Source organism: Hydra vulgaris, chromosome 02 (assembly GCF_038396675.1).
Source record: "Hydra vulgaris chromosome 02, alternate assembly HydraT2T_AEP".
NCBI classification, from domain to species: Eukaryota; Metazoa; Cnidaria; class Hydrozoa; order Anthoathecata; family Hydridae; genus Hydra; species Hydra vulgaris.
In genome coordinates, this window is record NC_088921.1 from 25,172,177 (window position 1) to 25,244,265 (window position 72,089).

The 72,089-nt window shown below is 26.6% G+C and overlaps 1 protein-coding gene across 5 annotated transcripts; it reads right to left on the reverse strand.

The window, feature by feature from the left end:
• Window positions 1–3,150: 3,150 nt before the first annotated feature.
• Window positions 3,151–53,653, reverse strand: LOC101238159 (sodium-coupled monocarboxylate transporter 1). 5 transcript variants are annotated; one of them, XM_065790393.1, is made up of 16 exons: window positions 53,156–53,653; window positions 39,808–40,173; window positions 35,795–35,860; window positions 35,069–35,120; window positions 24,213–24,435; window positions 23,959–24,099; window positions 23,282–23,417; window positions 12,618–12,706; window positions 9,623–9,735; window positions 7,081–7,151; window positions 6,227–6,313; window positions 5,886–6,076; window positions 4,480–4,589; window positions 4,158–4,294; window positions 3,512–3,549; window positions 3,151–3,455 (listed from the first exon to the last, which is right to left on the reverse strand). In XM_065790393.1, the coding sequence occupies exons 2-15, from the start codon at window positions 40,159–40,161 to the stop codon at window positions 3,517–3,519; spliced, it is 1,803 nt and encodes a 600-aa protein (XP_065646465.1). In that variant the 5' UTR covers window positions 40,162–40,173; window positions 53,156–53,653; the 3' UTR covers window positions 3,151–3,455; window positions 3,512–3,516. The 5 variants fall into 5 exon arrangements, with proteins under 5 accessions (XP_065646465.1, XP_065646466.1, XP_065646469.1 ...); XM_065790394.1 differs by having other exon boundaries at window positions 3,151–3,443; window positions 53,156–53,644; XM_065790397.1 differs by lacking the exons at window positions 39,808–40,173; window positions 53,156–53,653 and adding exons at window positions 36,183–36,255; window positions 36,336–36,443 and having other exon boundaries at window positions 3,233–3,455.
• Window positions 53,654–72,089: the final 18,436 nt, after the last annotated feature.

Here is a 72,089-nt window from a genome sequence, read left to right on the forward strand (position 1 = left end):
TGCTCCGAACTTTGTATCAAAATTCTTTGTATCAACTTTGTACCAAACTTTGTATCAAAATTGAACCAAAAATTAAACCGAACATATCAAAATTCTTACATTTGTTTCCTTTTGATGTTAGTTTAGCAAAGATGGTTAATACTGCTTCATATGACAACCAATTGTTACACATTATCTAAAATTCATATCATATTAGAAAAATTTAGAAAAAAAATTCTTTAAATGACGTGTTTTTTTTATGAGCATTGTATTTAATGGAGTTATTTTAAATCTTCGTTTGAGTTGGAAGGTTTGAAATTTGCAAATAAACTTTCAAGGAAACATATCAAATTTCATTGCCCCAAAACATGCATGTTGAAAAAAAATGAAGCAAGTTCGATTGATAGATAAGAGAATATTATTTCAGAATTCCGGTGTTTAAATAAGCCCAGAAATATACTATTAAAGACTTTATAAAATTACTAAGAAAGTATATGTATTTTATGCATATATTATTACATTGTGTAATTTAACGGCGTAACGTAGTTGTTTATTTATAATAACATTTTAAAGGGGCTTGGCAATAAGACTTCTTCTTGCTTCAGCCTGATTTTTACATTTTATGATAAATAATTTTGTAAATTTTCCTTTATGGTGAAATACATAATAATAATAATAATAATAATAATAATATTAATAATAATAATAATAATAATAATAATAAAACCCGCGCTCTTCTCGGAGTTTTAGCACAAGCCATAGACGGTGAATTGATTTTAGTTCATGGTGACCAAACAGCAAAATATGAAACAGTTGCAAAGTGGGCTACATTATTATGAGAGCATTAGTAGGGCAAACCTTTTTCTAAAGGGCCGCGTTTTCCTAAAGTGTGCTGCAACGCACACTTGGTTTTCCTCAAAGGCTGTTTCCCCATCATAAGAATGTTTTATTACAGCTTTGAATAACCAATTTAGTTTTACACAACAACACATCATGTTTCTTGTTTCAGGTCTTACTTTTATTGAATTCAAATTAAGCAAATTGAGGAGTACAACTTCTTTCATCTTTTGTTTCCTGCATTAAGTAATTCTGCATGATTCACAGAATAACTAAACTTGGTGTTATATAGTTGTCATATTCAATCTACTTGGAAGCGTTAGGTTGTCTTACTAAAACTTTTATTCTTTAAATTTTTATAGAATCTCTGTTAATTTCTTTATAATTCCAAAAGAACTTATTTTTCTACTTTTATTTTATAGAAAATAAAGTTTTATAGCAATTTCTATTAAAATTAATAGATATTCATAGAAATTTTATAGAATTCTATAGAATTTCTATAGACCATATGTTCCAAAAGTTTATAGAAATTCTATAGAACTTTTTTTCCTGGGAGTACACAAACTTTTGATTTTCATAATGAATCTTTTCGTGGTTTGGCGTTGTGGCAATTTACAAACAAAAGTTTTCATTCCACTAAGCATACTAACAAATAATTTTAACTAAAAACAATTAAATTCAAGAAAATATTCACTTAAATTACAAGGAAATTTTTCTTAATTAAATCTTTCTTTTCGAAGAAATAATTACTTAAGTTAATGATACTTGTCATTGTTATAACAACTTAGATGAGATAGATAACACAGATAACATGAGATTGGATAACACAGTTTGAATTTAATAACACAGTTCAAAAAATAATTTTTCTGTTCTTTAAAGAACTATTGTCCCCTTCATTTTTTTGTTAATTCACCTCCTCAAAGCCGTGAAGGCCACTACAGACGAGGAGGCTACTTAATTATGGTTTTAATCCTCTCTCAACTCTATATCTTCGAAACACGAACCTTGACGAACAAGGCCGCTGCGCGGAGAAACAAGTTGAGCACGGTACTACCTGGGACGTGGTGGGGATCAAACTCGAAACCTCTCGCTTATGAAGCAAGTTTTCTACCACCACCGCATTCTCACTTTAGATAGAGATTTTCTTTTTTTGTTTCTCTGCAATTTTTTTATCAATTTTTTTTTAAAACAACTCTGCTCTATAAAGATTCATTTTCATCGGACTACCCCTCCAAACTTTTTAACGGTCGGTAAACTCAGTTATGTTATCTAAATTTTCTAAGAAAATTATACAATATAACAAGTATATGATTTTCCTACAAATTTTCTGTTTTAAAAGAAAAAAAATATTTTTTATTTCTATGTGTGTATTAAATCAAACTCTTTTTAATCATATTTTAAGCATTTTTAAGCAATAGTTAATACCTTAAAAAATTAAACCGCTTTAAACAGCAAATTGAATTTTTGGTTTATAAATGAAATTGGTACGTGTACCAATTAATAAGTGATAATAAAAATTGTTGGTAATACAGTTATGTGACCCTTATTTTGAAAATAGTGACTGAATATAGTAATTGTGACAGTAATTGTTAATGTTTTGAGGTATAAGTAGCATATCAGTAAAACAATCTAAACTAAAACTACCATAAATCATTTACCAGCTAACCAGTTAGACTGGAATAGTATTAGATTTTGGCGTACTTTATAAAAGTTGATAAACTTTACCAGCTTATATGGAGTGGTTCAAATTCAACAGATGTTATAATTGGCGTACAATGAAATCAAAATTTCACTAAATTTGAACATTGATTTAATTTTTTTTTCGCGGAGAAAAAATTTCGAAGTTTGCATCATAAGGTACCTTAATGTCTACGTTATTTTTCTATATAAGTGGCGTTCTAGGGTCAGCTAGGTTGGCATTATCAGGATCCATATTAACCGTACTTCGCTCATTATTAGAAATTTACGATAAGAGATTATATGGAACGTTATCGTATGTTATATGTTAAAGAACGTTAACGTATACGTTAAAGTATGGAACGTTAATCTTTTTTAAAATTTTTAAATGAATTTAAAAGATTTTAAAAAATGAATTATTTTCCCAAAGTTTACTTAAAACTATAAAATGAAAATATTGAAGTAAATAACGAACAAGTATAGAAATGTTCAATGTAGAATAGGCCATGACTTGTATTATGCAGGTTTGGCCATGACTTGTATTATGCAGGTTTGGCCATGACTTGTATTATGCAGAATTGGACAGATGGTATTATAATATAGTATTTTTGAACTCACATTTTAATAAATTGTTGCGCAATAATAAATATTTAGAGTGAAGCACCTGAAAACACGTTTATTAAAGCTAACACTACCCAACATGTTTACGATTTATTTACAAAAATATTTTCAAAATGTATATCTGAACTTTTTTTATCGTAACTTCAAAGATATTTAAAGATTTAAAAAATGAAGTTCTTAAGAAGATGTCGAAAATCTGTCATAAAAATGTGTAATAATCTGCTTTTACAAATAATATTTTTTTTACATCATTTGTCTTCTATTTGCCATTCTTTTTCTTTCCGTCTTTTTCATTCTTTCGTATTTATTCGGAAAAAAAAATCGCTACCCTGCATAAACAACTTTATACATATTATTAAATAAAAATATATTTTTCATAAATACACAATGTCTCTACCTTTCTTAACTCCAATCTTTTAAAAGAATAGAATCGTCCTAAAATAAAACATATAGTAAAAAAAAGTAAAGTAAAATTTATATTAAAATATTGTTTAAACTATGAAACTTTTTTTAAACCTATTTACTCGAATAAACTCACATTAAAAATTAGGACCCATTGAACATTTTTGAACTAAAGGGATCACATTTTAGTGATGCAGTTAAATAAACTCAATAGAATTATTTATAATCGTTTAATCTATAAGGAGCAACACTAGCATGATCAGAAAAAAAGTAGCTTTATCTATTTTATCTATTAATCAGGTTTCCAATAAGATTCGTTCTTTTTTGCGATTGAGAGATTTTTTTTTTTTTTTATTTTTTTTTTTTTGAGAAGAAAAAGAAAAAAATAAGAAATGTTTTTAATTTGCAAAATTTGTAGAAAGCATCATCAACGCCCAATTAAGAATAATCAAAGCCAACGCTAAAAAGGTTATAAATTCACGCTTGACTAGATAGCGTGGGCCCTGATAATATCTTTTTTAAACTTTAAAAAAAATCTTATAAAAAATTTATAACATAGTTTTATAACATGTGAATATATAATATAGAAATAAAATATTGATTGATAAAAAAAAAAATTTTATGTTTTTTTAAAAACTTACAGTTTTTTTATTTAACTTATTTTTATTAGCTCGATATTTTGATTTTTTGTAGCAGTTCGGAATAAATGTTTGGAAAAAATCCTCATAATTAAATAAAAGTCTTTCGTCAACAATTTTTTGCTCTTCGGACAATATACCTAAATGGCAACATTTCCCAATGAAATAAAATTTTAAGTAAAAATCAATTTTTAACACCATTCATCAAGAATTACAAAAATATATAATAACTCTGAGTTATTCAAACTCACAAGTAAATAAAAAAGTAGTTTTTTTGTTAAAATAACACAAAAAAAAACACAAAATCATTAAAAAAACAACCTACATTGAAACATTAAAGAAAAAAGTGATCCAGTAACCACTGTGAAACTCACGCCAATTGCAGCATACCAAAGATAGGAAACAGAGTACCATGACGAAAGCATCGAATTAATGCTGAACATAGACAAAACATAAATATAAAAAAAAACGGCATGCTAAAATAATATATTTTGTTTAATAATATATTGTTATTAATTTTAGAGGAGAGTGGTGTAAAACAGACTACATACTGAAACATAACATAGTTAACAAACTGCAAATTTACAAGCGATATTTTTAGAAAATCTAAGATGTATGCATGCATTACATTAAAAAAAAAAAATCAATTAAGAGATGCTAAAGACCCTTTTTGCCATGGAGTTAGCGGAAAATGAGTCTTAAATGCCCATCTTATCCAACCAAAAACAAAAATTAAAAAGTTTTGTTTAAAAATTGATCATTTTACCATACAGTAAACACATCAACTATTCTAATCATATTTATAATTGACAATTTGAGGAAACTCAACTAAGGGAGAATATCCAATTGATCTCTTTCTTGTAAATAAGTGAACAAAACCACCATATCAAAAACACCTAGTCACAATTGTTTGTAATAGCAGACATTAGTTGGACATTGTTTAGTGCTTTAGTACACAACATTACTTGTTTATTTACGTAGCTTGGTCTTTTACTTTATTTAGTGTCTAGGAAACCTACGAAAAAACTTGTTTATTTACGTAGCTTGGTCTTTCACTTTATTTAGTGTCTAGGAAACCTACGAAAAAACTTGTTTATTTACGTAGCTTGGTTTTCACTTTATGTAGTGTCTAGGAAACCTACGAAAAAACAAAAAGCTAGCACAAATTGAAGTACTTATGCAGATTTGTACAGTAACCATCAACATCATAAATTTTTGAATGTTGTGAAAATAACAAGATAACTAGGTTAAGAAATTATCAAAAAACACCATAAAGTATTATATAATAACCTTAATAAACAGTATTTTGGTCAACAAACTATCAAATGTCACAATTTTTAAATATTAGCTTTTCGTATTTAGAAAGAACTCTGTCAACAAAATATCAAAAGTTTTTTGCTAAAAACAATAATAAAAAAAACTTCTTTTTGAATGGTTTTCCTAAATGTTTATGGCCTGCTGCACAATATTTTAAAGGTAATGTTAAAATATTATTTTGCCTAAGCAAGAGATTTAATAGGGGCCAGTTTCACTTGAGAGACTCGTTATACACCTTCTTCCCTAATTAATCCTTAACAAACAATGCTATTATTAGTAGTAAAATATAACATATATATACTATAAGAAATAGGATATACTGGTTTCGAAACATGTTGTATTACAAACAATGTAATACAACAATTAGAACACACAATCCATACAAAAAATTAATAAACATAAAAAAATTTTTACTCAGGTGTTTTATAAACAGGTCTAATTTCTCCGCTTCCTTTTTGCCAATCCATGGTTGTGTTAGTGTTGTTAAATCCAAAACACTTATAGACATGTATTACAGCTTCGCGTTTGTTTGGAGGATACATTAAAGCACCAATAGCTACCCATAGTGTAGAAAATACACCAAACAAAGCACCACAATAAGCTCCCTAACATGATAATATTTATGAAGAAAAGTTTTTAAAGTAAAAAATTTTATAAAAAAAAATAATTTACAAAAAAAATTGCCCTTGTACTTTTAATTACAAAAGTTATCATAAATAAAATAAATGCTTGAGAACAATTCTGACTATTGTTACCTTTGCATTAGAGAACGGAACCATTATTCCGAGAAAAAATAAACCTAAATAAGGACCTCCAACAATACCAAAAATACTATATGCTAGCTAAAAAAAATGTAAATTCATTAATCACTCAATGAAAGTAGTCTTATTATGTTATCAATTTTTATTTATGAATTTTATCATATTAAAATTATATATATATATATACATTAGGGTACCGCGAATCACTATTTTTAGTTTCAAATCGAATCACGATTAGAAGCAGCTCTTGATTTGCAAATCGAATTAAATCACGATTCCAATAAGCATTTTGAGGAAATCTAAGATTAACTAAAACATAGATATCCTCAAAATGATGATTTGATTTGAGACTCGACTCGATTTGTAAATTAACGCCTGATTCGATTCAGATTCGACTCGATAACATAAAAGGTGATTTGCAGGGCCCTAATATATATATATATAAATATATAAATATATATATATATATATATATATATATATATATATATATATATATATATATATATATATATATATATATATGAATATATATATGTATATATATATATATATATATATATATATATATATATATATATAAATGTATTCGATTCAATATATATATATGAATATATATATTTATATAAATGTATATATATATATATAAATGTATGTATATATATATATAAATGTATGTATATATATATATATATATATATATATATATATATATATATAAATATATATATATATATGTATATATATATATATGTATATGTATATATATATATATATATATATATATATATATATATATATATATATATATATTTATGTTTATATATACATTTACATATATACTGCACCTGCAAAACCATGGAACCAAACAATGACACCAAGAATGCTAATCCAATAACAACAGCCCCCAAACAGCAAGCTTAAAGTAAAAAAATTTAAAAATAAATACCAAGCCTTAAACCTACTAATACATAAGATGTAATAGTAGGTTTAAAGCTTGGAACATTATGTATGAACATGATTTGTGCTCAGTTAAGTACAAACAAGATTTGACAATGTGTAAGGGGGAGACTGGGGTTAGATGAAACAAGGGGTTAGTTGAAACTTCAAACTTTTACGACAACTAATGAGCAGTGTATTTATACAAACATGTTACAAAGGTTCGTAAAGCTAAAATATATAAAAAGTTTTGTACACAGTATACCTTAAATAATTTGTTTAAGAACTGGTTAAATGCCGGATTATTGGAACACTGCAATTGGGGTTTGTTGGGGTGTTTAAGTTTTAAGACATCTTTTATATTCTTTGCATTTTGACTCATATTGACATACATATTATGACATTATCGAATATTATCGCTCGTAGAATATAACTGTTATTTTAAAATTACTAAACTGAAAAGCTTAGAGTTTAAACCAAGGATCTTATTATTTAGCATGCGTTTTCAAACATTTAACTTTTTTGCTCTCACACATCATTGACAACAGTTTGTTCTTTATTAACTTTGACCACAAGCCGTTGGTTGCAGCCTTTTAATATTTATTGAATTATAAAAAAAAATGGTTTCCAACTCTTGCCAGAAACAATGTTCTAAAAGAAGTAAACTGCCTGAAATACATACATAGATTGCACCCAAAAAAATGCTGTATAAGACTATGATATTAAAAATAGTTTATATATATATACACACATATATATATATATATATATAAACTATTTTATATATATATATATATTACATATATATATATATATATATCACATATATATTACATATATATATATATATATATATATATATATATATATATATATATATATATATATATATATATATATATTATATATATATGTATGTATGTATGTATGTATGTATGTATGTATGTATGTATGTATGTATGTATGTATGTATGTATGTATTTATGTATGTATGTATGTATATATATATATATATATATATATATATATATATATATATAAACATATATATATATATATATATACATATATATATATATATATATATATATATATATATATATATATATATATATATATATATATATATATGTATATATATATATATATATATATATATATATATATATATATATATATATATATAAATGTTCCTACTAACCTTGGTCAATCAAGATGTTATACTATGCACGATCAAGTTCTTAATAAAATTCAATAATGTTCAACTATAAATTTACAGAATACAAAACCAAAACTTTTAAAAATCTAAACATGATTAAAATTTTACAATGTTTAAATAAGTTTAAATAACACATGAGTATGAACAATATTTAAAATGATTTTTTACTTGTTAAAGAATTCATTTGTGAGCTAAAAGTTACTTTTAAAAATATATCTCATTTAGGAACTAAATAATACTTCTAAGCATGATAACTAAATAATATTTCTAAGCATAAGCAATTTGAATCAATTTGAAAAAATCAAAAAATGGACTAATATATATAATGAACTAATATATAAGTAAAATGTGATGTAATTTAATAATATAATTTATAATGTTTATATCTGTTTGTGAAAAATAAAAAACAGCATATTCTATCCATTATATTACATCCATCTTAAAAATATATGTCATTAATTATTAAAGATTTAACTTATGAATTATATATATGTCATTATTTATTAAAGACAAAATTTGTAAAAAGATTTAATTTGTAAAGTTACTTAATAAATGTTTTAAAAGCAAATTAAATTTTGTAAACCCAAATAAGATTTTTAAAATCCAAACATGATTTGATTCATGAACTTTGATTTTTGGAGCTAAATTGTCAAGAAACTCATTTTTATTTTTCCTAAACCCAAATCCAAGTACCACAGGTCAGGTAAGATAATTATATGACAATCAATTTCTTTTAACATATATGTAAAAAAAAAGACAAGTTTTATATAAATCAAATTGAAACTTTATTAAAAATTTATTAATGCCTCACTATGACTAACCTGAGCATCAACATCTGTCAACATTTTACTGCCGCTGTCAACAATAAACTACCAGGATAAATATGTCTTACTGATTTTATACATCAGATTGTGAATGTCAAACACATTATTTTCTGTCATTTAAAAACAATAGTTGTAAAAATATAACTATCAATATTCCATGAAAATACATTGACTACGGTCTATGGTCACATTGAATATGTTTCTAGTCTATTATTATTATTATTTTTGGACAACATGGCATCAGAAGTTTACAGATGACCATTAATACTTTTATTCCTCAATAAACATAAAGTAAATGGGAGGAGAACTCAAAAAGAGAAAAAGATAAACCTAAAAAGAAAGTTACAATTTAAACAAGGGTATGATAAACAATATGCATGTTGCAATTCAAATACAAAGAGCAACTACCAATAATTTTAGAAATAATTGTTGATACATGATCAGAGATACCAGGTTTTATCTTTTTTACAATATCTTCTAATGCAACAGCAGCCATTGAGTTCAAACCAGAAGATGCTGTGCTAATTTAAAAGGTATTAGAACTGTAAAAATTATAGCATGTACACTAAGACTTAGATTTATTTTATTATTAAAAATAGCTTCTTAAATATTGACTAAAATTAAAAGAACAAGAATAAAAACATGCCAAAAAAAATTTATTAAAAAATATATAACTTTTGATAAAATTATTATATTAAAAAATAATTTTCATAAAAAAAATATAGTTATATAAATGTATAACTTGTTACATAAGATTTTAAAATGTTATTTGCAATGACACATAAAACTATTGATAAATCTTTGTAATCAAAATCTCAATTATTTGAAAGACATCACCTAAGTAACTGTAAAAAATTGTTAAAAAAAAATATTCTATTAAATGTCTTTTTATTACTAACATTAAATCTACACCATCAGTATATAAACACCTCAAACACCATGTCAAGCATGATATTCCTACGCCATACAACTCCTTACTTATCTACACTTCGTTTTATACATGGGAAGAAATATTAATGTAGGAAAGCAAATGAAAGTTCAGTGAAAAATACTTTCAAAACATATACATGAAGAGAGTAAAATGTTTAAATGTTGGCTTGTGCATTGATTAGAAAAGAGACCTCTTATCACTTTCAGGTTGTGCACTGTTCTATTTACTTTTAACATGTGCATAGTAAGTGACCAGGTTTGATATTTGGCCAGGGCTAAGGACGGGTCCGGGTATAATAAAATATAGCCATGGCCTCGCAGGGTTTGTGACCAGGGCTTCATAAACATTTATACATCTTAAAATATATTTTTTTATTCAAAATTTGTTACATTTTGTATATATATATATGTGTATAATAACATCATTATGATCAACATGATCACCATAATTGTCATTATCATCATTTTCAAAATATATAATATAAATACTAAAGTTCATATAAATATGAGAGGATATTAAATGCCAGCATCTAAATAAATAGCAAACATGTATGTTTATATCCAGAATATGTATGCATAAAGCGCACCTCAGAAGCTATTATTCCATCTGGACTAAAAGTTTGGAAGCTTTTATTCAAGTCAAACCTCATTCTAATCCATATTTTTTTTACCATTTTTAGCAATTGCTTCATTAATCATTTATTTCATCTTTTTCACAAGGACGTCTCTCTTAAGAATAAATGTACTTTTATTATTCCAAGAAGTCAATGTAAAAAGGTCTCATCTGATGTTAAGCTCTGTTATTCTCAGTTTACTAAATCTTGTATCTTATATCAGATGTTAGGTTCTAGAGACTTTTAAATAGTCTTCAACAATGTCATTAACATAAGTAAGTCTAACATTTAATCTTATTAATTATATAATATTTAATAATATTTAATTTTTTAATTTATTTAATTTTAATAAAACGTATAATTTTAATAAAACGTTAATAATTTTAATAAAAATTTAATAATTTTAATAAAAATTTTAATTTATTTAATTTTAATAAAACGTGCTAAATAAGTGGTTCCAATTTTTCAAAACTCTAGAAAACACTTTGACCTCTTTAACTATCCTATGATTAGTCTTCACTCTGTTATTAGTTTCTTTATATAAAGATTTTGAAATAATTAAATTATTTCTTTCTAACTGCAGTATTAAATTTATTCTTGAAGGCCTACACTCTTCTTAATTTCAAGTAACTTCAAGGGTACCACAAGGTTTTATCTTTGCTCCTATATTATTTCTTATCTACAATATCAATCTTCAAGAAAATATAACATCTAAAGTGGCTCTAATTGCTGACGACTCAACTTTATACTTTTGTTTTGACAAAAATCCTAACTTTTTGATTGCTTAGATCAAGCAGCCAATTTTTAATCTGATCTCTCTTCTGTAACATCCTAAGGCTTGCATTGGCTAATGGATTTAAATTCCGGACTTAAAACTTGCAATTTTTGTTGGGCAAAAAAACTCATTTGTTTACTGCAAAAACTTATTGCCATGTGGCATTTCTATAATAATGAATAACCCTTTGAAAGAGCACATTGTAAATGTAACTAGACCTGCTTTATCTGCTAAGCTTGAGCCACTCTCCCCTTGTTGTAAGGTTGCATTTCTTTCTTTTTTCTACAAATACCATCATGGTAAATGCTCAAACAAACTATCATCTCTATTACAATAAACCAAAACTCATTCTTGCTTGTTTCATATTCAACAAGTTGCATCCTTTTACTGTATCTGTCCCTTCATTCTATAAAAACTTTTATTAATCTAGCTTTTTTCCTTGCACATCAAAAAAACCTTATAACTTTTAGCCATCTTCATGCTTTTTTTTTATACACAACCTACAACTTTTTAGATCTTCAGTTAACTATTTCCAAGTATTTTGAATTATTATCTATTTTAAAGTAACTATAGTTTAATAGTGGTTGCTTGCAATCTTGTTGGAAGTAAACTATAGTTCGATATTATATAAATATATGCCAGTATTTAATAAATAGTAAATGTAAGCATAAAATTATAATATATAAATATTATAAATTTTTTTCTATCCCTGGCTATCAAATCCTGAAAAATCTTATAGTTTTACCGGGGCTGCTGCCAGGCTTGAAAAAAGTTTCATTTTTTTGCCAGGGACATTGTTGGGTCCCTGGTCACTTACTACATGTGCACTGTTTTACTCACTTTTGCATTGTGTAATGTTCTGTTCACTTTCACCTTTTGCACTGTTCTATTCACTTTCGACTTGTGCACTTTTCTATTCGCTTATGCACTGTTCTATTTACTTTCAAATATTCAAATATTTTGTAGATTTTTTCTTTTTATAATATATTTTTAAAACAATAAAATTTGTTCAATATTAGATATATTTCTTAATATATAAAAGTACAGAAAACAATATAAGTACATAAAAATAAACATAAAATACCTTAATGCACCACTAAATAAGCATGATGTAAACAAACCAGCAACACCTTTTAAATGACTTGCCTTGTGTATAATAAAATAAGGAAGCACCTTAATAAAATAAGGAAGCACCTTAATATAATAAGGAAGCACCCTAACAAAATAAGGAAGCATCTTAATAAAATAAGAAAGCACCTTAATATAATGAGGAAGCACCTTAATAAAATAAGGAAGCACCTTAAAATAATAAAGAAACACCTTGATAAAATATTTTAAACTATAATACTTAAATTGGACATAATTGTAATAAAAAAATAAAAATAAAAAATAATTTAAAGACCTAATTACTTTTTTATAATTTATTAGGCATCGAAAATTTTATAAATAAATAAACAATAGATATTACTTTACTTCATAAATTTTGTAATAAGGATATTTAAAAAAAATAATCTTAAAAATTTAAAAAAAAATTTATTAACCCTTTAACAGCCCATGGCGTATTATTACGCAATCTGATATTGGCTCCCAAATGTCCATGCCATAATGTTATGGTTTTATGCATCATCTCATATTTCATTCTTATTCATCAGTAACTATCCATCTAATCACCACAAAATTTATTACTAGATAATTACAAATAAGATAATTGCTTTTGTTTCAATATATCACTTTTACATGTGCTCGCTTTTATTATGAATATGCCAGATAAGTAAGTTCTTTCAGTGCAAAAATTATTGTCAAAAAAGAAAATATTTATTCACAAAGAGATTTATACATTAGATAAAAATGAAGAGTTGAATGAGGTTTCAGAATAAGAATGAAGTTTATCTGATGTTTCTGATGGAGAAAATTCAGAACCAGAATTGTTAGAATTAAGCTTAGAAGAATAAATGCCTGCATTGGTTGATGCTCTAAGTTCTAGTTAATGGAGTTCAACATTTTGCATTTACCAGTGTTTCTGGGTACAACCAGACTATAGTAAAAAGTTATCCTCTTTGTTTGTTTGAACTTTATTTTACAGGTGAAATTTGTGATTTTATCGAAAATGAGACAAATTGATTTGTTTCTCAAATTATAAATAAAAAATAATTATCATCAAACTCCAGAATGAGGCACTGCTTGTTTGTAACAGTTTAAGAGATAAGGCAGTATACTGCAATTTTTTTTATACAATGGAGTACTTTGGAAGCACACATACAAAATCTATTACATCACAAATCTATTGTTTGCAAGTGCTGATACTAAGCGGTTGTTATTTTATAACAAGTTAAAGTTAATTGACAAACTTAATCACTTTGTTGATTCTACTACATTACCAAATAAACTATTCTATCCAAAATAAGCTAGTATGGAATTATCTAACTAATATATAGCAAGAAGTGTATACACCTACATCTATGGATGAGTTACATTTGTTGTGGAAAGGACAGCTACCTTGGAAACAGTGTATTCACAACAAAAATGGAAAATTTGGCATAATAACGTTTTTTTATTGTGCAAGTTAGACCCAGGATACGTATTGAAATCAATTTCATATACAGGAACAAAGTTAACTAATACTCTAGGCTCAGATTATCTCTATGTTCCAACAAAAGTTGTTTCTTATGGATGGCTTCCTTGACTAGGACTACAAACTATACATTAACAACTGGTATTCTTCTTATGAGCTTTCATCTGCTTTTTTTCTAAGATCTACAGATAACATAGGAACAATTCACAAAGACCGAAAAGGTTTACCTATTTCTATCAAAACAAGGTTAGAAAAAAACCCGAATAGTTTTATACAAAGAAAAAATAAATATAATGATATCACATTGGAAAGATAAAAAAGATGTGTATGTCATGTCAACTTGCAACAATGATGTGCATGCCATGTCAACTTGCAATAATGATGTACATGCTATGTCAAATAGCAATAATGATGTGCATACCATATCAACTTGCAATAATGATGGGACTAAAAATGTCTTAAGAGCTGGAAAAGTAGAAGAAAAGAAAAGCAGATTCCTTTAGTTATTGATGGTTACAATGTAAATTGAGGGAGGCATTGATAAAAGTGTCCGAATGATGACATTGAATAAAGATGAATGAAAATAAGTAAATTTTCACATATGATAAATCAAGCAGCCTTCAATGCTCAAATAATTTGTTAAAAAATGGGTGATAATATAACAACTTTGAACTTTAGAATACTGTTAATCACTAGTATAATTTTTTATTAATTAAATTAATTTTTTGTTGACTAAAATCCCACAGTTCAACAAGAAGCAGCCTGATCTTTATTTTACTTTATTTTTGATATACTTTAGAATCAATTTGTGAAAATTGTTGGCTTGCTATAGAATCTTACAATCTGTATTTAAAATAGAAGTTCCCTGTTTTGATTTGCACAAAATATTTTTTTACAAGTATGAGACAAAAATTTGCAACAAAAATTTCTGATTAAAGACTAAAAGGGCTCCCACAATGTTTTCCTAATTTTAACTGATTTTTTAATAATAGCCTCAAGGAATAGTCCATTTCTCAAGGTTGTTATCCATTCTTCAATTTTTACTAGTGGACCATATAGCAAAGATTGCATCACATTCTAATTTTTTATTCTGTCCAGGAAATAAATCACAAAAGAGTTAAAGGTGAGTAACGAATAAAAAGACAACTGCAGCAAAACAAGTTATAGAATGTTTTAGAGCTTTTTTGTTCCCAGGCTTCCGCAATCCCAATTTTTTGCAAGAACTCTTCATTTGGCATAGGTATAAACATACTTAAGTTTGGAGTTTGCACAATGTGTAAAAGTGTCCTATCTGGAACATCAAAAAATCCTGCAGGCACCCATGCATGGGTGTGCATAGAGGTAAACTATACCCTCTTCTCCCTATACCATACATCTTTTATGTTAGAAAACAAGGATCTTTAGTCAGAATTTTAACTTTTATATTGATTAGCTGGTTAATTGTGATAAATAAGAAAATTGAAGTACGTACTTTTAAACTGAACCCTCCCCCTATAAATAATACAAAATTATCTAAATTTAATAAAATATATATTATTACTCATTAATATTATAGTAAAAAACCATTAGCAGAGATTTGTTACTTTATTTAAACTCATTCCAATAATATAAAAACATAAGTAAAGATCAAAGTTATTTAATTCAAACAGCTTTCAAAAAAGTTTGACTTTTTTCTTCCTCTCAACAAAATATTTCTACTTTTCAAGTTAATTAACTTAAATGATTCTTATATAAACTTTATTAAAGAGACTGCCACAGTTTAAGCCATTGCTTATAAAATTAAAAGTTTATTATCTTTTTTTATTTTTACTTTTTATAATTTACTTATAAAAAAATTTATAATTAAATAATATAAATAAAAATTTATACAACTTTCAATGATACTTTAAATAAAATCATTAGCTACTTTATTTAAAAGCGTTTTGCTAATATAAAAACCTTACTAAAGATAAACGTGTCGAAGTTATTTAATTTCAACATAATTAAAAAATAATTTTTTCAGCGCATTTGCATAGATATATAAACTACTGGATATGGCATAGGCAGAAAAAATTGAAGCCAAGCAAATTTTAATATGATGACATATAGTGAGGCAGAAATAACAAATTTAGTTAAGAACATCATTTATATTTTTCACATATTTTCATTTTATATTTCAATTTCAAGTTATATTTTGCATTTCATGGATTTTAAAATTATTTTTGAGGCATTTAAAATTCATAAATAATTTAAATATAAATATAAGTTAAACTTATATTTTAAGAATAATCTTGGACAAGTTTATTCAGTTTAACTTTAGTTAAACTATATAAACTTGTCCAAAATTTCAATAAAAAGATTTCAAATTCAAAAAATTAGTATTGATACGTGCTTTTGGATGTAAATCTGTTGAAGGGATCTGAAAATGTTTTCATAGGTAGGAATATAGTTCATAAATAAACTGCATATATATATATATATATATATATATATATATATATATATATATATATATATATATATATATATATATATAAAAGAACATTGAGCACTCTATTTGTAGAATAAGCTAGCATAATTTATATATATATTTATTTATATATACATATATATATATATATATATATATATATATATATATATATATATATATATATATATATATATATATATATATATATATATATATATATATATATATATATATATATATATATATATATAAAAGAACATTGAGCACTCTATTTGTAGAATAAGCTAGCATAATTTATATATATATTTATTTATATATACATATATATATATATATATATATATATATATATATATATATATATATATATATATATATATATATATATATATATATATATATATATATATATATATATATATATATATATATATATTGTACTGTTAATAATAGTATTTTTGTATTCTTATTATACACTGTTTATGCATAAGAACAGAATGTTTGAATTACAATAGCTAAGATTTGTTATACATACTGTGCTTTGAAATCTTCACAGAAAATTATATGAAATTTATAGTAACAACATGTTTGAATTTTAATACAAGTAATATAATTCAAACATTTTGTTTTTATAAATTTCATATAATTTTCTGTGAAGATTTCGAAGCACAGTATGTATAACAAATCTTAGCTATTCATTTTTAAATAGAAATCCTTTGATGAAAGAGCAACAAAGCAAAATAATTTTTTTGCCTCTTTAGCAAGTTATTTGTTTTTTAAAATGCAAAATATCTGGTTACTGTTTACAAAAATATTTGAGATCTGATGCTATAACAACAATTTTATTTGCATAAAATGTGGTATAATATCAAATTTTTGGTATTTAAAACCAGCCAAAGGTAAAAATATTCAGAAACCTAAAAAAAAGTATAGGTGCAATTTGGAAAAAAAAGATAATACTGAAAAAATATTTATCTAGGAGATTGCATAGGTTTAAACAATCTGCTAACTGTCATCAAGAAGTTTTTTTTTTGATTAAAATCCTAAAAAAGTTATAAAAAAAGCTTTTCGGATGTAATGCAACAAAAAGTTTGCTTTTGAAATGTGATTGACGATTTATAAGCTACAGCTTGTAAATCATCTGATGCCTAGCATTTGATTTGCTTTACATAAGGCAATGATGGATTGGGTTTCTACTTTAAGATCATTGGTAATTTGAATTTCCAAGTCACGCTCAGAGGTGGTTGCTTCCAATGTAGTTCAAGTCGTTATTGAACAAGGGCCTAATTACTCCATTGAGTACTTAAAAGTAGTTAATTTTTTTTTGGCCAAAATGCATTTCTTTGCGTTTAGCTCCATGAGCCAAGACTTAGTCCAATGAACAATTTGGTCAATATCTGATTGGAGTTGAAGTTGAGCAGCAAGTGAGTTGATAATCCTTAGGATTTTAGTGTTATCAGCGTAGATCTTACAACTGTTTTCTTTGCTTATTACATCTGGCAGATCATTGATGAAAATGACAAATAAAATTGGGCCCAAGACTGATCCTTGTGGAACTCCACTTGTCACAGGTAACCAATTTGATTGAGTGACACCAAGGATGACTCGTTGAGACCTGGAGAGTAGAAAAGCTTTTATCCAATTAAGAAGATTGCCTTCGATTCTGTACATTTTTCATTTATAAAGCATTTGTTGATGTGGGACTTTGTCAAAAGCTTTAGCAAAATCCAGAAATATGACGCCAACTGGTGGCTTTCTGGCTATATTTCCAGTCAAGAAGTCCATTGTCTCAAGGAGATTTGTAATGCATACCTTTTTCTCTAAAAATCCATGTTGACTATTTGATAAAAGATTGTTTGATTTTAGAAGCTGTATGATTGCCTTCATAATAAGTTTCTCCATTATTTTACACGCAATCGAGGTGAGGAACACTGGTCTGTAGTTTGATGGGTCGATTCTGGTGTTCTTCTTAAATAAAGGTGTTACATTTGCTTTGGACCATGAGCTTGGAATTACACCATTGTCAAATGACTTTTGAAAGATGAGAGTAAGTGGAGAAGACATTGAGGTAGAACAAAAGCGTAAAATGTGAGGACTGACATTGTCTACACCAAGTGATTTAGATATATCTAGTGCTGAGAGTTCCATTAGAGTGGCCAGAGTATTGAAAGATATGCTATTGAGGATTGTGTTAGTTTTACAATCAAAACAGGGAAGATTGTCATTGGATGACTCTTTGCTGAAAACTGATTGAAATTGATTGTTAAGTGAGTTGGCTATTGTAATTTTGTTAGAGCTAATGATCTCACAAGAACTGGGGATTCACATAGATGAGATCTGATCTATTACAGAGCGTTTACTATTTATGTATGAAAACAGTCTTTTAGGGTTACGGTTATCATTGGCAAGGGAAATTTTGAAGGATTTCACAGAAGAACAACTTAATTTTTTAAAAAACTTTTTTTCTCTATATTCCCCAACCAGGGATGTCATTTTTCATTTTGAACTAACGTTACAAGACCAGAGCGATTTTTTAAGATAAATAAGAGATAATTGCTCTTTTGTCATCCATGGTTGTTATATAGGGGATGATTTTTTGGCATAAAAGGGATAAATTAAAGACAACATATATTTTATTTGTTGAGCCAAAGTTGGTAACATCGTTCTACATTTAAGTCTTCAAAAATAGATGACCAATCAACCTTATTGAATTCCTTGTTGATTATTTTGTAGTTACCAAGCATGAATATAAATTTAGAGCTGTTGAAATGTGATAATTTTACGCTGGAAGCCAGTTTGTGTTGCCAGGTGATAGAGCAATGATATTGATTGGACAAACCAATTGGAGGACCAATGTTGGTTTTGCTAGCACAATATGGAGTCACATATGATGAGATCAAGAGTGTTTGTCATAGGGCAATTAGCAGGTTTGAAAGTAGGGACAGTGATGATTTGGTGAAAATAAAAATCTTGAAAAAGAGAGACAAAGAAGAACTGCAATCAATTTTACTAGAGGAAAAGACTGAATTGGAAGTCCAAGTAATCTCTGGGAAATTGAAATCACCAGCAATGATGATACCATTGTATTTTTTGATTGATACTAAAGTTTTGGCATGGAAAATAGCACTGAAATCTCTGAGAAGGCTTTGATACCGGAGGATGGAGGTCTATAAATGCAGCCTAGAAACAGAATTTCATTCAGAAGCTTTAGTTCGACCCATAATTGTTTTGAATAGTAACAAATAAAATCTTTGTGTAGTAGGGATTCCTCTATTTGGTTTGAGATGATTTTATTGTTTGTGAATATAGCTACACCTCCGATTTGGTTGCGACGGTCTGAGCAATAGAGGTTGTAGCTCGGAAGAGAGGGAGTTGATTGGTCATTGAACCATGTCTCAGTGATAAAAATAATGTCAAAAGAGTTGTTTTCTGCAAGTAAGGACAGTTTGAGTTTTATTGGATTGAGGGAGGTTACATTGGTGTAGAAGCACGAAAGGTGAGATTTAATGAAAGAGCTGGCCTTGTTAAAAAACGTTGAACTAGTGAGATGCTGAGAGCGACTGAATGGCTTCAGCAGCTGATTTCCAGTTGAGGAATGGGTTCCTCTTGCTTCCATTGATGTTGACTGTTTCGGATGTGTCAATGCATTTGATTTTTTCGCTATGGATGACAAATCAAAAGAGTTTTTCAAGTAAATCTTTGGCCAATAATTCTGCATTTTCGATAGCACGCTTTTATTTTAAGATGTTGAAAGTTTCTTGTTCGAGAGGTGTACAGTCTGGGTAAATGTAGACAGATTTTAATTCGTCTATTGAGGCAAGTCACTTTGCATTAGATAAGAGATCATTGCAATGCTCATTCGAGTCAAACTCATTGTTGATCAATTCATTTGATTCAGCTGCTATTGTAGTTAAACTGGTGGTAATGTTGATCCTTTTTGTGAAATGCCCAACAACTTTAAAAGCAACATTATAGTTAAGTTTTTTGAGCATACTTTGAACTGAAATTAGCCTCTGATTATTGTAAGAGGATTTTGGAAGACCGGCAACTATAGCTCTTTTTAATTTGGTTTCTACAATTAAGCCATTTTCGTTGGCTGCTGCGATAATTGCTTTAGTGGCTTCTGAACCGTGCTTGACTGCGCTAGCCCAATTAAGAGTTGTGGTCAAGCTCGGAGATGCTGACTGGCTGTTGAAAAAGATTTGCTTTTAGAGTAACATTTTTGTTTTCAAGAACAGATACGCGGGTTAGAAGTATACTGACTGTGGCTATTAGTTTTGATATCGTAGCATCAAGCTTTTGAGTAGCATTGTTACCTTGACCTAGGCCTGGCCAGTTGGCTGTTAGAGCTGCAAGTTGGTCAGTTGAATAAGGTGTGCTCATTATCACCAATAATTTACGAATTGCTCAATCTGATATTTTCAGGCCTTGTTACGAGATTTCGCTGCGTAGCAAAAACGTGTAACGCATTTCTAATTAACTCAACTCAGCAAATATATTTTGCATCGTTAGAAGTTATATTGCGTCACTAGCGTCTTTACAAGTACCGCATTGTAATTAAAGTTATTTTACTAACGCGTTAAAAATCATACAAACAGTTTGTTTTTTTCTCACTATTAAAAAATCTTTATTATTTTTTTTAAATATGAACTAAATTTTATTTTGAAAAAAATATTTTTTTCATGAAACGTAAAATAATGTTTGTTTATTTTCTTATAATTTTACAGTAGTTTTTGGTTGTTTTATTAACTGTTAATAAATTTTTTCCTATTTAATTTGTGAACTCTTTTTAATAATGTTTTTAAACAATAAAGAGTTTTTTTTTGTTATTTATCAGTTACCGATAACATATTCGTGATCATAATTTATTTTTATAAATTAAACGAACGCCATTAAAACTTTATGTTATTGAATTAACAATAAAAAAAATATCTTATTAATAAAATATTTACATCAAAATAAATCTTGCTTTTTTCTAACTATCATGACTAAAAATAATTTTTATATTTAAAAAGAATTTATATATTTAATTCCTTAATATAAAACTTAAAACACTTTTTTTAACTAATTTTTAACAACAACAACAAAAATTATGAAACAAACTGTTTCTTTAAACAAAAAATCTATTAGTTTACAACTGCATTTAAATGCTTTTACTTACGACTTTATTTCTTCCGAATAAACGTCACGTTAACGACAATCAAAAGATAATTTAAATATTCTAAAAGATTAAAATTTTTGCGTAGCGCAAAACTGCTGAACGCGTAGGCAAATCGCCTTTTCGCAGGCAAAATGCGAGCTGCGTAATGCTTCTTAACAAGGCCAGTATTTTATAATTGATAAGAGGGCTACCTCTCTGATTAACAGTGGATTCCCTCCTGATCAAGAACTTTTTAAACTTTTTATTCTTTCTTATTATATCTTATTAACACAAATAGAACTGTTAGCTTGTTGTGTTATATATATATATATATATATATATATATATATATATATATATATATATATATATAAATATAAATATTTTTTATATTCTTCAAATACATCGACTATCATATAGCCTGCTGCTACAAAGGAGTGCTGCTACACTGACTGAGGGATATGGAGCAATCTTTTATTTCATTGTTGTTTTCAACAACTATATTACTAGTTATAACAACAGTTGAGAAAAAATGAAATCATGAATGCATAATCAATAGTCGACTTAATTCATCAAAATCCAACTCAGTCATAATAAGATTAAGCTATGAAGTTTAAATGCAGTAGATCTTTTGTTCAAAGAATGTTCAAAAAGAAAAATCTGAAAGCACATTACAAGAAAATATTACCAAAAAGGGCCCTTGATGGAGAAATCAAAGTAATTTGACAAGCTAAAAATTTTCTTAAATTAATTAAGAGAAAAAATTTAAGCGTTTGTGAAGATGATGAAACTTGCTGTAAAAAAGATCCCTCAATGCTTCCAGGTAATCAATACTATTAACAATCAAAAGTTGTAAAGCTTCTGACAAATTTAAGTTTATTTAAAAGCATAAACAATCAACTTTATTTTGGCCAGATCTGGCATCGATCCAAAATAGTAATGTAGTGGTATAAGAAAAATAGAGTCAATTTTGTTCCAAAGGAACAAAATTGTCCACCGAACTGTCCACCAAACTGTCCACCAAACTTGTCCACCAAAATTGCCCACCAAACTTGTTCACCAAACTGTCCTAATCAGCAAGTTATTGACTCTCACTGGGCAATTGTTAAGGGAATATTGAGAAAAAGAGGAAAATGAGCAAATAGTGTTAAAAGTTTCCAAGATTTATGGAATAATGCTACAAAAAAAGATCATCATCCCCACAATTTGCCATCATCCCCACAATTTTACTTTGCGTCACTTAACAAAAAATTAAATTACTTGCACGTTGCAAAGTTAAGGCTTAATTTAGTTATGATGAAATAAAAACTAATTATGTAAGCACCATAAAAAATCATTACAATTGAATAAGTGGTTCTTAAGAAAACTCAGATTTTAACCAATCATGGTAATATTTTTATCATTAGGTATGTTATGTATAATAACTTATTGAATAACAATTATTATTTATTTTTATGTATATACCAACATGCGATTAGAACATAGTCAAACTAAGTAATTATTCATTTTAGAAACTAATATTGTCATTAAAATACAAAATACCGGCACTAATACAAACACCAAATTAATAATAACTAGTTTTACCTGATCATTGTTCTTTACAGCTTTTATTCCATTCACTCCAATATTACACTCATGGTAAACTGCGTATATAATCAAACCATCCATAGCACATAATAAAACAATGAATATAAGACCAGGTATATTCATTAGAAGTGCTCTATTGCGTTGTCAATGTAAATAAAAATATACTTTTTATAGCGTGCAACAAAAAAAAGTTTTTGAAGTGTTAGCAACAAAAAAAAAAAACACTTTAACAACTTAATGACAAATTTTTGTTTCCAAAATCAATTTTGTTCCCACTCAAAATCAAAATAATAAATAGCAGCAATAAAAGATAACAACAAGAAAAAATAACAATGGTATTTTGTTTCTTATGGAAAAAAAAACACAATGGTATTTTAAACATAAGCATACGGGCACACTACAACTCATTTGATTAAATTATGTTTTGTGTTAATGAAATCAAAAAAAAATATCTGAGTAAAATTTTTTTTTTGACACTTTACATGGATCACATTTTTAATAAAGGAAGTCACAAGTAGTATTATTTGATTCCCACTTTTAAAACCCTGTTTTCTATTTACTTTATATTTTCTTTATAAAATATTAATTTTTGCTGTGTTGTCTTTCGTTAAATAAAAACAATTAGATATAAAGATAGACTCATATTAACTAATAAACAAAATGTTAAAACATACTTTCTTGCTTCAGCAATACTCTTTGCAGCTTGAAACCGTTGAACAGCAGGTTGACAGACTGTCCACAAAGGCATTGCAGTAAATGAACCCCCAATAGTCAGAGTCCAGAATGTATTTCGAACAGTTGGATCTGGATTAAAGCTGTAAAAAGTTTAAATAGTCAAGTTTCTACAAAAAAAAAACATGGATTTAAACTTTAAAACTAAAAACTATAAAAACTAAACTTAAATTTAGAAAGTCACTTATGAACCTACTCAAAGAGCTTGATCCTTTCCCCATTTGTAGCAATTCTAATTAAGTTAGAAAAGCCACCAATTTCTATAAGCCCAATAACCATTACAACAACAAGTCCAGCCACCATTATACCAGCTTGAAACACATCTGTCCATATTACTGCCTTCATTCCGCCCAATGTTGTATAAAAAGTACAAACAACACCTGTGCTAATGATGGTTGCTGTAATCTGTATTCCTGCAACTGTTAAAATTAATTGATTTTGTCAATTTGATTATGTATATATACATATATATATATATATATATTATATATATATATATATATACATATATATATATATATATGTGTGTGTGTGTATATATATATATATATATATATATATATATATATATATATATATATATATTTATATATATATATATATATATATATATATATATATGTATATATATATATATATGTATAATATATATATATATATATATATATATATATATGTATATATATATATATATATGTATATATATATATATATATATATATATATATATATATATATATATGTATATATATATGTATGTATATATATATATATATATATTAGGCTAATAACTTAATCAAATTTTTTTTTAATGGTCTTAACATTAAGAGATGAAACTCTTTCTAGGGACTGTGATGTTAAATATAACTTGATAATTGGTTTTAAAAACATCCCCCACTATCTTAAAACCACTTTTTTAAAACTAGCTAGTTTACTTTTTGTATCACTTAATTCAGTATTTTTCAGTTTTTCTTTTGTTGTACAAAACCTTGCTAAAGTTTTCAATGTGTAATTACATTTTTTATTATGTAATGTTTAAAATTATAAAGAATATTTCATCATTTAAATCTTTTTATATGTATAAAATAAGCAGTGATATCATAAACAAAAATAAGAAAATATTTTGAGAAAGCAAAGGCAAAAAGAACAGAAGTTAATAAAATTGAAGAACCACTTGACAAGCTAATTAGAATATTCCAAATGCACTTGTTGTTTTAGGGAGGTTCACTTACTTTGCCTCTTTATAAAAATCTGTTTTTGGAAGATGCAAAGTTATCGTCTGTGAATATAATAACAGAAAAATCAGTTTCAAGAAAAGTTGAAAATTTAGTGCATAAATACCACAGAAATCAGAAAGATAATTAGTAACAGCTATTATAATGAAATATTATTTGATATTACAAATAAAAAAAGTGTATGGCTGAGTACTGAAGAAAAAAAGTTTTACAAAGTGTAAGTGGAAAGTAATGGAAAAGTAGGATATGTTACTTCAAAAACTGTTCTAACCTATCCATCTAAATATATCAAAAATAAAGTAAATGTTGTCAGCAAAATCATGTATCAAATTGAAATCACTGACTCTGACTCAAGTAACAACAAAAGAGAGACTAACGATGATTTTGCCTCATCTTCTAGCATTTTCAGTAGACCTAGAAGAAAAAGAAAAGTTTCAATCGCTTCAGTTGTTTCTCTAGTTAAGAATGTAAAGCTAACACACAAGAGCAAAAAAGTGTCATCAATTGTCAGATGAAGTTATTAATATTGCAACTCCAACACAGGCTGGTATTTACAAAGGAGTTTTAAAAGAAGTTGATAGAATTAAAGAAGAATTAAAGAATATCATAAAAAATCTGGAAAATGTGAAATCTGGAAAATGGGCACTACATTTTGATTGCAAGAAGATTAAATAGAAAAAAATGCAAGTTGTAGTTTTAAAAAACAATGACCAGAAAAAAAAGTTGGCAGCCATGCTTTAAGAGAATGACAAAATCAAAAGAATTGTTTAAGGATTGATTAATTTGTTAAATATTTACTCTTATTCATCTAGTTTTTTTCCTCAAACATAAGTTCTTTGGAACTCACAAACTTCATCTTTTCTCTTCCAGTAACTTCCAACTATTATAGTGGTTGCTTGCAGCCTTGTTGGAAGCAATGATGTAAAAAAAGAAATGAGTTTGATATATGGGAAACAAAAAACGTGATTATTTGTGACACAACAAACACAAATACTGAAGCAAAAGGTGGTGTTGTAGCATATTTAAAAGAAGAGTTTATGGCCAAGAATTTGGAAGTTCCACATATATTGGTTGCCACCATCATTGATGAATTTTTGGAGGCAAAACGTTGTCATCAAATATAAACTACGTCTTTGTTGATGAACTCATACAAAATAATGATGTCTTGGTTAACAATTTCAAATAGCCAACATCAATCATCATTTTACCAGCAGTGGTATGGCAAGATGTCAAGAGGTTTTTGTGTGAACTAGGGCATCATTACAGATATTATGTGGATAAAAAAAGATTTTCCCCAAAATTAATTTTAAAGCTCTTCCAAATATTAGTAATGGTAGATGAAATTGAAGAGAAATTATACCATTACTGGCACTTATTTTATTGCCAGAATGTCAGTAGCTACTGCAACAGTATGAAATTTTATTACTGGTGAATGGATGAATACTTGGTTTTCCAATCACTATTATAATAGAAAAAACTATCAAATTTTATTAGCTGCAGTTAACCAGTATGTAAAAGTAAAAAAAAAATTTTAAGACACTGGTGTAGTCAAGAAACTGTTTTAAACACTGCAAGATCCAATATTTCTGCAGAACATGAAGTAAAAACAGTGCAAGAAATTATGGTTAATGCATAAACTGAAAAAACAAACAGTAAAAAAACTAATTTTTTGTAATAAGATTTAAAAGTTATACTGGAACTATTTTTTTAAGCATCTAGAATTTATTAGAAAAACACGACTCTATATTAAAATAACCTAAAACCATAAAAAAAAAAATTTTCTTTTAGGGGAAAGTTTTTTAACTTTTTTTTTATTATAATTAAGAAATCTTTTATTTTTAGTCTAAAACTCATTGTGTGGCACCATGGCCATACAAGATTTAAAAAAAGTTATCATTCTAATACATTATATATTATATAATTGAACTAAATAGTTGTAATATAGTTAGCAACTGTAATGTCAGTATATTTAACATTATTTTAATATACTAAAATAATGGTAAATATACCAAATATTATTATTTACTTATCAAAAAATAAACTACTCTATCTAATATATTTTTCTCGCTATCATGGGTCTGAAAAAGAAGTTTGTGCTTTATGGTGAATGCAAAAAGTATTTAACTGATATTTTTGAATTGTTTCAAATAAGCATTGATTCTAATACAGAGTGTAGTACAGTTGGTAGAAATGGAAATATTCTTTTATTATTTACAAAAAATACCGGGTCATTATTCAATAAATCGTTAATCTTTGTCATACAATGAAACTCAGATTTTAAATGCACATAGAGTTATAATCAATAATCAATGCTATCATTCATTACACTATAACAAAACACTCTCCAGTTAGCTATATTGTGCAATAATGTGAACATAATTCTTTTAAGCATGGTAAAACTTTGTCATTTTCACTTGTCATTGAAGTAAGTTTTGCGAATATTTCTGTCTTAGTGGTGTAGTGTAGTGGTGTAGTGGTAGAGCACTCACTTCATAAGCGAGAGGTTTCAAGTTCAATCCTCACCACGTCTCTGGTAGTACTGCACTCAACTTGTATCTCTGCGAAGCGGCCTTGTTCATCAAGGTTCATATTTCAGAGTTATAGAGTTGAGAGAGGGTTATAACCACAATTAAGTAGCTTCCTCCTTGTAGTGGTCTTCTCAGCCTTGGGGAGGTGAATAAAAAAAAAATTGATCTTTTCAATTTTGTTCACCTATATCTGCAGAAATAAGAATTTGTTATTATATTTCTGAATCTTTTATTAGTGTAATGGAATCAGACGAGGTTCATTCAATTTCTATTGCATCATTTATCACTAGATGCCTGTTATTCTCTCTTCCTAATAAAGCTAACTTACATATTGTTGTTCCTATTTTATCTTTATTTGAACACAATTAATTTTTACTTTATTTAAAAATATACATTTTAACATTGTTATTTTAATTTGTGTTTGTTTGTCATCAAGATCAAGATCTCTTCATTAGAGAATATGATTGAAGAAAGTAAAAGGCTGAAAGAAAGGACTGAAGAAAGTTTTTCTACTTGTACTTATTGTTTGTTGCACAAAAGTAATCATAACATCTTTACCTTGTTCTATTTCTTCATTTAAGGGTGATGTTGTAACTTTAAAAGTCCATGACATCAACTATGAAGTCAAACTTTATGCTAGGGGGTATGATAAGGATTAAAGAACCAAATTGAAAGATCTGGAGAAGTATGCTAGAGATGGTGTTTCTACTGACACCATATTTAAAGATGACAGTACTAAGGTATTTTTTCATGACATATTTTAATCTTATGGATATTATCTATTTGAGTTTTTTCCAAAAGTTTTAGTTATTATATTTTCAGCTAGAGCTACTTTTAATAGATAAACTTATATTATAAACTACCAATTTTTAGCATTTGTTTTCTGTAATATTCTTACAAAATAAACAATAATTCCATAAATAGAGACATTATTTAATTGTAATTCATTACTTCTAAAAGTGTACCTCCTAACTAATCATTTACTGATTCTGATGAAGATTAATATTAGGGCTTATCTGCAGACTCCTGTATGTTGTTAAAAATTATCTAGTTTCATTATCTTAAAGTATTTTTTTAAATATATCTATAATTACATTAATAGCTCATTATTTCATTTTAGTAGCTAGAGTCAATAAAGAAAATTAACTTCTTGCAGAATTGGGAATGCAATTTGGTTTAGTCATAGGTATGTTATTAATTCCTATAGTATATTTGATAAGATAGATAAAAATAGAAGTAAGATAAGATAATTAAAATTTATATCATTATATAACTTTTAATTGTCTTTTATCTTTATCTATCTTTTCAAATGTTTTTTTTTTTGTAGAATCAACACCTGCCAAAAAAAGAAATCTTGATGGTGAAGATGTGATTCCAAAAAGTTAGTTTATGCCTATATATTTTGTATTATGCATATATGCATAATACATGATATGTATCTCATAATATTTAATTCTACCATACATAACATGGTAGATTAAAATCATTCTTCAATTTTAGAACAGCAGAATATGACTGAAGACTGAAGATTATAGAACAGCAGATTATAACTGAAGACTGAAGATTAAAGAACAGCAAATTATAACTGAAGACTGAAGATTAAAGAACATCAGATTATAACTGAAGACTGACAATTAAAGAACAGCAGATTATAACTGAAGACTGAAGATTAAAGAACAGCAGATAATAACTGAAGACTGACGATTAAAGAACAGCAGATTATAACTGAAGACTGAAGATTAAAGAACAGCAGATTATAACTGAAGACTGAAGATTAAAGAACAGCAAATTATAACTGAAGACTGAAGATTAAAGAACAGCAGATAATAACTGAAGACTGACGATTAAAGAACAGCAGATTATAACTGAAGACTGAAGATTAAAGAACAGCAGATTATAACTGAAGACATGATAGTTTTACAGATCATTATTAATAATTTGTTAATTTATTTAAATTAAAAAATATACAAGATATATGCAAAGTTGCTATTAAACATACTATATTTCACTTGACTTAGTAAAAAACATTGCATAGTTTAATTCTAAGTTTGTTGATGCAGAGTAAGTATGTTGAAATAAGTTAACCAATTATTCTAGGTATAAGACATTTTCCATTTTGAAGTCCTTAATTCAAGTTTCCACCTGCCTAATTTTGTATTGACAGATAAATCTGTTTGATAATGGTAAATTGTTTTCTAAAATACTGTTCTACTTTAAGCTTTATCATTTTGTTTTTATTTCAGCAAAGCTCCAACATACTGGGGCTCCACTTCAATCACCTCTTTGCTTAAACAAAAAAACAGGTTAGTTTTTATACATCTATTTTATTACTTGTGGCTTGTGCTAGTATATCATTTAACTTCTCACCTATCACATACATGGTATGTTTTTAAATACTACAAATTAAAATAGTAAACTTTAAATACATTAATAAGCAAAAAGTTTGGTATAACAGGATCCCAAATTTCAAAACTAGTATACAAATAAATTAATTTATAAAGAAATTCTTGTGTGTTGATGCACAAATGAGCCTGATTAGGATATACTATTATATGATTTAATTTACACAATATTTTGTTATTGATGTTTACATTTACTGTATGGCTTAAATAAAGTTACAATACACCAAGTATGATTATTTATGCACTGGCATAAGGGCTAAAATAATATTTAAATTGATGGTATCTCTATTTAGTAAAGTATGCTTAGTAAATGTTATAGTTGAAAGTTACTTATTAGCATAGGGTTTTATTTAATTCAGATAAGCAGTAATATCAATAATGTTAATCTATATTGGTTAATGTTACACTATAGTTGCATGGTTAATTTGCTTGTGATAATCGATTCTCATTTTAAAGTTTTTAGACTTGACTCTGCTTGGTATACCAAGCAGAGCCAAGTCTAAAAACCTTGGTTGGTTATATATAACTAATTTCTAAAGTATTGAATAACTATTAAGTTTATGACAAATAACTTTTTATATCATAGATTGAAAATTATTGACTTGATATACAATAAAGTTTTGACATTCTTTTTATCCATAGAAATGGGTGCCAATGTATTTCAATGCCTGCAGAAGTAGGCATACACTTACATTGTTTACCCTAGGGCAATAATGGCTATAGATATCTTTATTCCTGAGAGCATTAGCCTCAAGGCATGTGTATCAAGATTGATTAACAATAATAATATGACCCATGAATGAGCAGGCATTAATTTAACTTGTATTGAAATCATCATGTCCAATGCACCTTAAGATTAATGCAAATTTAAGATTAATGCAAATTTATGCCTCAGCTTCATAAGTAATATCATATATTCTTACACTTGATCAATTTCAGCTTTGTTGTTCTTGTTGTCTATTTAGTTCACATATATTTTTTTGCATTTGTTTCAATTGCAGCTATCAATAACCAAACAAAGGTGTTGCAGGAATCTCATAGTATGTAATTTTTATGATTTCATCAAATAATTGTGATAAACAGGTTGGTAGTTTTTATGTTATTTTTTTTTATTGTAAATTATATTGTATAGGTGAGCTCATTAGAATTGCAAAAAAGACCAATTGTCTTTTACGGTTGATTCAACAGCTACAGTGGGAGACTGTCAATCTGCTCAATAATGAAGGCTCACCCAATAAAGGGACTGTATGTAGATCAACAGTTGTGCCAATCATTTTTGTCTGAAATTAAGTTGTGTTGTCTTTTTTTCAATTTCGATAAAATGATTTTTTAACTATTTTAAAATATTTATAGGCTTTATTTGTTGATGCAGATGGGCAAAGCAGACGTTTAGACTCTTTAAACAGGTTGAACGCAAATTCATTTGCAATTGATGACATCAAATGCAAATTTGGACCAGACTATATGAAAAGTCATATCTTTAAGCCACATCGAAAAGCTGATAGACAAGTTCTTTTTTTAACTAGGGCATGCTTAACTAGGTAGTGTTATAGGGCTGCAGCTTTAAGGCTTATCTATTTTTTATAGGCTGTTGGCACAGGCTGGGGGATGTACACCCTCTAGGATATCATACTTTCAGTGCTTGGATATCCATGCACTGAAAGCATGATATCTTAGGGGGTTCACACCTCCCACCCTCACAATCTACACAATCTATATAATCTATAAACACAATTTGCACAATCTATAAAGTAGAGTTGCACAATCTATAAAATAAATCTATAAATTGACATTCTGATATATATCTATTTCTTATTATAGAACCACAGTTCCTGATGCAGCAATGCAAGATCTCAAGGAGCAACTAACAACAGTTTTCACCAATTACCAGTGGGTGTGCATCAGATGAAGTCTGAATCAGAGTGGCCTAAATATGAAGAAAAAATGAAAGTCATCAGCCATGTAATTTTGGTTTTGTAACTATTAACTATTATACTGATATGATGCAACTTTTCTGTAAACAAAACGGCATATTATTTTCAACAAACTATCACGTTTAAGTGCATATTATTTTCTACAAATGCATATTATTTCTACAAACTATCACGTTTAAGTGCATATTCATGGTTATCCGATTGTTCATTACATATTATATACAGTTTTATATTTTATTCTGTATCTGTTATATTTCTTTTATATATATATATATATATATATATACATATATAATATATATATATATATATATATATATATATATATATATATATATATATATATATATATATATATATATATATATATATGGTTTTACTTTTGCCTTTAAAAAGACTAAAATAAATAATATCTGCTATACTATTTATTTAGTTTTTAATGTATGGAAAATTTCTTTTATACAGAATGAAATTTTATTTTAATAGGAAAATGTTAATTCAAACTTTAACTTTCCTATTATCATTAACTAAAAAGACAAATAGACATATTTTCCTTCCATTAAAAATAGAGAGATAATTCAGTATGTTATTAGTTTGGTTATTAGATTGATGACATTAATTATAATAATACTAAATATTATGGTTCCTATACAAATCAAAAATTTGCTTACAGCATCCTTTAAGAATCTTACGTTAGCCCTGCAAGATCTTTTAAAATTTTCTTGTAGATCTTACATTATCCCATAAAAATTTCTTAAAGTCATACAAGAGCCTTCAAAAAGATTCTTGTACGTCCTGCAGGACTTGTGCAACTCATTGTATAGGATTCTTGTAGGATCTGTAAGATTAGTAGTCTAGGGTTATTATATGCATAACATGTATATATATATATATATATATATATATATATATATATATATATATATATATATACATATATATATATATATATATATATATACATATATATATATATATATATACATATATATATATATATATATATATATATATATATATATATATATACATATATATATATATATATATATATATATATATATATACATATATATATATATATATATACATATATATATATATATATATATATATATATATACATATATATATATATATATATATATATATATATATATATATATATATATATATATACATATTTATGTATATATATGAATAAGACTTGAATTAATATGCATACTATTATGATTTTCTTAAAAAACATTTATAACAATTATATATTTAAACATTTATATTTTGATCATTTTATTTTTTTTTGCGAATTAACATCACTACTGTTTGAAAATAAACAATAATTTTCAAAACGCTATACTTTAGCTAGAAATAATTGATAACTGCCATTTCTCATTAAAAATATAATAAATAAGAGTCGTAGCAGTATAATATTTTACTTAAAATACTCTCAAGCAATTTCTTATCTTAAAAATATCTATATGAAATTAACAAATCCGCAACTTCTGTGCATGACTTCCGCGCGTGATCATTCATGAACTGCATTTAAATGATTACTGTGAGTCTATGATACATAGTGCAATCCTGTAATTTCTGCAATGCTTTACTAATGTTTAAAACATTATTGTAAAAAATACATAAATTTCTGAAACTTATATTTTCCGAAGATTAAAGTTTATCTATCTAGTAACTAAAATTTGAATTTTTCTGTTCTTTGCGTGATTCCATCTCAAACTTAATTTATTCTTTGTTAACATTACTAATGTATACCATTTTTTGTTTAGAAAATATCTATATAGGTAAGAATTAAATAAGAGCAAGTTAGAGATCGCCAGTTTTATTATTATGAAAATAATAGACAAAACAAATACGAGTTTCCGTGCGTGATTTTTTGGAAATGCCCATATATATATATATATATGGGCATTTCCAGATTCTTGTAGGATCTGTAAGATCAGTAGTCTAGGGTTATTGTATGCATAATATGTATATAATATATATATATATATATATATATATATATATATATATATATATATATATATATAAATATATATATACATATATATATATTATATACATATTATATATATATTATATACATATTATATATATATTATATACATATTATATATATATTATATACATATATATTATATATAATATATACATATATATATATATATTATATATATATATATATATATATATATATATAAATATATATATACATATATATATATTATATACATATTATATATATATTATATACATATTATATATATATTATATACATATATATTATATATAATATATACATATATATATATATTATATATATATATATATATATATATATATATATATATATATATATATATATATATATATATATATATATATATATATATATATATATATATATATATATATATATATATATATATATATATATATATATATGAAGACCTCAGTGGAAAAACCGGTGTTGTCACATTTAAAAAGTATTGAGAAAGTATTTATCGATCATTAATAAAAGTCTTTATTTAAAGCAAATGAAACTAAGCAATTTAAAAAAATTTATATTATAATTATTTTATTTAAAATTTATTCAAAACAAAACATTTTGTAATTTTTTATACAAACATTTTTTTCTCTTTGCTTTAAATAAAGACATTTATTAATGATCAACAAATACTTTCTCAATACTTTTTAAATGTGACAACGCCGGTTTTTCCACTGAGGTCTTCATATATATATACATATGTATATATATGTATATATATATATATATATATATATATATATATATATATATATATATATATATATATATATATATATATATATATATATATATATATATATATATATCACACTTTATTAAAAGTTTCAAATACAAAACATTTATTTTTAGAGCAAGAAAAATAAAAATACTCTAATTTATTTTTCATACCTGATTCTAGTGCCAGACTTGGAGCATATAAAACTACTGCTAGATAAAGGATCTAAAAAAAAGGTCTTTGTCTATCAAAATTTTTTCATTGCTTGGATATCCAAGCGCTGAAAGTATGATATCCTAGGGAGTGTACACGACCCACCCCCCTCTCAAAAAAAAAAAAATTCACTAGTATAAAATTTGGAGTTCTTTTATATATACTGCGTTCACCTCCCCCAGAGTGAGGGGGCCACTATAGCTGGGAAAATGCTTTTTTTTGTTAAATAGCTATTACAATCTTTTCTCAACATTTTAAATCTAAAAAACACAAGCCTAAATAAAAAAAGTCCGATGAAGAACTTTTCAAATAGTTTAGAGAGTAATAAAGAGAGTTCTAGAAAAAATATTTTGCAAGAAAGTTAAAGGTATGTTATTGGACCACAAGCTGAAGAAGAGTGTATGAGAGAAATAACTTTAGCAATAGAAGCAGGATTTATTTAAATGTTGACCAATGGATTGACATTTTTTGGTAATGACAGATTTCACTTGCTGATACTTCTACTACAGCTAACTTTTTACTTTGAGCCCTTTCTCAGGGCAAAGTAATTTCTCAGGGTTTTTAGGTAGCTAGGTGTAAATAAAAAAACACCAGTAAAGTTCAAGCTCGAATTTTACCCTAAAAAAACAAATTAAAACAATATCCTTGTAACACATCATTAAATTTAATAAAAAAATATAACTCACATATTGAGTTAAAACAAGAACACATCCTAAAGATCTGACACTTGGTGTGAATCGTTTCTCTAAATACTAAATATATAAAATTATTTATTAAATTGCTTTTATTTTATGAAGAATATATTTTAAAAGGGTTTACAACTCAAATTTGTCCTATACTTCATTCCGCAATTTACAATCTTTTATTATTAACAACTTTTATATTTTTTAACTCGTTTATATAATTCTATTAATATTGTAGATGTACATAAATCCAATTTCTTTCTTCCTTTAAATCTGATTGACTTATTTTGAATTATAAATAATAAAACAACTGTCTTTATTTTACATCTATATTTATTAATTAGTTTTTCACAAACTTATACTAAACAAGCAATGTTACAAAAACAATTACTTTTGATCGGATGAGTGGTCTTAGCAGGACACTGTCAATATGACTTTAATTTTGACAGCCACATTAATATCTTCTGATCAAATTAAATTTGATTATAATTAAGATATAAATCAAAAGTCAAAAAAGTGGATTAAATATTTAAAGTTGTAATACTTTATCCTTATCTTCAAATCCTTATCTTCAAATAAACAAATGTTTGTGATATTAGGTTGTTACATCAAAATAAAAATCTTGTTATTTACAAAGTTACGGATCTAATGCAAGCAAGATACGATCGTTTTTTGTTTTATTTTCAAAAGGGAAAACCCAAAGTAAAACATAAGGGTAGAATGCAAGAAGCGAACTTAAGTAAAGTTCGACTCAAACTTTACATTGTAACCAATAGCGGCAGAGTATTTTTATGGGGAAAACCCATACTCTGGCGCTATTGGTTACAATGTAAAGTACAAGTCGAACTTGGCTCAAGTTCGCTACTTGCATTCCACCCTAAATTTAAAAAAAATATCAGTTGGAGAATCTTGAGCCGGATTTTTTCAATGCTCTATAAGTGCCCAAACTTAATTTAAGTGCCCAGACTTGTCTAAAAGTGGTGAAATTGATAATGATCACACCTTTATATTAATTAATTTGTATTATATAGGTAAAATGACTTAAAATATGAAACTCCGTCATCTAGAAAGCTTTAAAAATAAGCACTTCATTCTTATTGTACTCCTATAAGCTTATTGTACCTAGTAGTGTACAAAATAATTATTAACAAATTTTGTGAAGTGTTACTAAATTGCAACACTTAAATAAATAACAAAGTTAATTGATAGTTTTGAGCAAATTTTGACAAATAAGTCCTATAGGACTTATTGTTTTTACGCATGTATGCGTAAAATTAAAAGAAACGCAAAAAAATAAAAACTTTGCACCAATAGATAATCAACTATCTACCTCGTTATGTAACAAATTTTTTATCTGAGAAACACTCGTATCACCCTAGGTACAAACAAACTATATAGGTCATCTATTAACAAACCCAGTTGAGAGGAAATTGAACACCGCATTTAGTATTAAGGCAACAATAACAAAGTGTCCCGTAATAATAGAATAAATATACTAAAAATAAAGTATAGCTATGACGAAAACTGTTACACGAGATACAGTTAGCTAATAGCATTTTTCTATTTGGTTGAGTTAACTTTTATTTTGAAGCTTCTGATATTATTGGCATTTACGTCATCAGATGGCAAGTTATTTAAAATATTAACAATTATTAGAGAGAAAGAATATTTACAAAAACTAAGTTGACACTTTAATGATGATGATGATGATGATGATGATGATGATGATGATGATGATGATGATGATGATGATGATGATGATGATGATGATGATGATGATGATGATGATGATGATGATGATGATGATGATGATGATGATGATGATGATGATGATGATGATGATGATGATGATGATGATGATGATGATGATGATGATGATGATGATGATGATGATGATGATGATCATCATTTCACAGAAATTGCGGATATCATTTTATAGAAACTGCTGATATCATTTTACAGAAAATGCTAATATCGTTTTTCAAAAATTTCTGACATCATTTTACAGATATTGCGTAATCATTTTACGTCATACAAATAAAAAGAGAAAACTTAGCAAATGGTGTAAACAATAAAATGAAATAATAAATAGCGGGTAAAATTCTTAAGCTTCTGGAAATTTATACATTCCAACCTAATCTATTAAACTCTGGCGCCATCAACTTGAATACTTTTGAATACAAAGGGTATGAGGCAGTCATACTCATATCTATTGTACTATGCACCAATCGGGATCACTCGTCTCTAAAACGTCATTTTTTTTATTTGATTTGACGATGCTCATAGTTGTGTTTAACGCATGTAGTATAGTAAACCAGCTCCAATACTAGACATTTGGGCATTATTTAATAGTAATTTAGCAAAATATTATAAGTCAACTAATTAATTGATTAGCAACTTTAGCCATACGGGATTGAACTAAACTCACCTACTGTATTTACTCAAAGTCATCCAAGTAAGAAATCAAAATATGGTGGATGTGTGATGCTCGAAATTCATAAGCGCTCACTCGACAGCTTAATGCAAGAAAATCAAGTACCAGACGCAAGAAAGATCTTGACGAAAAGAGTTGTCAAAGATAAGCTAGCACCATAAAAAAGATCCGGTAGAAACATTGCGATGAATACCCAGGACGAAAAGTTTTATAGAATTTCTATAAACTTTTGGAACATATGGTCTATAGATATTCTATACAATTTCTACAGAACCTCTGTTAATTTCTATAGAAATTTCAATAGAACTTTTTTTTCTACTTTTTATTTTATAGAAAAAAAAGTTTTATAGTACTTTCTATAGAAATTCTATAGACTTTCTATACACCATATGTTCCAAAAGTTTATATAAATTCTATAGAACTTTTTTTCCTGTGTAACTACTTCACTACTTTGCCTTGGCATAATTTTAACTATACTAGGATTTATTAATTATTGAGATTTTAAAAAAAAATAAAAAAAATATTCCACCAGCATAGAAATATATATATATTATATATATATATATATATATATATATATATATATATATATATATATATATATATATATATATATATATATATATACATATATATATATATATATATATATATATATATATATATATATATATATATATATATATATATATATATATATATATACATATATAAATTGCTATAAAAATTTTTTTTCTGTAGAAAAAAAAGTAAAAAAAAAGTTCTATAGGAATTTCTATGAAATTAACAAAGATTCTATAGAAACTCTTTAGAATTCTATAGAGTTTCCATGTTTCAAACATTTATAGAAATTTTATAGAACGTTTTTTCCTGGGATGCGCCACCACTGCATTGTATTATTATAATATGTATAAAATGTAAGCCATTGCATTGGGGAACAATTTGAAACGAAATTCTATTGAATTAAAGTTGATTCCAATAATTCAAATTTTAGGTTTAGTTTATTTTTTCGATAGTGTAACCTTTAGTTACACTTATTAACTTACTTTACATTAAGTAAGTGTACTACATAACTGCCTGATTTCAGCAGTTGCAAATGAGACAGTGTGGTGAGAAGTGTGTGCAGCTCGAACTAGTCAGTCTAATTAATAAATAAATATCTTCTTTAATTTACTTTTTATTTTTGTTATTTATTTTGCTCGCTCAATGAAATTACCTTTAACATGTTGCGTTTTATTTCCTGCCTTTTTTAAAAAGTTTAAATCTTGGCTGGCATTAGTTTAACCCAGGTATTTTCAAATATAATTAAATTGAAACTCTGACAATACAGTCACCGACTATATTTTAAAATTTTATTTAATTTTTGAATCATGAAATGTACGTTGTAATCAAAACGTTAAAACAACCACAGCACTACCTACATTAGTATAATTATAAATGTGAAAAAAAAAGAAAAAAAAATTCTTTTAGAGGTTTGTCAGTTTTAAAATAATGTTAATATTTAAAAATTAATATGAAGATAGTTAGTAATGTATTATTAGCATTGTATAGTAATGTATTATAAAGCATTATTTTCTCTTACCTCGTTTGAGCTGACCAATTGCAGCTTGTAGAAGATTGGTAAAAATATAGTTGAGCTCACGAGTACTATTATTACATAAGAAAAGCACAATACAATATATTGTATACCATAAGTAAATATTTCAGACGGAACCCCTAATAAAGTAATTGCGGACAAGTAGGATGCAAGTAAAGACACAAATAAAGGAAACCATGACATATTTTTGCCAGCCATCAAATATTCCTTGGTATTTATTTGCTTTCCACCACAAGCAAAGTATATCCCTATAAAACTTGAAATTATCAAAGTAGCAGCGAATACTAAATAGTCAGGTATTGTAAAACGGTTTGTATTGATGGTTTCATTAGAAGACATTTTTTACTCTTCCTATAATCAACAACAACAAAATAATTATTTTTTTTACGATCATTATGTTACAATAAGTACATTAAAAAAATGTTTAGTAAAAACATGAATAATACTAAAACTAATGATTACAATAATAGTTTAAGTAATTAGAAAATGACTGTTAAAAAAGATACTTTATTAAAATATTCATATGAACACCTAACATTAAAAGTAATAATAATACTAACAATAGTAATAAAAATAATAAAAACTGTTATAACTCATTTATGATATGCAGAAAAAATAAATATAAACAAATAAATATTAAAAGTGTCACTCAAACATAAATCTGATAAAGAGGAATGATGTCTAGCTAATTATAGTATAATAGTAACTGGTAAAGGGTTCTGATTATTAGATCATTATGATCTTCTTTCAGAAGCCTTGTTCGTTTTTTTTTTTGTAAACAACCGGAAGTGTAAACAAGCAGAAAAGAAAAAAAGTATATTGATAATAAAAAAAAGTAATTTTTTTTTACCCTATTCAACCCCAGCGATGTTCCTTTTTTTAACTTAAAACGGTAGGATCTAAAATATTGAACTTAAGAAAAAATACTATAGCATGCAAGTCAAAATTATTTAGAATCATTTAGAATGCCAAAATAACTAAAATAAACATAGGAGTCATCCATAAATTAGGTCACGCAATTTTAATGCCTAGACAGTTTTAAACCCTACCACCCACCCCTACTACCATCATACTTTACGTCAAACTTAAAGCCCCCGTTCCCTCGCCTTTCAAAAAAAAATGAAATTTTATCTACAGCATTATTTTAAATATTTTCAGTTGCTTTTTGTTAACTAATTAATACTTTTCAATATATACAAACTTTAATTATTGTTGTTTAATATTACTCTTTCCACTCCTATAGTTCAAATAAGTGATTGAGCAGTGATAATTCGATCAAATCTGCCCTGAGAAGGAAGAACACAGAAACTCATTTTTTAAGATAAATTTTTTTTAGTTAATACTATTCATAATTATTTTCTTGACCTAGTGTTTAAGTTAGAACATCGTGTGTGATCTCTAAGTTTCTGTTTTAGAAGTTTTAATTTCACATTCACTTATTTTCAAGTCCACTTATTTTCAAATAACCCAAGCGCCTTTATTATTTTCTCAGTAAGCTGGTAATTATGGCGGATATATTTGAAAGAGTACTGTTCCAAATGCTATTCATACTTCTCACATTTAAAACATAAAATGTTATTAAAAAAAAATTGTTTACAAAACTAAATTGTTTTAAATATCTCATGCCCTTAAATGAATGTTTTTATGCCATCTTTTAAAATGGATCAAGGTTTTGTAGCTTCAAGGTACATTTTTTGGTAGTCCCTAAAATGCAGAGATTTTTTAAAATTAAATATCACACCCGCTGATAGATTTTTTCTTATGCAGATTTGAATTCGAATGGCGACACGCGAAATGTCGCAAGCCCAATACCTGCTGAGTTATTAAACAAGAACCCAATCCAAATGCAAAAAAACTGTTTCTACAACAGTAGCAATGCATTTTCACACTCGCAGAGTATACTAAATTGATTAGAAATTAAATTTTCTATTGGAAATAATTTTTTCTAATTGATATCTTAATTGAACTGCATTAAGTTCAATTAAGATATCAATTATAATCTAAAGGGCGTAAGTTATTGTTGGGTTTTCCCCGCATTTATATCGAAATGAGACAAGGAAATGTCCTATATCTTCGCGGATAAATTTTTACATATGTTGAATTAAATTCTGAGTTGAATAGCGAAACACAGAATATTGCCCAGCCAATACCCGCTGAATTATTAAGCAATGCATTTTCACACCGCGGTAAGAGTTTAATCGAATCAAAACTTTATTGATTCAAAAAATAAACAACTAAATCGATTTGAAATTAAATTCGAAATTAAAGTGCGGAGCTACAAAACAAAAACCCGAATAAAATGAAATAAAACCGTTTTTGCAACAATGGCAATCCATTTTACCCGCGGAGTACGCTGACTCAAAATTAATTTTTAAGGTAAGGGCCATTACGCAGAATGTCTGCTAGGTTGTTATACGAAAACCCTAACTAGTATCATTCAAGAAATTTAACAAAAATTTAAATAAGTATAATGAAGGTAACAAAACTGTTTTTTTATTGACTTTGTTTTTATTATAAAAATATTTTTTTTTATGTAAGAAACAACTATAAATAAGACAAACATGGATTTAATATGGCTTAATAATTGCGTCATAGTTAGTTTTTATGTATACTACGCCTTTAAATACAATGAACATTTAAAGTAGGCTTTGCTACTGCTTTTTTTTGCAGTCATCATGATACCATTTTCTGCATAGTACACATAATAAATGTTGAAGCAAATGACTATTGTCTCCTTTGCATGACTATTTATCAAATATTGTCCAATCTTTGATTTGTTGGTGTATATTTGATATCACCATGTAAAATATACCTATACTCTTTGTTACACAAATGCTTACTTTTAACTTGTTTTGAGATTTTACAATATGATTCAATTTTGCTTCTCGAACACTTTTTTTCGGTCAAACGTAATTAAGATCTCTCCAAGACTGTAGATATACCTCACAAACTTTCTTGCTTTAAGGCACATTTTTTTTTTTTTACCTTTTATTATTTGATAATCCCACAATATAACATAAACACTGCAATCAAATTTATCAATTTGTTTTTCGCAATCTAAACTGTAATAGAGTTTAAATTTACTCATGTCTAATTTTGATTAAGCAAGGCCTTGTTTAATCAAAATTAGACATGAGTAAATTTAAACTCTATTAAAGTTTAGATTGCGAACAACAACCCTTAAGGGTTGACGTAATTTGAGTTGTTTTTATTAATTCTACAAAGTGCTCTCGTCTGTTATTGTTTAGACGTAGTGAATAAAAAATACAGATATAGTTGATATTTAATGAAACCACTCCAGACATCCAATGATTGCCTCTTTATATATCTGTATTTATATTCACCAAAATAAAGTCTTCGTTAAATACGTTGGAGCATAAATTTGAGAGTGGTGCAATGTTTCTATTTACTAAATATCGATTATTTAAATAAATAAGTCTAAATTAAATCTAATCCAAATTAAGTCTAATCTAATCTAAAACATTATCTAATCTAATATCTAATCTGAAAAAAATCTAATCTAAATTAAAAATAAATCTAATAAAATTATTTTCTTTCTCAAATATTTTAAAAACAACAAACATACATGATTAATTACATTTGATGTTAAGGGTTCATTTTCTTTCAGCGACGGTTCATTTAACTCTTCAGATAAGGGAACCTGTTGTGGCAAATTTTTAAAATCCGCAAGGATTTCTAAACTTCTTTAGAAAGCGGACAATACAAAACCTCAAAAAGTAGGAATTTTGCAAAGAATTTTTCTACCAATAATAAAATTACTTTATTATGTCGTTATTTTAGCTGATCTATTAATTTAAGTTGTAATGTTTTTTTGTTCTAGGCTTATATTGTTTTTATTATCAATGCTACTCGAAATCTTAGTAAAAATATCTATGCTTGTAATTGTTTTTCTCATAAATTCTACTCAAGTTCTTGGTAAAAACTTTGATCACCCAAATGATTTATTGATTTTGAATTTATCTAAAGTTGCCAATAAAGTAAAAGTATTTTCGTCTTTAAATTTGATTTGTTTGTTGTCGAATGTTTTGAAGGCAAATGTTTAGATATTTCTAAGGAATTGTTAGCAGATATAATACTTAGTTCTCCTTCTTTAGGTCTCGGTTTTTTTCTGCCGCCTCTAGTTTCGTGGTTTTTTTTTTTTCCTTAGTTTGCTTAAGTGGTATGTCACTTATTTCTAATGACTTTTTGGTGAGATTTTGGTCAAGCATATTGAATTTTCCTCAATTTTTGTAGCCACGATTAAATTCGTTAAGAAAATAAATTTGAAATTTATATAACGACAATGCCATAAAATGCAATGAAAGTTCTTTATATTTTTGATGGTCTTTAATCATTCTATTCAAACGTTCAGCAATATTATTTCTTAGATTTACATCATTGTAAGCTGAAAATCTGTTTTATATTGATTTATTGCTATGCATTTTAATGTCATTTTTCAAATGTTTGTCAAAATATTTAAGAAAAATAGCTGACCATTTGAGTTTCTGTCATAATCGTGGTCAAAATTGTTACTTTCACATAGTTCCTCAACATTTGTTATGTACACTTTGTAATAATCTTTATAATCTTTTACAGTGCTGACCTTTTACTGTGCTGATATGCCTTTTTACGTCTTTACTGTGCTGATATACCTTTTTACGTCTTTACTGTGCTGATATACCTTTTTACGTCTTTATTGTGATTTCTGCAAAATATTATGTTTGATGAAATATTTGAGTTTCTCATTATTAAATTTGCAATTGATTTTTCGCGATCTATTAAAATTGGAATGTTCTTTCCAGAATTATCCAGTAACAAAAGACGATATATAAGATTTGACCAAACCGTATCTTGCGTTGTTTCATGCTTTCTCTTGTGTAATACAAACATCACCTGATATATTGGTTCTTTTACAAAATGAGTGTTTCTCATAACTAAAATTGAAGCATAAAAATCCCCTAGATTAAAAGTTGTATTATAAAATAACATTTGTTTTAATAACGGATTGGCACTGCTTTCTATTATCAGTTTATTAGCTAGCTTTAAAGCGTTTGGATGAGCCATAATTAACATCAAGTCACAATGAGTAGCAAAGTGTTGGATGAAATCATATAAATCTTGATTAGCTAGCTCTTGGACTAAATTTCATAATTTGTAATTTTTCATTTTTCACTTTGTTGTATTTAATATTTTCGGTTAGCTTAGTGTTGCGAGGTGAAACCGATGCATCAGCATCAATAAAAGAATAGAGAGTATTTTTAGGTTATACACTTTTTTGATAAAGTTAAAAAATTTTCGTATGACTTTAGTAGTTCAATATCCGAAGCATTTGTCGTCATATGGTTTTTTAGAGTTGTTGTTGAACGGATAAACGGTTTGTCACAACTGCTGTTTCAATGGGGAAGTGAAACTGAAGCGCGATGATCTCCAAAATAGTGAACTATCACAAAAGGCATGTTGCTTAGTAGGACACATAGCATGTCTTACAAAACCAACACCCCCAATTTTTTTACCATCGCTTAATAAGCTTTAACTAGTTGCTTTTAATTTCCTTAGCCTTGCTCCAACTCTTTTTTGAATATGACCAACACATTCAAGCTTGGTTATTTCTTTTCCACCATATGGGTTCTGTTTTTGAATGACTGAAAATGCTTTAGAGTCACCATCTCCAAGATAATTTATGTACCTTAACTTTCTTTCTAAAACAGAGACATTAAAACATTCAACAAGTCATGCTGCTTCCATAGATCCAGCAGATCCAATATGATTAAGGTGACAGCCATTTTTATGTTTTTGCATAAACTCTTCATAATCATCAGATTTAAACTTATCCTCCCAGAGTTCACAAGCTTAACATTTTTTTGTGCGAACACGATATTTATTTATATGTGCGAACTCGATATTCCTGTATCAACTGCAATATTAGTTACTATACCTTTTAAGGAGTCATATCCTCGTTTCTGCCATGTACCGTCACAAGAAACAGTAATATCTGAAACTCCAGTATCATCTCTCATTTTAAACTCAAGAGCAGCATTAATCATTGATTGCGTTGCAATATATTTATATGACAGCAATATTTTATTTTGAACATCATTAAATGTGGCTTTTTGAATTGAAGGTGGTAAGTTTAAAAAACCACATAGTTTTTCTAATGCACTATGCCCTTTTCCAATTTCACGCTTCGCAACTACTGAACGTAAACTTATATCAAAAGACTTTTCAGAAATTTTACTTGCAACTTTTTTACTAGTATAGAACTTTGTTTTCCAAGAACACTTAGTGCAACTCAATAGCAACAAAGAACTTAAACTTTTTTTATTTTTATGATCTAAATTAATATTGATTGACTTGCTATCACAGTCAGGGCATGTACCAACTAATGTAAAAATTTGTGCAATTTTATCATGATCAATTAAAACATAATTCGACTCGTTTTTATTACTTTGAGGTTGTAGAATAGGTTCATTATTGGCAATAACATTGCTAGTTGATGTTGTGAAATTAGGTAAAATGCTTAAGTTACTTCTGTCAATTAATGACAATTCTTTGCTTGCAGAAGTATCATCATTTTGAGGAAAAATTGCCAAACTAGATTTTTTTGAAGTTTTTTTTAAACTATTGAGCCACCATATTCATAAATATATATATAAATATATATATATATATATATATATATATATATATATATATATATATATATATATATATATATATATATATATATATATATATATATATATATATATATATATATATATATATATATATATATATATATATATATATATATATATGAAGAGTACACGGGAAAAAACGTCACATTTGAAAAGTTTTGAGAAAGTATGTATTAATCATTTATAAAAGTCTTTGTATAAAGTTAGAAAAAAAAAATTTTAATAAAAGTTACAAATATTTTATTAAAAATAATATAATATTAAAAATGTTAACTTCAGATAAATTAATCAAGAAATAATTTTTTATAATGAAATAATTTTTTTTAATGAAATGATTTTTTATAAAGAAATAATTTTCCCGTGTACTCTTTTTATATACATATATATAAATAGAAGACATTACTTTTCGTTTTTTACTAAGTGGAAAATTATCAAGCGCTGCCAAACATATAATTCTTTGTCCAAAATTTGCAACCTTTGTTTTAATGAAAAGTTTTATATTTTAATGCATGCAGGGGAAAATCTGTTGAACTAAAGGAAAGGGTTGGTTTCAAATGTGAACATAAAAATAAATTCCTTCTTTCGTTTTACGATACTGGTGATTAGCTGATTTATATATAATTTTTCTTTGACATTTTTTTGTTTGTTTCGTCCTCATAGAGGCATCAGATGTCGCTCCACTGCATTTTGTAATTTTATTAAAGTTTGTTTGTTTCTTTTTGATATATTGCATGGCTGATGATTGCCGCATAGGCGTGAAACTTATGGTTTAATGAAAAGTTGTTTTTTTTCTATGTAAATAAAAAAATATATATATCGCTCTATATAAAAAGTTGTTTACTGTAATAATGTTTTGTAATATTGTTGTAATACAACATTTAACATCAATCGATATATAAACATATAAATATAAATATATAAATATATATAAATATATATATATATATATATATATATATATATATATATATATAAATATTAATATATATATATATATATATATATATATATATATATATATATACATATATATATATATATATATATATATATATATATATATATATATATATATATATATATATATATATATATATATATATATATATATATAAATGTATATATTATATAGATATATAATTTTACTATTATTATTATTATTATTATTATTATTATTAAAACTAAATATATATTTATATATATACATATATATATATATATATATATATATATATATATATATATATATATATATATATATATATTTATATATATATATATGTATATATATATATATATATATATATATATATATATATATATATGTATATATATATATATATATATATATATATATATATGTATGTATATATATATATATATATATATATATATATATATATATATGTATGTATATATATATATATATATATATATATATATATATATATATATATATATATATATATATATATATATATATATATATATAAACATCATTGGAGCGATGGCATTTGTTGTGTACGTCGACCGGCTGGAAAACGCCTCGATTTACGTTACTGCCATAAGACCGTGAAGCATGGTGGAGGCAATGTAATGGTCGAGGGGTGTTTTTCTGCTAACGGTCTAGATCCAATACATCAAAACGATGGAATAATGGACCGTTTCATGTATAAAAATATCCTGAAAGATGTTATGTTACCTCATGCTGAATGGAATATGCCAATAAAATGGGTTTTTCAGCAAGACAACGATCCGAAACACACTGCAAAAGTAGTCAAGCAGTGGTTTCAAGATATCGGTGATGGATTGGCTGCCTCAATCTCCGGATCTCAACCCTATCAAGAACCTGTGGGAGATCGTCAACCGCAGAATTAATCGTGAAGGTGTTCCTAATAAGGATCAACTGTTTGAACATATCCAAAAGGCGTAAGCATGATTCCACAAAGTTTCATTGATCACCTGATTGAATCTATGCCTCGAAGATGCACGGCTGTGATCGACAACAAAGGATTTGCCACAAAATATTGATAGCGAAATACAGCTTGGTCAACATTTTGTCTAGTTGCACTTGTTTTGTCCAGAAGGAAATCAACTTTTTTTCGTGTAGAAATAATGAACTTTGTCTCTAAACAGTTACATAGTTATTTTTCTAAATTGAAAAAATGGAGCACTTTTATGTAAAAAAAACTAAATTAGCTTTATTTGGTAGCACTCGTTTTGTCCGATTCTGTATATATAGCTTTTAATAATAAAAAAATATTATTATAATAAATATTTTTGTAATATTATAATAAATTTTGTAATCTCATAATAAATATTATAATAAATTTTGTAATACAATAAATATTTATTATAAAAATTTTAAATATATATATATATATATATATATATATATATATATATATATATATATATATATATATATATATATATATATATATATATATATATATATATACTATATATATATATATATATATATATATATATATATATATATATATATATATATATATATATATATATATGTATATATATATATATATATATATATATATATATATATATATATATATATATATATATAAATATAGCTTTTGATTTAAAAAAAAAAATTATTATAATAAATATTTTTGTAAAATTATAATAAATATTATAATAAATTTTGTAATATAATAAATATTTTTAATAAAAATTTTAAATATATATATATACATATATATATATATATATATATATATATATATATATATATATATATATATATATATATATATATATATATATATATATATACATATATATATATATATATATAGTTTTTAATTTAAAAAAAAATTTATTATAATAAATATTTTTGTGACGTTGCATTCCTACAATAAAAGTTGTTATACGGAAACCCTAACAAAAATCAATCAAACAGTATTTACAATAAAAGTCGTTTGATTGATTTTGTTAGGGGCCCGTATAACAACCTAGCAGACATTCTATGTAATGGCACTTACCTTAAAAGTTAATTTTGAATCAGCGTACTCCGCGGGTAAAATGCATTGCCATTGTTGCAAACACGGGTTATTTCATTTTATTCGGGTTTTTGTTTGATAGCTCCGCACTTTAATTTCGAATTTAATTTCAAATCAATTTAATTATTTATTATTTGAATCAATAAAATTTTGATTCGATTTAACTCTTTGATTTTTAACTCTTTGCAGTGTGAAAATGCAATGCTATTGTTGTAAAAAACTTTATGCGATTTGATTAGATTTTTGTTTAATAACTCAGCGGGTATTGGCCGGGCGATATTCTGCCTGTCACCATTCAACTCAGAATTCAATTCTACATAAGTATATATTTATCCGCGAAGATATAGGACATTTCCTTGTCTCATTTTGATATAAATGCGGGGAAAACCCAACAATAACTTTCGCCCTTTAGATTATAATTGATATCTTAATTGAACTTAATGCTGTAGCCGTAAAAGAACCATTTCTAATAGAAAATTTAATTTTTGATCAATTTAGCATACACTGCGAGTGTGAAAATGCATTGTTGGTGTGGTAGAAACAGTTTTTTTGCATTTGGATTGGGCTTTTGTTTAATAACTCAGCAGGTATTGGTCTGGCGACGTTCCGCGTGTCGCCATTCGAATTCAATTCTGCATAAGAAAAAGTCAATCCGTGGGTGTGATATTTAATTTTAAAAAATCTCTGCATTTTAGGGACTACCCATTTTTTAACTATGTTTTCAAAAACTATATTTGTTATAAGAAGATAACATGCTTTTTTTAACTAACTATGTTTACTTAAATACAACTGTAACTATGGTTACTTAAATACAACTGTTTTTGTCCTTATTGTTATATTATTCTTATAACATTAAACTATAACATTCTTATTTTAATAAACAGGTTAATACTAGTAACAATAGCCTTGAGTAACAATAGTCTTGCCACAGAGAGCTATATAAACAATTTCATTTGTCATTTTCTATAATACTAGTAGCAATAGTCTTGCCACAGAGCTATATAAACAATTTCTATTGTCAAATGCTACAAATGTAAACAATTAAAATATTGTAAACAATTAAAATATTGAACTTTTATTTCTTTAAAAAAAATTGCATTCTTCAAATTTAAGCTTCAATTAAAGAGGTTCGTATAAGTTGATTTTATTGTCAGTAGAATCAACTATAATGCAATATAGAAGACTCTCCTATAATTTAGGAGAGTCCTAAAAAAGTAAAGTTGTAGGAAACTTTTTCAAATTTCTTAGATTTGGATTCATGCAGGTGACACTATCTTATAAGACCATTTAATATCAACCTCTATCAATGCAACATAGGTTTCTGAAACCACAAAAAGTTAACATATAGAGTGTTGTGGTAATGCTTTTGAGGAGATTCTCATTACTAAAATCAATAAAATCAAGTACTTTTTAATTTTACCTGAAGCATCTGATAGTGGCAATCTCAAACAGATTAATATTGTTATTAGATATATAGACATTAATTAAACCATTTATGAAGATTTTTTAAGGTTTATTGACTGTCTTTAATTATTTAAATGTGTCCTTAATCTAAAATTATACGAGCGTGTTTAAATGGTTATCTTTCTGTTGGTTAAGCAAAACTAATCGGTGTCTATTGTACATTAATAGGTTCAAAAACGAAAAAGTCAAAGCATTTTTTTTTAAGAAATGACTTTTCATAGTTAATGACTGAATTTTCTTTCAATGCAACTTTATTTTTAACAAAAATTTGACAAATTGAATTTTTTAGTTTATAATTAGACTCCAAGATAAGCAATATATTGTATTATATCTCAAATTTTAGAGTCTTGAAATTGACAATTAAAAAAATATGCTGCTGGAAAATAAATTTGGTAGTGATTTATTTCACTATAATTGGTTTTATATTGCTTTTGAATTAGCTATGGTTTTTAATGTTAAAGAACTAAAGCCCAGAAAACAGGGAAAGCAAATCAATCATTATAATCACTCGTCATATTTGGTGTCGGATTTAAGTTTTCTACCACTTTATCTCCACATTACTATTTTATTGATGATCTTATTAATCATATAAGATTTTAAACAGAAAGCTTATTGGTTTATATGGGACGTTTGCAATTACAACCGCCGTAAGTTGCCTAGGGGCTACTTGAGGTTGGCAAATCTATATTAAGGGATTTCTGGATATCTATCATTCCTGTTTCCGCATCAAACCTCTGTTTATGCGAAGTTGGCATATGGAAGCCTCTTTGGAAGGATAAATCAAAATCTCTATCTTGTATTTCATAAATTAATGTCAAAAATTAGCGTCTTGAAGATTCTATAGATGATGAGACTGTTCAAATTGTTTTTTTATTTATTATATATAGTGGTATAAAATAAGAAAATATAACATAATATAATAATATCATGTTACTTTTGAATTTATCATGATATTTATATATTGCTATTCCCTCCATTTCTGGATTCTTTCCCTTTTTTTTTTGTTACTGATTGCGTAAATGCAATTATTATTTTCTTTTTTATTTGTTAACAATAACAATACTTTAGCATTGACGTCTCTTAAGAATAGGAAAGAAATTAGAAATGGGGAGCTAACCTTAGGCAATATTACAACTTACATATGAGGTGCAAAGTCCTATGACTTACCTTCTAGTTGGTGCACTTTGTTAAGTAAGTTAGATATTTTTTGCCTAATTTACGAACAGAATAGCTAAGGCAAATTTTAAATTTTACGATTAATTATTTTACTATCCATTAAAAAAAAAAAAAATATATATATATATATATAAATATATATATATATATATATATATATATATATATATATATATATATATATATATATATATATATATATATATATATATATATATATATATATATATATATATATATATGTGTGTGTGTGTGTGTGTGTGTGTGTGTGTATATATATAAATTAGTTGAAAATCACTTAACAAAATTTTTTCTTATTTTACACTGTGTTTCATCAATAAAGACTCATCAGAAATGCATTTCTGATGAGTCTTTATTGATGAAACACAGTGTGTGTGTGTGTGTGTGTGTGTGTGTGTGTGTGTGTGTGTGTGTGTGTGTGTGTGAATGGGTGGGCCGCAGAAGCTGTTCTACCCGCCAATTTAAAATGCTCAGATAAAAAAAACTGTCTGGCAGCGTCTACGTTGCTTCACAAAAGCAAACACCCCTCCCTCTGTAACAAATCACTAATCCTTTTTCCACTCCCACACCTCATGTTGGGATACGTCATTTGTTGACGATTTCTTAGCTAAAGTGTTTGCACAACTTTAATTAAATTAAATTTGCGCATAAAGAAAATCCTTCATTTAAATTTAAAAAAGATTGATCTAGATTAATCTAACCAAACGAGTCAAAACAAGTTTAAAAAACAAAAAGTTACAGATTGTTATATGCAAAAAATATGTTTAAAAACATTGACTCTAAAACCAACAATTAAACTTTATTAAATTAGTATTTAGTGAATAAAAAGCTAATAAATTTATAAATAGATAAATACGATTTAAATTTTTTTTAGCTAAAAAAACTTATTCTGTGCATACTAACGATACATTAATAAACATAAAAAAAAATTAAATAAAAACTTAAATAGATTTAAATAGTATTACTTACTGTCAAATGAATCTTTCTCCGATATTTTTTCAAAAAAGTTAAACAGAATTTATATTCACGACTTTTCAACTTTGTTTACATTTAAAAAAAATTTCTGCGAATATTAGGTCAAAGAATACATTAACTGTGTACGCGTATGTTAAAACAAGTCATTGATTCATACATAGATACATAACACATATAAATTAAATTGAAATCCTTGAGAACCAATTATGTTTTTATGTTATGCTAAAAACATTTGTCAACAGTTTTAGTAAAGCGTTTTTAAATAGTTTATCATAACATAATTGGTCATAATAACAATAACAACTTTTCATTTATGGCTTCTCCTTGAAGTGCTTTAATTTTAACTTATTTAAATACTCTGAAAAGTATTTAAAATGTTATTGACAAACAAGAATTTATTTTTTTAATGTCAAACGACGACTGTTTTCAAAAATTAGTGAACGGTCCAAATATAGGTCCTTCTTCCCCGAGAAATAGGACGAGAATGTCTCTTTTCGTTTTTTTTTCGTTGGTGGTTTTAAGAGTTGTAGGCGTTTATTTTTTATTTGTACTATTGTTTAAATAATAGTGAGTTTTTACATTAATTCAAAAAATCAGTTTTTAAAAAATTGCATAAATTTTATTATCATATATATATATATATATATATATATATATATATATATATATATATATATATATATATATATATATATATATATATATATATATATATATATATATATATATATATATATATATATATATATATATATATATATATATGTATATATATATATATATAGATATATAGATATATAGATATATAGATATATATAATGCTTAAAATTGCATTTCTTTTTTGTAAAGAGTAACCTTTGAATTTATCAAAGGTTAACAAAAACTTCTTAATTTGATCAAGGTTAAAATTAGATTAAACAAATATGTTTGCTTATTCTATTTTTGACGTCAAAACTCATTCCATTAACCAACTTGTTTAATCTATACTTTTTAATTTGTTTTTTATTTCTTGATTTAAATGTATACAGCTGATGATTATAGCCAGGCAATAAACTTTTAGCTCTATCAAAGTATTGCAATTTATCATTTAAGGGGTCGTCTATAAATTACGTCACGCTATAAGGGGAAGGGCTGTAGGTTTTGTGACGACTCGTACAAAACTTGCTTCATAAGTGTTACTATTTTGTGACGAGGGGGAAGGAGAGGTCAGAAACGGTCAAAAATTGCGTGACGTAATTTATGGACGACCCCTAAACAGTTATAAAGTATTTTAGATTTACAATTTTTAAATGTATTCTACAAAATAGAGTGCTCAATGTTCTTAAAAGAACAGAACAATTATAAATTAGAAGAAAATTACAAATATATAAATATATATATATATATATATAAATTAAATATATATAATATATATATATATATATATATATATATATATATATATATATATATATATATATTTATATATATAGAGATAGATAGATATTCACACACACACACACATTGGCATAAATCTTCCTTTGTTAAAGTTAACAATAGTCGCTCTACTGTTAGAAGGCGTCCTCGGGTGATCAAGGACTCCTCTACCATTCTTCAAAACAAAAGCCTTGTCATTTTTGCTCACGCAATTTTATTAAATGCAGTAATACAGTTACATAACACTCTTTCAATTAAACTGAAAATTTTTTTTTGATTTTCCGTTATAACACATGGGATTCTCCATAATTTACGCAACACTAAATTTAACTAATAAATAAAACAAAAAAGATCAATTTTTTTTCCTCATAGAGTCTTTAATTAAACCAAAAATAAAATAGCCCAGTGAAAACCGTTGCAAAAAAGAGTAAATAATCTCCAACTTCTTTTTTATAAATAAGTTTAGAGATGCGTAATATATGGGTGATCCCATATAAATAAATCAACTGATCTGCCATGTCAACACCATCCATGAAGATGTTGTAGTCTTTTACAAAAAAGAGCAATTTAATTTTTTCTTTGTTTAGTCTCTCTGTGTTATCAAAATAGTTGTGTGTTCTTTGCTATGTCAATTCGACAACATGGACACAGATTTGTTGTTGTTTTTTACATCGAAAACAACTATCCACCAATAGAAACCCAATTGTCAAAGTCATGAAATATTTTATCACTTTTTAGTTTTTTAGTAACCTTAAAAATTAGTGTACTTTACCTACTCCTTCTGAAGCAGAAAAAATATATACATTTTCTCAGAGAGAATGTATCTATTTTGTCTATAATACGTATAATATATTTATATTTTACATAAATGTGGCATATAAACTATACATTCGAGTTGAAATATTAAAATTTAATAAAAAAAGAAAATAACGGGTGATGCGTAAGTTTTTGGACAAAGTAAAAACGTCAACAACTTATTTATAAATGAAAATAAAACTATTATTATGTTTGTTTAAAATAAAGTATTTATCTTTTAATAAAATTAAGTTATTTTTTAAATGAAAAAACACCACCATCTGCAATTGATCTCAATTTTGCTCTGACGCCTTTCATAAGCAACTGCGCAAGAATTTAAATCGATCTCTTGAAGTTTTATTTTAATTCGTGCAATCAAAACTTGCTCTGTTGAAGCTAGCCAAATGAGATAAGTTTTTAACTGGTCGTGGTTGAGGCACATTTAGGGGATTGGATTTTTTATCAACGTAATAGACATATTGGTGCATCCAATTTAGAGAATCTTTACAATAATGAGACCTTGCTAAATCTGGCTAAATTAAATAATTAAAGTCTCCATGATACTTGTGAATGAATGGAAAAAGTCGTTTTTCTAAACATTCATGAATATATATCGATGAATTAATTGCTATAGCCTTAGAAGTGTGAAATTTCTACATTTCCAAAAAATTATTATTTTCGAATTTAAATCTTATATTTCTCTTACTGACCCTTTTTCAATTGTTGAAAAGTCTCGTTAATTTAACTTTCTTTTCTCTAGTCCAGAATGTTGGACGACCAGGGTGCTTTCTATCAGAAAAGGATTGAACAGTTTCAAGGTTTTTTAGGTTATCATATTTTGTACTTCGAGCTAATCCTTCCTTTTCAAAATGATTTACAATATCTTTTTTTTTTATATTAGGTTTAATTACAAAAAAATTTTGAGTCTCTTTCAAAAAGATTCTCGTTCAGCTGCATTTAACCTCATTTTAAATAATTGCATTTCAAATATTTTATAGAACGTTTATGCCTACGTTAAAACCACAAAAACAAATTATTATGCTTAAATAATTAAATTCAGATTAGTCCGATAACTTCCGCATCACCCGTTATTTTGGATAAAAAAAAAATTTTAATTAATAAAATTAAAAAAGACCCTTTGAATTCACAACTGTTCCTCAAGATGGAAAGTTTCATCTCTTGTGAATAAATACAAAAAAACTTGCAAGATAGTCAAAACAGAAACCAAGAAATGCTTGACAAAACTATAAAAAAATTTAGTGTTATCGGCTAAAATACATCTCTTAAAAAGCTTCCTACACTCACATCCAGCCAGTCGTTTACCATAAAATGGCTGCTGTTGAATATAAAGTAATGCCAGCCGTTCAGGAGAGTCCAAATATTTTAGAGATACTACAGAAGGTGATTTACAACACCAAGCAACAAATAAAGCTCTTGTTGGCAATTATTGATGCTGTAACTCTTTCAGCTGCCACAAAGTTCTTTGACTCAAGTTCTGCTAAACTTTTTTACAAGGTAGACCTTGAGGACTATGTGGGAGACTCTTGCTAACAATTAAAAAGCATTGAGAACATCTTCTTTCAACAGAGTTCTGATTAGTTTTAGGTTTTTGGGTTGCCAAGACTGGATTTGAAGAATGAACAAATCAAGCAATTACAAAGCGAATCTTTTGTAATAGGGTGGACTTTGATAGAAGAGAAATCAAACAGCCGTGGTTGTATTTTAAGCTTTCCCTCCTTAAACCTCCTTAGGTTTGGAGCGGCAAAGCTTATAAATGCCAGTTAGGACTTTTGGATCATTTAAGTCAGTTGTCTGCTTCAGAATTTGTTGCACTTTTTCTGTCATAAAGCTGGTTAAAAAGCGTCTACTCTTCCCAAGATCCAAGAAGCAAACTATCCTCCTTCTTTTTTTTTTAGCTTGATCTGGTTGTTTGTTTGTTTTTAATTCAGATGACAAATCTAGGAAAAAAATGGATTTAACAACTAATGCTTAAGCTTTTTTACAGAATTTTATCATAATACTTTATAAAAAAGCAATTTTGATTTTTTTAAAGTTTTTTTGGTACAGATAACTCGTATATTCTTTTTTAAACTGAAAAAATACAACCATTATTTTCTTTTCTCCCTAAAACAACTTATTTAACACCACCTATCAATATTTATGAAGTGGATGAAAGTAGAAACTAGGTTTTATTGCTGTAGAGTAAATATATTGCAGTTTTTTAATGCAATTTGAAAATTGATTTTCCTCCACGGACGGTGTAACCTGATTTGCCCGAGAACTTTGTAAATACGTTAAAGATGTTTGCCGATGATGCAAAAGTATTATCAAGGGTTGATTGTGAAATAAGTGTTAGCCTATTGCAAAATGACAAAAATAAAGCTGTCAACTGATTCAACAATGTGTTGGTAACAACTGATTCAACAAGCTGTTGAAGTTTTGAGAAGTGTTTGATTATGCAATTTGGTAAAAATAACCCAAAATAAATTTAATTTATGAAAAATATACCTTTAAATACTACCGTCGCTGAAAAAGATTTTGGTGTAGTAATTACCTCTGACTTAAAATGTCAAAATACTCTATGTGCAAGTAAAGCAAAAAATTTTTGGGTACGTTGAGGAATTAGGTTTAAACATTTTTAGGTTTAAACAGTAAATTACTAAAAATCATACATACAACTTTTGTAAAACCGATAATTGAATTAACTGAATCTGGGTCTCCCTGTCTTAAAAATGAAATTATTGTTTTAGAAAAGGTTCAGCATTGTGCGCCAAGGATAATATTGTCACTATAAAACTATTTTTGATAAAAAATTAGATGAGTTGGGTCTCACTACTTCAGTTGTAAGAAGAACTCGGGGTCTATTCAATGGAATTGAAAAATCCTAATTAATGAAGTTTTACCAAGAAGTTACCAATCAAAAAGAATTCAACAAATGAAATATAATCGTGAAACAACTAGTTTATTGCAACGGCATTATTTTTTAACAAACAGAGCATCTTTTTACTGGAATCGACTACCTACTAATGCTGTTAATGTCGTTAATGCTGTTTCTGTAAACTCTTTTAAAACCAAACTTGACATATGGATTTTAAATAATGTAACTATACTAAATATAGTTAATGATATAGTTGCCTAAGTGTACATAATATACTCACTAAATTATCGGTTACAGCTCATATATATTATTATTGCTACTATATTTTTTTGTCTTAAAAGTGTTTTCTAAAAAGTTCCAAAATAATAGACTGTTTTAATGTTGTAATAGGCGTTTCATTCGGAGTACAGTGATAAAATGTTGAATGTTGTAATAGATATTCTATAGAACTGTGGTAAAATAGTTGTAGCAATAAACCTGATAATTTTTTCTGTGCAGAAGCTTAGTTTATTGGTACAACTCAGATGCATCTAATTATAAGTGCTTGGGCATTGAATCATTACTCTAAATTTTATTTTTTAATTGGTAAATTAGTCATATCTACATTAAGCCATTCATTTCAGCTATACCCCAAAAATACTCTGAGATACATTGCAAAGATTAACAATGTTTGAGTTCAATTGACTAACTATTAGTTTCAGTTGACGAAATTTTTCAACATTATTGTTTGGTACCACAGCAATATTATTCACATTAATATTGCTTATAATATGAGCAATTCAACTTTTTGGAAAAGACTTTGATACAAAGGATACTTAAGGCCTCGTGCTTAACCGGTTAACTGTTCTTTTGGTTAAACACGAGTTAAACCAAAAAGAACGATTTTTCACAATTTTTATTTATTTTTCAGACAAAAACAATATTAAAATTTAAAAATACTAAAAAACTTCTAAATTAATTAAAGTATTTTAGTTACTTAATTTAAGAATTTTTAAGCATCAGAAAAGCAAAGTAACAAAAAGCTTGCCGTAAAGTTAGAACTTCTGTTAGAGAACAGGACAGAATGAGAGAACAGGACAGAATGAGAACTTTGGAAATTTTGAATATCAACGTTATAGTAAAATAGGTTTGTTAAAAGCTGTATTTTTTTAATTTTCCTTAAAGATCAAGACCTGATAATATTGTTATTTTAAAAATCTTTCTTTCTAAACTGATTCTATTGAATTCTAATAAACAAACGATAAGTGATAAAAATTAAAATATTTCACTGCTTAAATATTATTAATGTTTGTAGGAGCATGCAAGACTGGAAACAATTTCTGTTTTTTCGGGTTTCAGTTGGGTTTTAACATGCAATGGCCTAAAAGGTTTTAACATGTAATGGCCTAGTGACTAAAAGTTTTTAAAGACTTTGAACAAGTGTTAAATTAAACTCATTTAAGTGCTGTTCATACCAGTTCAAAATTAAATTTTTTATACATCTATTTATAATACATATGTTTATAATACGGAAAATCTATGAATAGAATATAAATTTCTCTTACAAGATATTTATATTTTATTTAGATTGAAGATGCCAAAAGAAAGTGATATTTAGAAATTTTTATGAAAACTTAAATGCGTCGGAAACCAAATATAAAGTTTGCTATAAATCTTACAAGATGAACTGTGCCAGTACTTTAACAACCACCAGCCTTGTCCAAAAACCATGATGACAAGGATCCATGATGTAATACTTGAATTATAATCCTTGCACCATAAACTACAAGCCCATGAGCATCACAAGCACCAGACAACAATAATATTTTTTTAAATGTTGAACAATGGTGAAGAATTGCTTTGCAAATTTTATGACCCTCAAAAAGAGTCATAAAATTTGCAAAGCAATTGGGTGTATTTGATTAAATAAAAAAATGTGATGAAATAAAAAAAGTAATATCAACTCAGAAAAAAAACTACGTAAAAAATCTCGAAAGCAACAATATAGACAATGTAAGTGATCTAAATACAAACTTAATCATCACCACCTTCGTGGTGGTGATTAATTTATAATAAAATCAAACAAGACAGTTAAGTATGCAGTCAACAAAAACTTAATTGGTTTAAAAGTGATTATTGTTAAGTTTAAAAGTGATTATTCTTAAAACACTAGGAAAAAAGTAATTAACTAATTTAGAGTGATGGAAAAAAAAATATATTTTTTTAGGGTGTCGGAAAATAAAGAAGTTTCAGTACTAATTTATAACAATACACGTAAATACCATGTATATCATCTATTTCTGCAACTTTTGAGAGAGTTTTTTTTACTGTCGGTAATGTCTTCACTGTCAGAAAAACTACTTTGACGGTTGAAAATGTTGAGAAGATTGTAGATATAAATGATTGTAGATATATAAGATATATTCATTGTAGGTATATTAGATATATTTATATTAATATATTTTTATTAACTGTTTTTTAAAAGCTGCCATTCTAAATTTATAAAATAAAGAATTTAAAATATAATTTGTTTTGTTTTCAACTAAAACCGAACCAAACCAATCTAAAAATTTTTTTGATCCGAACCAAGTTGTTGATTCCAAGTTAAAACCAAATGTCAAATCGAATATAAAATTGAAAAAAATAGTACCGAAAAAGAACCTTAACTGCGTTGCCTTTATGGCACGAACAAGTCTTGTTTTTAAATCTCTACATTCTGCCTACGATGGTAATTCATAATCCATTATAAAATATACAATTCGACATGCATGTTTTTGTTTATTGTAAAGCTTTTTAAGTTTTGTTTATTTTGTAGTTGCCCAATCGATGTTACAGTATGTTAAGTAACTATGAATAAAAGCAAAGTATAAACCTTTTAGTGATTTAAAATTAAGATTTGGCTCTATTTAACATTCCTATATTTTTTGAAATTTTTTTTCTAGACTGTTTATATAAAAATTCTATCGTAAATTTTCTTCCAACTCCACGCCTAAAAAGTTCACTGAAGATTTCCTTTTGATAATAGTTTTGTTTATAATAAGATTTCGTAATTTCAGTTTTTATCAATTTTTATTTTTTATCAATGTTTATTTGATATATAGAGTAGCATAAGTTAAGTTTAGTCTTCTTTGGCTATTTTTATTATTTTTATTATTGTCTATTATATAAGTTTATTTTAAGTCTATTTTGTCTATTATATAACTTTATTTTAAGTCTATTTTGAATATTCAGTGAAAGTTTGTTACTTAAAAATCACTCATTAACTGTTTCTAATTGTTGATTAACGTGTTTGAAAAGTATTTTAATATCTTTGTGTGAACAAAAAAGATTGGAATCATCAGCAAATAGAATTAGTTTTATTAGATTTTATGATAAATGTAGATTAATTATGTACAGTAGAAACAATAATGGCCCAAAAATAGAACCCAGAGGAACCCCACAAGTTATTGAGTGTTTACTTGTTACCTTTGAATCATAGCACATTAACTGTTTTCTGTTTGTTAGGTAGTTTTTGAATCAAAGTAAGCTTTTTCCAAAAAGCTTTCAAAGCTTTAGACAGATCAATGAAAGATTAGAGCGTCAGATATCTCGTTGACAAGCTCGACTACGGCGTGTTCAGTTGAATACATTTTTTTGAAACCGAATTGTTTTGTCATACATCATGTCTTTCTTTGTTAAATAGTTGTAGAGTCTATTGTGCATTATACGGTCTATTTAGAGCATTTTAGAGTAACAAGGCAAGATAGAAATTAGTCTGTAATTTAAAATAAGGGAGTTAACTCCTCCTTTGAAAATAGGTGTAATTCGGGCAATTTTTAAATTATCAGGGACAATATGCAATTTTAAAGAAAGTTTAAAGATATGAAATAATGAAGGCTCAATGACATCAGATACAGATTTTACAACATTGACGCTAGTTTTATCAAAACCTGAGCTTTTATTTTAAGGCTGTTAAAAGCAACTCGCAATTTTCAAGTTTTAAGATCAGTTTAGTTCATTTAAGTACTTAACCTTTTAAAAAAATAATTAAAAGTTGATCAGCTCAGCGGAATTGGAAGTTAGGCCCAATATTAACAAAAAAGCTGACAAGCTTCTCAGTAATAGAAGATTTTTCATAGACTAATATTCCATTTATAAGAAGTTTTTTTGGTAGAATATTTTATATAATTTTGTTTTTTCCGATTATTTCATTAATAACATGCCAGGTTTGTGGGTGTTTTCTTTTGTATTTTCTAATAATTTTGCGTAATAAATTTTTTTGGAGTATTTTTTTTTTGTTTTTCCAAAATGATTTTTGAGATTTTTGTATATTTTCTCATTTTTTTACGTTTTCTTTTTTAAAAATTTATCATACAATTTTTACTTCGTTTTTGAGGAATTAAGACCAACCGACATCCACAAAGTTAGAAGAGGCTTGATTTTGTGACAAATTTTTTTTTCCGGAAATGCTCTCTCATATAACTTGCAGAACTGTTTAAGAAATAAATTGTTTGCATTATTAACATCTTGCGACTCTAGAATAAGATCCAAGTTGACATTATTTTTTAAAAGATGTTAATTATACTTTTTTGAAAATCAATGTAGTGTGAACATAAAATGAGTGCACTAACATAGTGTGAACATTAAATTATCATATTTAAAATAATGGCGTAAAAACCTTAAATTGATGTTGGGCGTGCTTTATTTATTGTGATTCTAACAATTAAAGTAAAAAAGATTGTATTTTCTCTGATATAAACTAATATTTCTCTAATATTAATGATGTTTATATATACAATATAGATACAAAATATAACATAAAATTGAAAAAAAAAATTTTTGGTGCATCAATGCTTATGCGATCCCCGGTCACTACTTGGTCCTGACCCCGGCTATTTTTTATCAAACCCGGCTCCAGCTCCGGTAAAATATTAATCCTGGTCGCTTACTAAAGAAGCTTTAACAAACTATTTCAAAAATTACAAACAAAAATAAGCAAACACGTATTTCTAGCTTTTATTTTTCTCAACTACGATGTAAGATATTTATAAAAAACAAAGAACAAAATCTTTTTTAGATCATCGAGTTTTAATGTGTATTAATTTTGTAGTGTTTTTTAAAATTTATGTTTATGTATTGCAGACCTTGGCGATTTTAGGGGAAGAGTGTGTTGGAGAAAGGAGGGCTCCACCCCCACAAAAAAAGTGATTATCAAGTCATAGTCGGTTTTTTGATAAGTTTAATCGGCTAGTCGGGTGATTGAAAAGTTCAGTTGGGTGAATTTTAGTTTTTAAGGACTTTTATTTTTATTTTTAAGGAACCAGTTGGTACTGTTTAAGAATTCACCCCATACCACTCATTTTATTCATAGAATCGCCTCTGATTTCACATAAATTTTTTAAAAATCTAGGAAGACTTTTATGTATGAAGATTGCATTTTAAACCATTTTTATAATGTTCAGTAAAATAATAATAAATTCATTTGTTTAGCATGATATAAAATACTGACACTTGCACACACACACTTACACACACATTCACAAACACACACTTACACACACATACACAAACACACACTTACACACACTTACACACACATACACACATATACACAAACACTCACGTACACACACACACGCACACGCACACACACACACACATACACACAAAAAGCCCACGTGGCAATGTTGGTTGAAAAATACGATATACATTTAAACCATTTTAAAGTCAAGCATAATTTTTTAGTTTATTGATTTATTAAGTCAAAGGTGCTCTAGCGAGGCTGTGGTGAGTGAGACTCAAGTCTTAAAAGCACTTATCTAAACATAATTTATGACCTCGAAATCATTACTTTTTTATTTTTATTGCTAACTATATTTTTAAATGGTTCAAATTTAGCAAAAAAAATTCTTTACTTTATACCTTTCATTAATCAATAACGTTTTTATATCAAGAAAAAATTGTAAAATACTTGATCTGTCTAAAGCCTTTGAAAGCTTTTTGAAAAAAACTTACTTTGATTCAAAAACTACCTAACAAACAGAATTATTCAGTCGAGCCTTTTTATATAGAGATTTACAGTTTGCAGTAACTTTTAGGCCAATTTAGTAAATATAGAGAAATGCCCTTTCCTCTATAGAGATGTAGGTGCGAATTATGTTTAGCCTTAAACAAATCTTGCTAAAGCAATAAACATCAGTATGCTTTGCAAGTAACAAGAAAACAGTTTTAGAAAATTTTGAAAACAAACTATCGTAGTTGTTACTTTAAGTTATCATATTAAAACTCAACAAAATATCTAAAAAAGTGTTTTTCAAATGGTGCGTTTTATAATTTTTTTTAAATCCTTCACAACATTTTACCATAATGTCCATTACAATTGCCAAAATAAGAAATTAAATTTTACCTCTTAATTATAAAATATCATCTTTTTTAATAAAATTTCCAAAGTTTCCAAAATATCCACAAAATTTCCGGAAAATTACCCGTGTTGAAAATATCCGGGAAATTTTCATCTTTAGTTTTTTTTTGTTTTTTTTTGCCGTTTCATATACCGTAAAATTGCCTAAGTTAGGTCACTCAAGCTTTGAACATTTATTTTTCACGCATAAAAATAAAAAAATTTTAATTCTTTTTTGCTGAAACATACAGAAAATTATATTGATAATTGATATTGTAAAAATAAAAAATGAAAAAGAAAAACTAGTAATCAATATTTCATTTAAAATGAAAACATCAACTTTGACAGAACTTTCAATACCATCTCATAAGTTCAGTCGCTATATAAATACTAATAATCACAAGCCTAATGTCACAAACAATAAAAATTAATTTTTAAATATTGTTTTCTTGTTAAATTATGATATAAATTCAGGTAATACCAGTAGCTAAGGAGGGCGTCGCCCCAGGCTCAACAAAAAAAATTTTTTGGGGCACTAAAGAAAGAAAGAAGGTGCACATAAAGAAAGAGTTTTTTAAATATAAGTGGTAAAATTTTTAATTTTTATTGCAATTACTCAACTATTTTATTACTTTGGCCATTATCACATTTGTTACGCCACTGGTTAATAAAATTAAAAATATATTTTTCCATAAATTTAAAAAGGTTTTTTAAATTAACAAAAAAGTACTATTTTGCTTTAAACGAGCTCTGTATGTTTATTGGCAATTCTTGCACGTTGACCATAGTAGAACAGCAAGATCCTCACAACTAATCGTCACAGGATTTGCAACGCATCCATAATTGTCGTTGAGCTGTAATTTTATCTCCAAAAAAAATGTCACAAGTTTGATATTTTTTGGAACTCAAAGAACCGTCAGTTAATTTTGAAGTTATGAAAAAATTTGTATTCAAATAAAATACCATGGTGTGTATCCATTATAAAAATGTCAAATTTTACTGGTAAATTTACAGATAAATTTACCGGTAAATTTTACATTCGCAACACTTATCAACATTTTATCAACATTTATCCGTGAATGACCGAAGTTAGAGTTTTTCAAAATTTCACTAATTTTCATAAAAAAAGTAGTTAATTTTCAAAAATTAAATTTTTTTTTTTTTTGTATATATAATAAATTTGGTGATTCTTAATAATACTAAAATTAAATTTGATCATTTATTTTAATAATTTGCTTATTTTAGGTTTTAATAGTATGCATTTTTTCAAATTGTTGTTTTGCTAAAAAACTATTTCAGCAGGTTGCATATAAACATTATTATTTTTTTTTTTTATAGATTCATATTTACGATTTTTTCTAGTAAGTAGTGTTCTTTATTGAACTTTTTAATAAAATTTTTCCATATAAAAGTTCCTCAATATTGAATTCGATAAGAACTCTTTTTTAAATTAATTCTCGGAACAATAAAGTTGTTCTCTGAAAACCTTGTGGGATACTTATGAGATATTTAATTAAAATAACATCGAAATATAAGTGGAGATATTTCATGTGTCATTTTAAACGTTAATGGTAATATTTGATAAATGTTTAGTTTATAAATATTTAAGGTCTTGAGACGATTTAATAGTCGTTCGCAATACACAGTTCTTTTCGCCCAAAATACAATCCAACAAGCATGTTTTCGTTTACTATAATGTTTTTTGAGTTTTCCGTAATTCCGTAAGGTAGAAGAGAAATAGGTCTTTAGTTTGAAATATTTGTTTTTTCATCAGACTTAAATATCGATTGTGTGATTTTGGCTATTTTAAGTTTATCTGGTACAATACCAGACGTTAATGAGAGATTAAAAATGTGAAACAATAACGGTTCAATAATATCAAAGACTAAGTTAACAACATTGCCGCTAATTTTATCTATGTCTGCACTTTTAATATTTTTCAGAGTGGAAAAAGCATTACGCAACTCACTTATATTTAAATTTGCCTTTTTTGAGGTAGGTTTCAAATTTTATGGTACTTGATGGAATTTTAGCCGCCAGATTTGGACCAATCTCAAGAAAAAAATTGTTTAGTTTTTCAGTTATGTGTTTCTTTATCATAAACAAGTTTTTCATCAATTAAAATTTTTTGTGGCAAATTGTTTTTAATTGATATATTTTTACCAATTATTTCTTTGATTACATTCCAAGTTTTTTTTTGTATTTCAATTAGTTTTTTCCAAAAGTTTTTCATAATAAGATTTTTTTGAAAAGTTCTTGTTTTTTTTTTCAAACAAATTTTTGTATTTTTATTATTAACAAATTTTTGTATTTTATTTCATTTTGATATGTTTTATATGTTTTCATATAGTTTTTGTTTTTTCTTTGATGATTTGATAAAACTTTTTGTCATCCACGGATTCAAAAAGTCTTAGAATTTAAATTTTGTTCGAAAAAAAGGAAGGCCTTATTATATTGTTTACTGAAAAACGCGAGAAATAATTCATAAGCATTATTTTAATTTTGTGTTTTATTAAGTTTCAATCAACAGAATTTTTTGATAGATGGCGAAAATGTGCTAATTAGTTTTCATTGATTTGACGTACCAATATTTTTGATTTAAGGGAATTTTTTTTTAATGTTAAGTTTTAAGTGATTAGAAAGATAGTGAAATGATCACTTATGTCGGTTTTAATTATGCCTGTTTTTACGCATCAATTCTAAAAAATTGTTTGTTATTAAATTTCTGACTAATGTTGACGATACTATTCTTGTTGCCTAAAATAAAATTATATTGTAAAATGGTGTCAATAAAGCATTTAGCATCATTTTTTGATGCATAATTTTTATGTTTATGTTAAAGTCTCCAACTAAGTACAGATGTTTCCAATTTTTACTGGATTTAGTTAAAAAAAATTTAATGTGAGTTATGAAATTTTTTAAGTTTCAAGCTGGTTGTCTATAAATAGAGTTTACGAAAATCTTTTTATCTTTTTTGTTTATTGTTTCAATGCACAACGACTCACAATCTGTTTTATTCATGCAAAGATCATTACGCTCAATAAAGTTTAATGAGTTATGAATAAAAACACTCACCCGCATGATTTTGACGCAATTGAAGAACTGATGCGTAATTGACTACCATTAGCATGATTTTGACGCGATTGAAGAACTGATGCGTAATTGACTAATTCAAAACGAGCGTTTTTTTTATTGTTTTTAAGCCTTGTTTTTGTAAAGCAGAAAATTTTAAAATCGTCGCGACACAACGACGCGTCGTTGAGGTGAGGAAGTAAAATTTCAAAGTTTTCAAAGTTTTCACTCATATTCCGAAAGTTAAAATCGAATAAGCATTATTGTTCTTAGAAAGAAAATGAGTAGATTCAGAGATTAAAAAATACTCAGTTTTCATTGTCATTATCGCTTAGCTTTAAATCTTCGTAGTTAAATTTTGCAGAAAAATTGTTCTTCATTTTAAAATATAAAATTTTAAATCAAAAAAAAGAAGACTTAAATAAAACAAAAAAAGAAGAAATTAATATATATATATATATGAATTTTTAGATAGAATTCAAAGATCAAATTTTTATAGTAATAAGCTTTATTTCTAAATTATATATTTAACATTTTGATTAATAAACTAGGCAGCCGTGGCGCAGTGGTTCTGGCTCCCCGTGCGTTCTGGCTCAGAGCAAATAGGTCAAAGGTTCGACGCTGGCTCTAGCCCAATAAGCCACATTGGAAAGGAAGGAGGCGTGAACTTCTAGTTAAATGTTCTTCCCCGGTGTCTGTGACCGTAAGGACTTCTGCACCTTAATAATCACAAAAAAAAAATTAATGACCATCTCTCGAGTAACTTAAAAATGCCATTCTCCCAGAGCTTTCCAGTTTTCTAAGTGAAAAAAAGCTTAAGGTGCATTTTACAGGCATCCAAAGAAATGATTTTTTTTCATTTAGCAAATTTTGAATGAACCTAAATAAATAGAAACCGAATGGTGCCTTATCAGGTGAATAGGATGGGTGATGTAAAACATCCTACCTAAAATTTAATATTTTTGGCAGATTGTCAAAGCGGTATCTTGATGAGTTATGACTCCTTTAGTTTCGCCAGTTTTGGGCGTTTTGAAATAATCTTCTGGGTATAAATATTTTCTTTGATGTAGTTTGCGATGGATACTTTTATTTTCTATCCTTTCACCCTTTACATTATAAGAAATTACCATCTTTTCATCACCCATTATTATAGGCTTTAAAAATGAGACAGCGTAATTGTGTTTGAGCAGTTAATCACATTTTGTTTAAGCAGATAAAAATTCAATTCATTATGTCCGTTAATTTAACTTTTGTGGCATAAATATGTTGTAACGACAGACGTATCGTATTCTCTGTACTCGCTACGGTTTTTTAAAATTAACTGATCATCTCTGTTATCTCTTGAGTAGTGAGCTGCCTATTATTTTCAACCTGTGTTTTCAGCCGATCTTTATCAACTTTATATTGCCTGCCTGTGCGCACCTTCACACTAGAACTAAATTTCGAAAACCAATATCGTTGAACCATTGCGTCTATAAATTTAATACAAACAAATCAACAATTTTTAGAGTTTTTTTTTTCCTCCCTTTTTACACAAAATCTTCTCTATATAATTCTAGAGTTAAAAAAGTCCCATGACAATACTTTTTATAACAATCGTCGTTAAACGATAAAATAAAGCGTGACTTTCAAATTGCGAAAATTATGAAACAGCTACACCTAATTTTTAAAAAAAGCATTTTTTCTAAAAGTGTGTTTTAAATTTTTCAGACTTAAATTATAATTTTTTAAATAATAATTTAGGTAAGTTAAAAATAATTTGAATTGTCGTTATTTCTGCATGAATCTAGTATTAGGGGTTGTCCATAAATTACATCACGATTTAGGGTTAATGGTTTTGTGACGACTCTTACCTCACTTGTTACTAAAGAGTTACGATGATAAAACTTTAATTATCTTTAGAACTTTTTATATGTTTTATATGAACCGTATTTTTATATGTTTAAATCCAGATGGTGGCAATTGTAATGTATGAACCTAATTTAACTCATACTCAATTATTCATATTTATTGATGTTCGATTTTAAATATTTAGCTTTTTAAGAGTGAAATACCCGAATTTGACCTCTAACTGGTTTAGTTCACAAACTTTTCTTTTATTAAAAAACGTATTAAAAAAATTTTCAGAAGTTAATTGCTTGATCTTATTGTTTATGACGTCGAAAACTTGAAAAAATCTAAACACGTTAACTTAAAATTAAGGCTGTTAACAAGTACCCGGGCACCTGGGTATCCGCCTGTTAGTTATTGCCCGGGTAGGATTTTTCTCTGACGAGTACCCGTAGAAAGTTTTTTTTTTTTTTTATCACGAAAATATATAACGTTCAGAAAGTTATTTATTTATTCTTATTTTTTTAATTATTAATTTTTTTGTAGCTATTAAGAAGCTCCCAAAAGTCTTCTGTGAAAGAGTTTCAATATAGTTATATTTTTCAAACTTTATATAGTCATATCTTTTAAACGATGAAATATTATTAATATTGTTACTTTAATTTAGGGTATCCCAAGAAGTTCTCACGGTCTTTTAAAAAAATATTTTTTTAATTTAGATAGGGTAAGGTTGCTAATATTGTACTCCCTAGGACCAAATTAAAAAATGCAGGCCATCCACTGAGTTGAAACGTGGATATTCAATTGTATATCATTATTTAAGGATTGTTTATTGTAAAGATGTAAAAAAAACTCATAATTTAAAAAGCTAAGTTCCAAAGAATAAAATTAAAAAAATAGTGCTAAAAATACAATTAAGGAAACTAGATCCTTAATTGTACCATTGTAATCCAATATTGTACCACTTTCTGATTTCAAATACTTTACAACTTTGAAAATATTTTATGATTTTAGATTTAAGGGATTAAAAGAACTGATTAAAACAAATGGTTTTTGTAAAATCAGCAATTGGAAACATTCTGATATAACATAACATAACACCTAACTACCCATAATCTAATGAAATGAAGTTTTTTATTTAATAAACTCTATGCAACTTGAATTTTATTTTCTTCTGGAAAATGCCAAAAACAAGTATCACCAAATATGGTACAATTTTTATTTAAATTGTATGCTTACCAATGGGCTAGCTAGGATTAAAATAGAGGAGGAAGGCAAGTATTAAAGATAGATGTACTAAATAATGTAAAACAATATATAAATACGTCCAATAAAACAATAAAAAAAAATACGTCTTTGGAGTCTTTGTTGATTTATCTAGGGCGTTTGACACAGTAAATTACGCTATCTTAATTAGGAAAATGGAAAAACATGGGATAAAAGGTGTTGCACTAAACTGGTTTAAAAATTTTTTACTAGACAGAAAATAATGCGTTATTGCTAATGAAAAAAAATATTCAAAATTACTCAAAATAAGATGCGGTGTCCCCCAAGGTTCCAGTCTTGCACCTCTTTCTAAACAATCTTTTTAAAGCCTCAAGTAAATTGGATGTCATAATGTTCGCAGACAACATTAATTTATTTTATGCATCTTCATCAATTACAGAACTTTATGAAACTACAAATACTGAACTTGAAAAAATAAACAGTTGGCTAAAATCTAACAAATTATCGCTAAACACAGAAACCAAATACATTTTTTTTCATTTTAACTTTATAAAAATACCTCCCGACTTACCTTCGCTAAGTATAGATACTAAAGATATAGAGAGAGCCCAAGCAACTAAATTTCTAGGGATACTTATTGATGAGAACATTTCATGGAAATCACATATAGATATATTAAATACCAAAATATCAAAAAACATTGGTATCCTTTACAAAGCTAGTTCTATACTTTCTCCTGATAATTTAAAGTTCCTATACTTCTCGTTCATACAAAGCTATTACATAAACGCTAATGTTGCATGGGCGAGTACTCATAAATTTAAACTAACCACACTATATCGAAAACAAAAACATGCTGCAAGAATAATTTTTAATAAGGATAGACTCTCGCATGCTGGGCCAATTTTAAAAAATTTGAAAGCATTAAAGTTTATCAAATCAATATATTCCAAAATTTGTTATTCATGCTCAAATATAAACTTGGACTTTTTCCTTTTTACTTTTTAAAGAATTTCTTCCAAAATAGCAAAAATAGATACCATACCAGAGGAACGAGAAACTTCAACGTACCTTTTAAAAAAAACTAATTTCTCGCGCTTTTGCATTTCGTTTCGTGGTCCTTGTCTATATAACAAATTTATATCCAAAAATACTCAACTGGAAAAATCGAATAACTTAAATACTCTGAAAACGTTATTAAAAGATCTCATTTTAAACACTAACAACTTTATGAATTTTTATTAACCCCAAAGCATTTAAAACTATGTATAAAACTAACTTCGTTCCGAAACCCTAAATAACTCAAAAACAACAACAACAATAACAACAACAACAACAACAACAACAACAAC

What these genes read in the sequence shown, in the direction of transcription:
- LOC101238159 (XM_065790393.1), bottom strand. Translation starts at nt 40,161, where the DNA reads ATGTCTTCTAATGAAACCATCAATACAAACCGTTTTACAATACCTGAC. An exon ending in CCTGTTTATAAAACACCTGA is followed by an intron (nt 4,590 to 5,885) that starts GTAAAAATTTTT and finishes GTCTATGTTCAG; the next exon opens with CATTAATTCGATGCTTTCGT. An exon ending in ATAAGTTAAATAAAAAAACT is followed by an intron (nt 3,550 to 4,157) that starts GTAAGTTTTTAA and finishes GTTTTATTTTAG; the next exon opens with GACGATTCTATTCTTTTAAA.